The following is a 71195-nucleotide window of genomic DNA, read 5'->3' on the forward strand; positions in this document are numbered from 1 at the left end:
AAGTAAAATAAGGAAAAGGAAAATAAGTAGAGAAAGAAGGAGAAGAAGAAGGAGAAGACGAGGAGACGAAGAAGAGGAAGAAGAAGAAAAAAAGAGGAAATGCTAGATGTTTTTTTCATATGATGTTTTTTTTTCATATATGTATTAATTTTTTTATTTAGGTTGTTAATTAGTAGATATCGATTTTAGGTTAGTGTAGAGGAAAAAGTAAAATAAGGAAAAGGAAGAAAAGAGGAAGAAGGAAGAAGAAGAAGAAGAAGAAGAAGAAGAAAAGGAAGGAGTGGAAAAAGGAAAATAAGAAGAGGAAGACTTCTTTTTTCTTCATGGATATATGCTAAAGAAAACGAGGGGGGTGATAGATGATGATGAGGGGTCGAGAGTGGGACGAGAGGTCGAGAGGTGTCGAGGGGAGAAAAAAAATGTTATCAGGGACGAGGGTCGTCGAGGGGTCGAGAGAGGGACGAGGGGTCGAGAGAACTAAATAAGAAGAAGAAGAGGAGAGGAAGAAGAGGAGAAATAAATAAGAAGAAGAAAAAAGAAGAAAAAGAAGAGGAGAAGAAGAAAGGAATAGTGGAGAAGAAGAGAAAATAGAATATATTCTATTTTTTCTTCTTCTCCACTATTCCTTTCTTCTTCTCCTCTTTTTTTTCTTCTTTTTTTCTTCGATCTTCTCCTCTAGGATTTCAGGGTCGAGGGTTCGAGGGGTCAAGGGTCGAGGGTTTCAGGGTCGAGGGTTCTATAGGGTCGAGGGTCGAGGGTTCCAGGGTCGTCGAGGGTTCGAGGGGTCGAGGATCGCCGAGGGGTCGAGAGAGGTTTCCTAGTGTCAAAGTATTGAAGAAATCTATGCCTTCATCATTAGCCGGAAGTAACCAGGGCAGGTTGGTACGGAGTTCTGCAAAGTTGTTCTAGAATGGAGTCCCGGATAGGATAATCCGCCTTTTGGTACGAATTCAGCAATGGCCTTCCAAATAGCGATATTCGGAATGCTCTTGCTGAACTTTGTAACAAAAAGCGAATTATCCTATCTGGGACTCCGTTCCAGAACAACTTTGAAGAGCTTCGTACCATCATGCACATGTTACTTTCGCCTAATGATGAAGACATGGTTTTGTTGAATCCTTTGACACTACACAACCTCCCGACCCCTCAGCGATGCTCTCGAACATGAGAGGAAGAAGAGGATAAAAAAAGAAGAGGAAGAAGAAAAAAAAAGAGGAGAAGAAAGAATAGAGGAGTTCTTCTCCTCTATTCTTTCTTCTCCTCCTTTTCTTCTTCTTCTTCTTCCTCTTTTTTTATCGGGAACGAGGGTCGTCGAGGGACATAGATGTAGTGTCGTCGTTGTCGATATATACCCCCTCCCGATAGCTTACTATGATTAGGTAGCTAGTTCTACGTTTGGCACTAATATATCCATCTGTCATGTTTGAATAATAATTGCCATGTTGTAAATATTTGTAGAAACTATGGACACCGCCCGAGACGAAGCAAAAGAAGTGTTGTTGAGGGACATAATCGCAGAAGGAAGTGATGCCGTCTCGTTGTTTCTCAACGACACCGATGGTCTGGAAGGAGAGGGTGAACAAGCTGGCTACGGTGACCTAATGCCGGTGCAAGAAGAAGAACATGAGGACGGCTCCGGTGACCCAATGCCGGTGCAAGAAGGAGACGTGATGACGGCTCCGGTGACCGAACCGAGTCCGGCCAGGTATATATATTAGTTAAGCCTGTGCTGACTAGCTGATTGATGCATTCATTGTTTTGGTATGTACACATATTAATTAAGTCTTTGTTCTCTTTTCTAGCCCTCCGGATCGAGCACAACTTCGGTAAAGAGACGAGGCCCGAAGAAAAAGTTGAGCTCGGATGAAAAGTTTGAGATCATAGCAATCGCGCCCGACGGCCAACCGATTGAACCCCTCTGGACAAAGAGCGCATTTGTTGCTCAGTGCGGGGTTCTGGTTAGGGACAAGATCCCGATAAGCATCCAGCAATGGTTTAAGCCGGCTACAGAAGACCCTGAGGTGTCTTATGTCAATGATATGCAGAAAAATGATCTTTGGACTGAGCTGAAGTCAAATTTCACCCTACCGCCGAGGATAATCCAGAGAACCCAGTTAAAGAGCAATTAATCAAGTCTTTTGCTCTTAAAAGGATGGCAGAACTATTCAGGAGGTGGAAGAAAGAGCTGAATAAGTTTGTCGAAAATAATGAGACACCAGAATTCAAGGGCAGATATGAGAAGATCAGAGATCACTGGCCCGCATTTGTGGCCCACAAGACATCGGAAAAGAGTAAGAAGATGTCGGCGACAAACAAGCAAAATGCTGCGAAGAAGATGCTTCACCATGGCACGGGGTCAGGTGGCTACCTCGTAGCCCGGCCTAAGTGGGGCAATACTGAGAATGATCTGGTTGCTAAAGGGATCGAACCAGAGACAATTAGCTAGCCAGACCGTTGCCGGACTTGGTTCTTCGGGGCTGGCGGAACCTTGGACCCTGTAACAGGGAAGTGCATTTGGACGAACGATCAAATGGACATACCAGTCAGGAAGCTTAAGCAGTATATCGAAGCAGCGCAGCAAGGGAAGTTCTTTCTAGACAGAGAGAACGACGAGATCACAATGTCCCTCGGGAATCCTGAGCACCCTGGACGGACACGAGGCACGCCAGGCTCCATTCCGTGGAAGGTTGGGTTTCTGGACGCAGGTGGTTACAAATACCATGAGAGGAGGAAAAAAGTGTAGCAGACCCAAATGCAGGCGCTGCAAGCAAGGGTAGACGCGATAGAGGAACGAGAAGCAAATCGTAGCAAACGTACTGCCGAAGCTTCCCCCGAAGCTACCCCGCCATCTCAGCGCAGAAGCAGCGTGGCTTCCACCAAGCTGCCGGAGCATGCCTTGATGGCTCCTGCCAGCTATCCCGTGGATGCTATAACGGAGTCTCAAAATTGCCACCTTATGACGCAATGGATGAATTTGAAGGTCAAGGCGGCTGTTGGCTCTGTTTATCCTACTGAACCCGGCGCAACATTTCACTGCCGGCTGATTCCAGAAGGATATGCTAGGGTGATGGTGGATGAAATAACGGAGGGATTTGAGGACCTCCAGCTTGACCACCCTACCGGTGAAGGGGAGACTCGGCTGGGGTCTGCTCTGAAGACTCCATGCCTATGGAGGAATGAGCTCATCAACCTTCCGAACTGGACGCCTCCGCCTCCTCCTCCTTCTCCGGCAAGTCAGGGCACTCCGCCTCCTCCACCGCCTCCTCCTCCGGCGAGTGACGATCAGGGCCCTCGGCCGGCTCCTTCTCCGGCGCGTGGCGGCACTCCGCCTCCTTCTTCGCCTGCGCCGACGCGCCCGAGCAGCCAGCCTCCTCCTTCTCCGCCTCGTCAGCAAGGGCGGAAGAGACCTGCCGCCGCTCCAGCTGCTCCGGCGCGTCGTAGTCCTTCTCCTCCGCCTCGTAAGCAAGTAAAGAAGACAACCGCTCCGTCTGCTCGGTCGGCGTCTAGCAGTACAACCAGAGGCGGGAGGACATACAGATTCGGTCCTTCTCTGAAGACTCCAGAGAAGTTACCATATGAGAGGACCCCGGAGGAGAACGCCGAGATCGCGCGAACCGAAGTGGATGACTGGTTTCAAGGGTTGAGAGCAAAGAGACATCCACCTCCGGGGGAGGAGTACTTTGTATGTGGAAGTTAAAAAGGAGTATGACCTCGTTGGAATTGAACTGTTGCCTGTTCCATTTGAGGAGTTCTATCAGTTTTTCAATCAATTGGCCCTCGATAAAACAACGGTCGCCTGCTACTGTCTGTAAGTAGTACTACTTCTGTCATTAAGTTTCTCTATATAGCTTAGCTCTTTCATTGCATGTATTTATAATCATCCTCACTATATTATGCAGATTGAAGATCACCGAATTGAAGAAAAGACAAGTCGGTGATATTGGGTTCATTAACACATATCTCATATATGCAACTCAGGTTAAATTTCATGCCGCAGCTACCGAGGACAACTTGCTACGATCGTTGGTAATAAATGAAAACAAAGATATAATACTCTTTCCTTACAACTTCAAGTGAGTGTTACTGTCTTGTGCGTATTCGGGTTCCCTTATATATTAGTCAAGGTTATAGTAATGTAATTGATGAGTTATGCATGCGTGTGCAGTTTCCACTATATTCTCCTAGAGGTTAAGCTTGAGCAGGGACTAGTAACCGTCTTAGACTCAAGACGAAAAGATCCCCAGGACTATGCAGACATGACTCAAATACTCGAGAAGTAAGTTAAATCGATCATTATCCACCATATCAGCAACTTTGTTCATTTCCTGATATATCAAGTAATGTTTTCTTTGTCCGGCAGGGTTTGGAGAAAATTCACCAGAAAAGCTCCGGGACTGCCGAAGGAGCTGCAATTTAGACACCCGAAAGTAAGTACTATAGTACCATTTTAAGCGCATCTACTAGTCATTCAAGCGCTAGTTTCATCAATACCATTTGGCATTCTTGCTTATCAGTTTGATTAACCTCTATTTCTTGTAAAGTGGTTGTGGCAGGAACAAGGGAATGATTTCTGTGGATACTACGTTTGCGAGTCCATCCGCCACACGACCTGTGAGCGGGGCTACACTGACGAACAATATGAAGTACGTAAATAACAACATTCACAATTTTATTTTATTACCATCATTTGTGTTGAGTTTCATTCATTCATATATATATGTATTGACCCCCTTCTTTAAATTAGATGTTTCGGAAGCGGGATGAACTCCTAGCACCAGCTCGCATGCGAGCAATTCAAGAGGAATTGGCGGCATTCTTTCTTGACCACGTGATCCCTGAAGACGGAGAATTCTATGTGGACCCTGAGTCCGTATGATTATATTTGTAAGAGATAATTATTGTATATATGTAGCCGGTAGTGTCAGATAGATATACGAGAACTTGTTGTTCAACCAATCTCTCGGAGAAGGAGAGGTGGTCGATATCACTTCTCTCTGTATGCATATATGTTCATGACGATCTTCTGTTTCCTTCGTTTGCTTACTAGCTAGCTAGCGTGTCTAGTCCTCTCTATACGTATGTATAGTACGTAGCGTCGATCAAGCACGGACATAAGAGAGGACACTTCTCTCTATTAATTATAGCTAGCTAACACAATATATGAAACACCTAAATTAACCCCCCAAAACCCCCAAACCCCTCCCCCCCTTCAAAAAAAAAACAAAAATCCCAGCCACAGAAATGCTGACGCGTGGATGCCTATTGGTTCCGGTTGGTGCCACCAACCGGGACCAAAAGGTCTCCTGCCTGGGCTCTACGCACTGCCCACGTGGAGGCCCATCAGTCCCGGTTCTGGATTGAACCGGGACTAAAGGGTCGGGGCATTAGTACCGACACTCTAGTCCCGGTTCAGGAACCGGGACTAAAGGCCCTTACGAACCGAGACTATAGGCCCTTTTTCTACCGGTGCAATGATCAAGTCGTTACTACAAAAATTGCCGAAAAAGCTGGTTTACAAAGATATAAAAGGTTTGATCTCTTGCTTATATTATTGGCATCTCCATTTCTTCCTAGGTCACTTCAGTGCCGTTTATAATTAACTAAGGCCCTGTTTGATAGCAAAGTATTTTCTAAGTATTTTGATAATACCATAGTTTTTGAGATTACCATAGTATTTTTTACAATGACCTGTTTGGTAGTCCGTAACAACTGTGGTTTTAATACTGTAGTATTTGCCAAACTGTGGTTTTTTCTCTGCATAAAAAAAAGAACCTTAGACCTCTTTTTAAAAAACAGAGGAGCCGAAAAGAAGGGTCTCCTTCGTTATCCTTCCCCTCTCTGTTCAACAACTCGCTCCTACCACGCCGCCGACGCGCCGCCCTGTCGTGTTCCTCGTCGGCCATGGGGAAACAACAAGACGGCAACGGAGAGACCAAAGGTGAGTGTCCTTCATCCTCCCTCATTGGCTCCTCCCACATCTTCACGCCGGCTGCTGGCCCCTTCCTCCACCCGTGATGGAATAGGCCAGGGCACTAGATCTATTTGGTTCTTGCTATCTCCAAAGGATGAATCCCCCTCGTGATTGCGAATAAAGTTATGAAGTGCGCAACATGCTATGACAATATCAGGTTGAGATTCAATTGGGTAATGTGAAGCACACTTCAATACAGGGAAACGCTTCTTCACAACGCCAATGATGCGCTCGATGTGATTACGGAGTTGTGCATGCCTGAGATTGAATAGCTCTTTAGCATTTTATGGTCTTTGGTTGCATTTGGCTTGCTCGTTCAAATGGTACCTCAAATTCAAAACATAATGAAGATAGGTCACGAAGAACGGTCAACAGCTCCGTCTATGTGTAGCTTCACTATCAGGTGATTCACAGAAAATGCCGTGCCATGGATGATCTTTTTTGTATATACAAGCCACCCGTTGGGTTGTTATGCATGCTGATGGTTAGGATATCCAGCTAGCTAGCTACAAAAACTCAACAGAATAGTATTCAAACGGCCGGCCAGCTGCATGTCCTTCCCCTGCTAACGGCTAGGTAGCTGACTGTTTGTACGCAACAGCTAGGCAACAATACTGTGTTTTGCGGCAACAACCAAACAGGTCATAATAATCTCAATACTTCAAGATACTTTGGTATTATCAAAACTGTGGTATCTTGTACCCATTGACAAAAATACTGTGGTTTTCAATACTTCGGTTTTTCTAATATTTTGCTACCAAACATAGCCTAAATGGGACAACAACAGTTGTTCCCGTCGTTGTAGAAGGCCCCAGGGATCGCGGCATGTCGCCGCCGCCGCAAAACTTCATGCACCGTTCGTCGATGCAGTTTGGGAAGTGTTTGGAGTAGCACGAAGCCGGCAGGGGAAAAGCACAGGGTTTATCCATCTGCATACGGGGTGTAAAGAAATGAATGCTTAAAAAAAGTACAGATTAGATATCCAATCTGAAAAAAAATGCTTCATCGTCTGGTCTCAACCGCGACAGTGCAAATTAAATAGAATATTAAGTGATTAACCTTTCTATGGGCGTCGCATGAGGAGAGAAGAAGGCTGGCGACGAAGCAGCACAGGGCGCTCGTGTTCTTCTTCAGCATCGCCATATGTATAGTACAGCAGGAGGCTAACTACACGTGGCGTACGTACAGTTCTTCTTTTCCCTGTGTTGTTATTTGTGATTTGTGTGTGTTTATATAGACCCGTAAATACATTGGTGTGTCTGTCTAGCTAATTATAAGCACGAATTAAATGTTTCATTAATGTTTTAATTCAAGTACAAATAAATGGATATATATCCTTTTTTTACGGGGAATGGATGTATATGTTGTGTATGGACAAGTGGATAGCTACTGCATGGATGCTCATGGAAGAACTTACTAATTGTGATGATTTTTATTCAAATTTAAGAATGACCAAAAATGTCTTATAAGTGTATTACTCCTTGCACTTTTGATTTGAGAATCATTACTTCTTGCACTTGTTGCCTCATGGGTTAACCCACAGAATACGGGCGCTGCTGTGTATGCTCAGAGCGAGCGGTACCACTCGCGTCGCTCGCTCCCTTTGCGCGAGATGGGCCTGTCCCAGCAAGTTGGTGCAGTATGTTTTTCTTATCAATTCTTTTCTTTGATCCCTCTGATTTATAATTTAAACAATACATGAATACAATACAATTTTTTTAAATTCAAAAAATGTTCCCATACATTTCAAAAAATTTCCTGAATTCAAACAATGTTCATTTTTTTCATGAATTCAGAAATTATTCAAGAATTCTAAAAAATATTCACAATTAAAAAATGTGCAAGTATTCAAAAAATGTTGCTGAAAATTCAAAAACTACTCACGCCAATTCAACAAATGTTCATGAACTACTTTTGAAAGACTGATTTTTTGGGGAAAATAACATTTGTAAAAAATATGAAAAATTTCTGAAATTTTGAATAATTTTGGAAATTATATTTGTTTAAAAACACAGACATTTTTTGTAACTGTGACCAAAATTTGAATTTTTAAGTATTTTTTGGAAAAACATGAGCAAATTTTGAAAGATGAATATGTTTTGTAAATTTCGTTTTTTTAAACATAAACAGATTTGAAAATTTTGCACATTATTAAAAAATGTTATTTTTGTAATAATTTTGAACAATCTGGATGTTTTGGACAATTTTGGAAATGTGAATTTTTTTGTAAATCTATGAACATTATTTAAAAATATGAATAAATTTATGAACATTATTTGAAATTATGAATAATTAAAAAAAATCCAAAGAGTTTTTGGAAAGTAAGTAAATTGATAGCTATTACTCTCAATATGGCCAGCCTAATTGTGAACATTCGAAGACATGGTGGAGGAGGAGCTTGTGCTGGCGCCTATGTTAGTGTTCCGGCATGCACGAGAGGAGTAGCGTTACAACATCTTCCTCCTCGAGTAGCACCGACTGGCGGAGGGCCAGATCTACAGCGAGCGCACGAGTGTGGAAGCCGTGGCAGCTATAGCCGTAGCGAACCCAAACTTCGTCGCCGAGCAGTAGGTACTCTACGAGGCCACCCACGCTCAAGCCGCCGCTCGCAACACACAAGCGGCACAGCCGGACGTGGAGGCCGCGTTTGCTGCTCAGGCGATCGCGGATGAGAACGCCACCAGCTGCAAACACTGTTTGGCCATGTCAGCGGGACGATGAGAGTGCTGGCCCCTCCACTTCCATCATGGGGCTCACATCCACCAACCACGGATAGGTCGCAGACTCCGACGAGGATGAGTAGGGCATTGGAGGCGGGAGTGCATTGTGTCCCAAGTGGGCCGGTCCGTCTCCCATGTTCTACTCTTTCTCACCGGCGACCGCACCTTCACTTCGCGGGTCTTATTGGCGTCACTCATGGAGATAGTAGATGGAGGACACAATTGCACGAAGGGAACAACAAGGACTTGGACGATGGACGCCACTATGAGCTAGGTTTAGGTCCGGTCCTCCTTTTTTCTTAATGAAAATTTTCCGAAATGTAATGAATTTCGGCCGGTTTGTATGAAAATCCTCCAGTTTATTGAAACTAGGCTTGAAATGTATGTGGTTAGCTTTGGATGGCTACTTCCCGCATCCGTGTCCGCAGACTCCCCCTACAAACACACACACACATGGGCGGATGCGGTGTCCAGTTTGCAGGTCAACCTTGAAGATGGCTAATATTATCTTTTTGAGGACATCCTGTAAGGCTCACCTTCGACTTCTCGATGCCCGCAAAAGGATGCAACCTCGATCGCCTACGGTGAGAGCATTTTTTTTATACATGTCAAGGTTGTCCTGCAGCTTGAGCTCGGCGCGCCCTACCTTGCTCACTTCTGGCAAGGACAACCAAAGTAAGGTATACATTACGAAGATGGTAATTTCAGCACCCCAAGAAACATGGGTGTTGATTGGCGAAGTTCCCTTATTTGCATTGGAAGTAGCTAAAATGATTGTGTGAATGCTGGTTGATTAAGATATGTAAGTGCTTTCAATTAAAAAAAGAGTGGCTGGCCTGATTATAGCATCAATATTAGCAGCCCCAGCTGTACTTTATGAATTGTTAGCATGTCTGTGCAAAATATTTCGTATTTAGTTGGGTTGATTTAGTTTTTTCAAGGGAGGGGGTACGTACCTAGGTATCTGGATCGAATTTTGGAGCATTATGCATTTATGGAAATATAGTGAATATTCGATGTAATTAACCACACCTTTTTTTTTTGCGGGAATCAACCATTATACCAACCACACACAACGCAAGCCAGCCATCATGTTATTGCCTTGTTTTCCTACATATTGCAAGTTTTTGCAACCTCACTACGTATTTCCTCCTTTTTGGTTTATAAGGCTTATCTTAAATTTTTTTTGTTTTTCTAATTTAAAGGGCTCATCTCCATCACATTTTTAGTTTCCAATGTGCATTAAATATTTGTATGCAAGAATTAAAAAGGAACACACCAATGCATGTAATGTTCCTACTCATTTAGTGGTCAAGCATGCATGCACTATAATTAATCCAAATTAATACATGAGTTTAATTAGGACAGTTTTGTAAGTACGAAATACAATCCTTCAATCAAAAAAATGCCTTGGCTAATGAGATTTAGATTTGAGCCCTATAAACTGAAAGGGAGGGAGTAGCTAGCTCTCTCCCCATCATCTCACTCTCTGGCATTGCGTTGCTCGTGTGTCCCAAGAAGTAAAGCTCGGGCCCTCACTTTGAGAATGGCAGCGGCAGAGGGCAGCAAGGAGGAGACGAGGAGGAGGAAGGCAGAGCGGGTGGCGCTGCCGGCGGGCATGGTACTGGTGCAGGTGTTGACGGTGGTGACGATGCTGTTGTCCAAGGCGGCGCTCAACGGCGGAATGCAACCCCTGGTCCTCCTCGTCTACCGCAACCTCGTCGCTGCTGCCACCATCGCCCCCCTTGCCGTTGTCTTTGAGAGGTATTGAGCCATGGTGCGCAATTTCAGTTAGTTTTAAACCATTGTATCCGTGTTCGGCGAAACACGTAGAGTACATCATTCATGAATGCATGCATGAAATGTCATTTGTTTTGCTTAGCTAGGTTGACTGACGGACAGCATGAACGCATAGGTATACACATGCCCGTACTTATAGCCGCCAGGTGTATGCTCATCGATCTGATCATTTGGGCACATGACAGTGCTAGACATGTCGCAACCGCCAGCTGTAGGCACGCTCGGTCGATGATCTGATCATTCACATGACAACAACTGCAGCCACGTCTGGATTCTGGAAGGAGTTTTTTTCCTTTTAAGTACTGTTTTTTTTTGAAAGGACAGCATATTTCCCTAACATGCATGCAATTTTCCATTTGATTCTCTGCATTTGCATCATCTGTTCTTCTTTCATTAATATAGCTACTGTCGTTGATGATTGCGCCACTGTTGTTGATGATTGCAGGGAAATATAGAAGAAAGTGAACATGGTTGTTCTGGGCTGGATCTTCATCAACGCTACTTTCGGGTTCGCATCCAACTATAGTATAGTGCAGCCTGTAATGCAATGCGCTTGCATGCTTCTACATTTCTTCATGTCCTCAGTTTATTGCGATGTGATTTCTGATCTGTACGAAATTATAACTCTGTTCATAATCTCGATCCTTGATGTTTTTTCTTTATCCTTGATGTTAAAAACAGGGAAAGCTTATCAGCATTAGGCTAGGCTAATCCACGCTACTAATATGGTAAATGTCTATGTTACGTTTTGAAGATTTTTGTTGTCCTTCCACTTGTCAAATTATAGTAATGTGGTTATCAGTATATATTGAAGTAATGTGCTTATCAGTATCTAAATTTTACCACGATAACAATGTATGATTACTGTGCTAAATATGTATGATTGCCAGGTAAATATTTATTAGGGATAGTAGCATTGCTGTGAAAGGCCAGGGTGAGTATTAAAATGTTACTCTAAATAGGTAAAAGATGAGGTGAGGCTGTAAAACTACTACTCCTCTATCCCATATTAATTGTCGCTCAAACGGATGTATCTAGCACTGAAATGAGACTAAGAGAGTATCATGGAAGTCCTACAATTGATCGAGAGTAGCGTTATGTAACCTAATATATAACCAAGTTATTTTCTTTTTGTTGTAACTAATTAAGTTACTATCACCTCCATCGCAGCCAAATGGTTGTACATGCGTGTAACCTGACAACTAAATGGCTATAATTTTGCAATTGGCAATGAAAAATTATGAAACATGTCAACATCGGACTAAGTTTGGAAATCTCGTCAGTGTAGCAGCCATCAGTGAAAACGTGTGGTTAATCGGTTTGACGGTTGGTGAAATAAGAGTTTTTGGAAGTTTTCAAAACCATTTTTTCGTAATATATGTTATGTTTACATGTCTACTCTCTTATTTGCATGCATGTGTGAGAAAGTGGCACAAAAATAACAGACATCGAAATTACGTCAGGCTATTGTGTTGGATTCTCAGTTATTTAATATGTATTCAGTACAGTTTTGGACCTTAAGACTATGTTACGTTTTTATTTAATAATATAGCTGCATGCATCGATTGATGCACAGGCCGGGGGTCATCCTCCTTTAAAAAAAGTCTTGCATCCAATAAATTTTGAATTATGCGTGTATGATGCAGAGTTTTGCTGGTGACGGGGTTGTACTACTGCGCCCTACGGGCCACCAGCGCCGCCTATACCGTCAACTTCTTCAACCTTATTCCCGTTGTCACCTTCCTCATCGCTGTCGTGCTCCAGGCCGAGCGCATCTCCCTCGGCACCTGGCCCGGCAGGATGAAGCTGGTCGGCACGGCTGTTGGTGTCGCCGGCACCATGGTGGTCAGCCTATGCAAGGGCCCTCATCTCCCGCTGCCGCACCTCCGACCGTCCAATGCCCACGCCCACGCCAGCGCACCGGCACCAGCGTCGGTGATCCAAGGTGGCCGCGACATGGTCATCGGCACGCTGTTCATGTGTGGGAGCTGCGTGAGCTATGCACTATGGTTCGTGGTGCAGGCTAGGGTTGCCAAGGTGTTCCCTTCCCGATACTGGTCCACCGCGCTCACGTGCGCGGCGGGCAGTCTGCAGTCAGCCGCGGCTGCCGCGGCGGCGGCCGTCCTAGCACCCCGCGAGGGCTGGGCGGCGGAGTGGAGGATGGGGTGGGACCTGCGCCTGGCCACGGTGGTGTACTCCGGGGTCTTCAACACCGGCGTCACGTTCGTGCTCGTGTCGTGGGCGGTGGCGCGCCGCGGCCCCGTGTACCCTCCGATGTTCAACTTTCTGTCGCTCATTGCCACGACTGCGGTTGACGCCGGCATGCTCGGCACCGACCTCTACCTCGGCGGTGTTCTCGGGGCGGGCCTTGTCGTCATGGGGCTCTACGCGTTCCTCTGGGGCAAAGGCAAGGAGCTCGCTGCCGCCAAGGCGGGCAACGGCGAGCAAAAGCTGCAGCGTGGACACGCCGATGATGGCATTGCCTAGCGGTTTGGCCTAGCAAGCCAGAGCAGTCCATACGGAATTAACTGAACTATTAGTCCTAACTTGAAATTGTCAGTGAATCAACCTGTGGTTGGATGGTTAGAGGGACTGTGGTATCCCCAGTCCATCAGGGTTCAAATCTTGATGCTCGCAGATGTTAAAAAAAACTTGAAATTGTCCTTGACAAACACTACTACATGAGGATTTTTCTTTTCTCTTTCTAAAATAGTATTGTGCTGACGTGGCTAGTGCACGGCAAATTGAATGTTTTTCATGGCAATTCATATTGCCACGAGGATGGCAAATCTTCACCAAGCACGACAAATCCTATGATAAGAAAAGAATGCTAAAGAAAGTTACAATCCTCAGACAATATAAATTGCCATAAAACCCGTTTGATTTGCCATGCCCTCCAGCAAACATTTGCTGCTATCAAAATCCTTCTTTTATACAAGACCCCTTCTTTGTTATTGATGGTCTAATAATGCTTGTTATAATTAGCCAGTCCATGTGTACTCTTGTACTAGTAGAATAAAGAAGGGATTAGTCAGTCACCGAACCTACTCAAAAAAAGAAAATAAGAATCACCGGACCTACTCAGATGCTAATTGCTGCTATATGTACGAAAGTGCTCTCGTGAGCTCGAGCTCACATGCACCCTTGCTACAGTATAATTTTAAAAATATATTTTTTTAAAAAAGAAAAAAACTGAAGTTTTTGGCCAACAAACATTGTTGTGTTTTTCGCATGCGTGCAAACTTTCGTGATAAAATGGCATTCATGCAGGTCATGGCAAAACAACAAAATCGATGCTCCAAAGTGCTTCCAAAACAGTTTCTTTATCATGATTTTGCATTTTTGTCGAGACCTCCACAAATGTCATTCCATCACCAAAATTGGCCCGCATGTGAAACACACATCAATGTTTGTTGCAAAAAAGTTTCAATTTTACTGTAGCAAATGGTGCATGTGAGCTCGAGCTCACATACTCCATGCCCCTGTACATACACATACACAACTGTATATACCTTCTAGAGTTGTAATCGCACTAGAAATAAATAAAGTAAACAATAGCCACACATGCCCATGTTTTCTTTCTTCAAATAAGTGTTGTGAGCTCTGTCATTTCTATTAGGAGGAGTGAGAAGTTGTACATAATCAGACTACAGATACACTAGGCCTTGCCTAGGGTTATGTGCTATCTAACAGAGGAACAACGCCCATCATCTTGAACAACTCTGTGAAAGGCCATTGCTCTCTCCCTCATAAGTTCCCTGATCATATAGAGCGTACATTGTTGCCACTGTCCTATATTCATTCCTAAAAATCCTATCATTCTGTTTGTTCCATATTTGTCAGGCACTGTAAAACCTGACCACATCGAGCCTCCTGTCTAATTTCGGTGCGTCCTTCATGTCGATCGACCACCAATCTGCATACTTGTCCGGAACTGGAGCGGTTCTGGGGGCTGGCTGAATCTCTTGGAAGCCCGAGGAGGATGCCATTCCTACAAATTTGCGTAGTAGCAAAGTTGCAGGCTATAAAGAGATGGACAACAGACTCGGCAGCCGAGCCACATATCAGACAAATTTGCGTAGTAGCAAAGTTTGTCGGTTGTGAGCAGTCCACCATGCGCTAGAAGGAAAATCCTGTTGTCACTAACTTGCTAGGAGGGGTCTCCTATACCACTACCATGGTTAGCATGGAACCGTCTTCTCAAAAGTTTATCAAATACCAATTGGCTTACTTGAGCATATGAGAACTAACCATTATGTAGGATATGAAACCGTTCATCCAATCATTTACTCAAACTTTAAAAAGAAAAAGTGATATCTCTAGACTTTCAGGTTCATGAGAAGATGGAGATATGAAGAAGTTGTTCCCTCTATCTTTGGAGGGCAAAGCATTGAAATTCTTTAGTCTCCTGGATGATCCTTATGAAATGGAATTGATTGAACGCCATTTCGAATTTAGCTCAAAACATTATTATTTTTAGCAAGTACGCGAGGATAGGAATTGTATTTATAATTTTTTGCCACATTCCGAAGAACGTATGACTTAGGCTTAGGGAAGACTTAAATCACCAATACTCAAATGCCGCAATAATGAGTTTTCCAAAGAGATGATCATTACAAATTTCTAAGCAAGACTTCCTCAACATGATAAAGAAGCGCTTGATAGTTCTTTTGGTTGTTTAAGTTATGTATAAAAGCATGTGGACAAAATTACTAGGACATACATTTTCAGTTTTTTCATCATTGATGATATGAATAAAACATTCATGGTCAGGCCTTAAGGTTCTCAATCTAGCGTTAATGCACGAAATTCTATTCTAATATGCATGGTAAAATAATGTACAAATTTATACCGCAATAACAATGACTCATCCACAAGATGCTTAGCAAACTCCAAATTTGAACACTAATAGAAAGGGATAGAGCTCTCAAATTTGAACAATAATAGAAAGGAATAGAGCTCACCATCGTGGCCCCACCGCGGCTGAAGAATGAGGAAGCACATGTCGGGTCTATGACCGCGCACACATGCATGGTAGACCCGGCGTCTGACGGCTGGGCGGAATGCAACTTTTGGATCAGACAGAGTCCACACGTTGCCACAGCCGATGGGACAAAACGACGGTGTTCATGAAGGAGTAAAGGTGCGGTGGCACTAGATTGTCGATCCACTTCTTTGCGACGCACGATGTCGGCCGTGGCATCAGATTCTCTCCGAGCGACGGCGCCGGAACAGAGGGGAGTTACAAGAGGAAGGAATGCGGGTGGATAGAAACTGTGAAGGAAGGGGGAGAGGTGCTGCTGGAACGGTGAAAAGAGAGTGGCATCAGGGACGGTTAGTGAGAGTTTTGATTGTGGGGCAGCAGTGTATGACTAATTTTAATAGGCCGCGAACAAACCAACACTGACCAGATGGAAAACTGAAGGGTCTAATTTGAATAGGCTACACATACAAGTCAAATATAGAAGACAGTTAGTGAAAACGTTTGATTCATTTTGGTCAGCGGAGCACGTTATCACAGATCGACCATTTTTGTACCCATCTGTGATATGCATTTAGCAGAGCCAAATAAACATTTTCACTGATGCCTCGGGAGTGGCCAGTTAGTGCTAATGCTCTTTACTGCCGTATCGTGTGGTCATGGGATGGTCAGTGATGAGAGGTTAGTGCTATTCGGATCTGTAGTAGTGTTGAAGCGCTTCGGGCATATGGAGGAGATCAAGTCAACCAAAGAGTGAGGTCTTTTATATAGATGGCCGGACTAAGAGGCGAAGAAGGTCTTTGGCATGGACAGCTGGATAGGCAACTTTGGGGATTGCCTGAATGTAAAAACTTATTGAACATCCGATGCTTTTTTATTGTGATTGCATATGCTTACAACTATTAAAAGTATGTTTAAATTGTTATTGATCTTGGTATGCATGTCAAATGGAGGAGGCCGAAGCAGGGGCGGACATTTGATGCCTGCGGTTGGACGACCTTCGCTGCCCTAAAACTGTTCATGAATACATCCAGATTTCCAGACATGCATGTTTGTAGACATCTCTCTGCATTCTGCAAGCGAACATCCCTTAGTCGACGGAGGAGGAGCTGCTGGAGTTCTACCTCAAGCAGCAGATCAGTAGCAACAATAAGAATCAGCAGCTTAAGGCGTGACGAGCGCTGGATTTCACTCTGCATGCAACACAAAGGAGTTAGCATGAGCACCGCTGAAGCTCTGCTTCTGATCGGTGGATCTTCAAGGCATGTACATGGTCGGCTTTCGTGCCGTTGGAGATGGCGTGCTTGGCGAACTCAATGGCTCTTGATGAACAGTAAAAGAAAAATCTGCAATGCTTTGTGGCAAACTTTGACAAACGCTTTGTGTGTTTGCCAAAATTTGTCAGAAAATGACATTTGGAAAAAACTCAGATGCTCCAGAAATGCTATTTTAGAAAGCATTTAGGAGTGCTCATATTGCTTTTTTTTGCCATGACCTCCACGAATATCATTTCTGCTAAAATCTGTCAAGCACACAACATTTATCAAAGTTTGCCAAGATAAATTCAGAAATTATGATTTCTTTTGGATTTACTGTTCATCCTGAGCAGAAAATTAAGGACTTCGATGCTGATGAAACCTTTTTGGACCCATGTTGAGCACAGCAGAATGGAGCTACCTTCTGCTGCTACTCAACTTGCCCTCCAAAGAATCTGATTGCCAAGAGATGCAGGTCACCAACCTAGTCGTTGGGGCCAGACTTGTACCGATGTTTCTTAGGACAACTGTTCATCACTGTGCCTTAAAATGACAACCGTAGCTGCAAACAAACTTACAGTGCCGAAAAATACGACAATCTCCCCAACCCGTCTCTTAACGGCCCTGCTTTAGCCTTAGTACAGGTCCATCACATCAAGATGGTACGTTCTTAAGCTAGTAGAATTTCAGGGTTCAGATTAGGGAAGTTACAAACACTTCATACTTGCTAGACATGATCAGCTTGTGCTTTAACTGGATCAGCAGCTTGAGGACAAGATAGGCGCACATGCATCGAGATGCACTTCATCAGGTTAGAATTGTTGTTGCTGCCGCTGATATATAATTTCTTCTTCCACATCTATTCCTTCCTCAAGCTCGTGCCATTTGGGATAGCACCAAAATGGCTTAGGCACGGGCCATCTGTCCAGAGTAACACATAAATAAGCTGCTAAAATAATATACATCTCTAGCAAGCAGTGTTAATGAACGCGTAGTAAATAAACAATACCTGTTTGGGCTATCATCATCGTCTCTAGCAACAGTCCTGCAAACAGGCCAAAAATAGTTTTACGTACAAGAACAAACACACGCGTGTGAGGACAAGATCAAAACCACGTAACATCAGTTCACTACTTCATATGTCTGAACAATAAGAGGCGAAATGGCTCAACCGCAAAAGCAAGTTGGGATTTAAGAACTAGCATGAGTTCCAAATTAAAAGTAACCTGAAAAATAACAACCAAAACCAACCCATATTTACCATTATAGTTCCAGGTTAGAGTGATGCAATGAGAGATACGATACAATACTTCCATAATCACAAATGTACGTACAATCAGGCATGCTCAGCTGTCGGCCACAACCACAGGACGGTCTTTATCGCACCAGTGTCATATGTTATTTCTCATATGCACAACAGTTCTATTCAAGCTTCTAATTAATGTGCTCAGTACAAGAAGATCAAAATGGTGACAAATGTCCTATCGAGGCTACTAAACTTCCTCAAGATTGCATATTATTATGCACACGCAAGACACCTGCATACTGTACAAAAAATTACATAAATATAGAGAGCATACCCTTGTGCATCAAAATTCTTCAAGACTTTTTGAATTATATTCACTGGTATGTATGGAGCCTCTTCCAAGCCATAGAAGTTCATGCCAATAAAATTTCCATCAAAATCAATAAGAGGCCCTCCAATCCCAGCCTAGCACACAAAAGTAATGAATAGGAAAAGACAGTATTTGTAAGCCATACAGATGTGATGATGGATTTAATTACTCATTCTGACGCAACTATTTATTTCCACCACACGAAAAGACACAGCGTACCTTGGTGATTTTACAGGTGGAAATCTTAAGCTCTTTGCAACCAAGCTTACTTGGTTTGTCAATCACGATCCCACTTATGGCCATTAATTTGTCTGATTGGTAGATGCGCCCTATAGCTACTACCTCCTTCTGAGGTTTAATTAGCATCTGGTTATCGATTTGTGCTGTCTGAGTACAACAGAAATTCTTGATGTGGACTACGGCAATGTTATAGTGTAGACTGTAATGTTGCAATGTCCCTCTGGTATGACGATTATCTGGAAGGCACACTACAATCTGCAATTAATGATATGGTAAGACTAAACCAGTGATATCATGAATAAGTAGAAGGGGCAATTAAACAATTATTAGCAGAGTAACAACCTTAAGGTTATCAGCAACCTTGTTTTCATCGTCAGAAGTTCTAACCAAACTTGCCGAGGTCAGAACTCTTGTGGTGGACCCATTGCAGTCTATGAATACGCCAGTGCAAGCAAAACACCTTGTTTTTCCTACAAGAGTAATGACTCTGATAATTTAGTGAAGAAATTGGAAAAAGAATATTGAAAGTAAACGAGCTTATAATGAATATAATTACCACTGAACGAAGCCAATGCAACAACACTTTGAGACATATTTGAAGCAACGTTTCTTTCGAGTTTACTCCAGATATCTTCACTAAATTTCTCTTCAAAATTGTTAAGCAAACGCATGCCCACTGGCAAAAGCAATAAAGATTCAGTAGTGGAGGGGAGCTGGAGAGACCAGTCAGATGACAGACATTCCAACAGAAAAGAGTAAATATCAAAAGGACACGAATGAACTCACCATTCTGCCAAACTGGGAGGGGATAACCATTGGACCTCAGCTCCTTTTTTGTAGCAACGCCTAAATTTTGCAACATAGTTAAGTGATTGATGACCCCATGTATAATGATGGTCAGGAAAACTGCAAGCAATGACTCACCAAAATAAGGATAACCCGGCCGCCCAGAACATAAAGACTTCCGCTCTAATAATAATCTATCCATGAGTCCTGGTGCCACAGGGGTGAAACAATTAATGACTGTGAACAATGATCAATAATCAACATTAGAAGTGATCCAACCTGGTTGACATTCTGGATCACAGAGAGTACATATGGAAGGTTTCTGATCCTTAAGTTTCTCTCCCTTCCTTGAGCTGTCTAAAATGGAGAAGATTGGAGAAGGGAAATAAGCAGAATTTAGAACACTGAAAAGCAGTATGAAGGAGTATATTCTCATATTCATATACTACACTGAAGTACTTAGAATGAACTAATTAATTAGCATATCAAATATGTTAGCATGATAATAGGTGCAACCATAAAACTAAGTATGTGGTTCTAAAAAAAACACACTAAGTATGTACCCAGATTCTACAAATGATTGTTGAAAATTAACATTGGTGGTGACTTTGGCGAGGAATTGCCTGGTACTGTGATGATTGTGCACAGTTTAGCAATCTTAAGGTGCTTTTCTCACCTTCTGAATCAGGCTTATAAGGTCTGGGAAATCTTTCAAGTTTACTACCAGGTCCTTTCTTATTTGTAGCACTGCAGCAGAATGCGATAAGCTGATCGGAGTAATAGAGAAATCCACAAAAGTAAAATATGGATGATATGTATGCATGGATACCAAACAATAATACAAATTTCAATGTTTAAAAGGGGCAAATCAGGAAAATTGTTGATTGGGGTCAGATTGCACTAAACAACAATACAATGGGGAAAACCCTAAAACCTAAATATTTATTGTGTTAGATTATTGTATAGACGAAAATATTTATTAAATATAAATAGCATAAGATGGTGGAAAGCTTTTCCCATGCGTGTTGTGTTGAGTGACAACAAAAAACAATAAAATGGAGATAATATTATACCAAACCTACCAGGGAACCTTCACTACCTTATCATTTAAACAAGTATTAATAGCTTAAACATGGACACCCGAGTCCCAATTGTGTACAGGGCAACTGCAAGACATCATAACAAGACAGGTGGTATGGATTGTCAAGGTCACACTGCAGCTTATCCAGCCCCAGATGTCACAAACAACTAATTTGTTATCAAGGGAGATGTTGTCAAATGCAGATCATCTACCAGATGCAAGTATTACAAAAAAAAAATCAAAACAACGCATTTCAGAAACTGTTTGACATTCAGCATGATTGGTGGTACCATCAAACCTCGGCTATTGATGAGCGGAATTATTCTTATGTACTTAGTTCATTCATTTTGTATGTCTACTGATGTGTGGTCAGCCTACTGGAAATTCCAGGTTGAATAACAAATTCGCATGAAGCAGAACAGATAGGCTATAGTCATCCAGGAAATGTTTCAGTTAGACTAGTTGTATGCCGTTATCGAGAATAGAATGTGCTCAATCAAGTTTATTTGCAAATCAGGCCAGGCGTTAAGTGCATGGCACTAGTTTCTGTGCTAAATAGTTCTCATTCGCTCAATATTACAGTAATCGAGCATGTTAGACTCCTCACTACATACCAACTTGTGATCATGCTTTAACTGTTCTTAGCCTTGTACAACACATGCAGTAATTCAAACAATCTGATTTCATATTCTATACAAAAATCCTGCACATTCTTTTAGAATGCATGAATTGTTAAGACAATTTTTGTTAACAAATTTTCCAACAACGCAAGAGATTTATGTAATGTGTTGTTAGCTGCAGTATGATGTCATAAGAAGCCACTATTGTATTAAGTGCACTCTTGATTAAGCTTTCCACCCTTATTTATCTTCCTAAGCATGTGTGACCCATGTGCAAAAAAGCTAATAAGACAGTATGGAGGACAAGAGTAGAAAAGCAATCAGAGTAAGTATGGAGGACATACAACCACTGAATTGTTTTCCTGAACTGCGACAGGAGTTCAAGAATTTTAATCCTTGGTAGGAATGGAGTTTCTTTCTCAGCATAAAAGTTCATCCCAATGAAGTCCCCATTAAAATCAACAAGGGGCCCTCCAACTCCAGTCTAGGAAAAGAATAAAGTGACAGTGAGCCAAGCACAAAGATGTAGGGATGCTGAGACAGTTTTTTTTTTGCTATGTATAGAAAGTGAGAAATTAACACCGCACCATAGTAATTTCACATGTGGAGATGGCAAGCTCCTCCCGGTAAGCTCCTTTTGGATTGTCAGTCAACATCCCAGCTGTGGCCATTAATTTTCCTGAGTTGAAGCAACGCCCTACGGCAACTACTTTACTGTGAGACTCAAATTGCCGCTGATGATCTAGACATGTTACTTGAAGAGAATGGCAGCAAGCGATATTGATAACCGCAACATTGTATTTCAAATCATAGAATTCCAACCATCCCAGTTCAAGTGTGTTATCTGGAAGGCGCACTTCAATCTGCATCAATAAAGCAAGGCAACAAGTATATAGCCTGGTTAGCAGAATTATTTTAACATGATATTAAATAAGCAAGCAATAGTGTACAAAAAGAAAGTTGGGAGTACCAACCGTCATATCGTGAAGGATCTTGGTGTCATCATCAACAGATCTAACCAAACTTAATGAAGTCAGACAACTTGTAAAAGTAGGCTTGTTTACGATAATTATGCCCGTGCATGCAAAAAACACGGTCTTTTCTGCACAATATGGTATTTCCAAATTCTCAATCATGAAGTACTAACAAATAGACATAGATAAAATTTTGCAAAGCTAGTGTCTATAATCACCATCAGCAAATGAAGCAAGCGATACAACAGTGCCCGCTAAGTTTGAGGCGATTTCTTCACTGAGTTCCATCCAGACACCTTGACCAGAATCACTTGAGCTGCCAAATTCCTCTTCGAAAGGCTTGTCCGGACGCGAATTTCCTAGTTAGGGAAGCATCATCATGTTCATATCATACAACACAATTCTGATCGTAAGTTGCAGAAGAAGGAACAAGCAGCGAGACTGAAACCAGACAACTAGTGGCTCACCTCGCCAAGCTGTCCAGACTTTTTGTATCTTGGTCTGGCTTCTCGTGCAAACGCCTTCTCGCTTCATATTGTCAGCCTGGAGTGGAAATAGGCTCTAGCAAACGCGGATCTAGAATATGATAAACTGCGAACGCCATTGGGGTTCAGCAAATCGTTCAGCCACAAGGGAGGAAATCAAACGATCGCGACAAAAGAGGGGAGGGTGGGGGTTCAGCTAATCACTGGATGAAAAAAGCTCGTACCGCAAAGATCAAAAGCCCCAGAAATCGCAGCCGGGTGGAGACAGCAGGGAGGAACGGCGATGGCGATGGCGGCGCGCGTGGGGGTGGGGAGTGGAGGATCAACCCTAGGGCAGGGCAGGCGGCGGTGGGTCGGGTCGGGTTGGTATGTCACGGCTCGGGAGAAGGGCAGGAAAAGATGGAACAGGACGGGACGGGACGGGGACGCTGATCAATTTTCACCGTGGATGCAAACTTGCACAAACTGTTTGGGCAAAGGCCGGCCTTCTGGAGTTAGCAGTTTCATGTGAGTCTACAGCAGATTTCTTGGGCTCTGACATACCACAAGAGGCACATGGCAATCTCTGGAATGTTTTCTTTGCAGCTGCTGCTGTTGCGCTCTGGCATGCTCGGAACGAGCAAGTTTTCCACAACAAGTGTTGGACATCTGCAAGGGTCCTTCTTGAAGTGGCCGACCTGATCAAGTTATGGACTCTGCGAGCACCGGCGGGAAATGTCAGGGAACGTTTATATTCTTGGGCTGATGTAATGGTGCGAGAATAGCTGCAAAGCTTTTTCTGTTTCCTTTTCTCCCCTTCCTTCCTACCCTCCCTTGTTTTTCTTCTCAGGCTTGGCGTTGGCCTGCTGCACGTTCTGTGCGGCGCTCATAACGCCTTCATGTAAAACGACTTTGGTCGCTCAGGCTACGGCCTGTTTTGAATGCATAAGGTAGAACATGATCTATCTTTTCTTTCAAAAAAAAAATTCACTGTGGAGGGGGAGAGCGGATTACCTTTGTTAGATTTACAGATTTTTGTACGCTACTATATGATTCGTGTGGCCACGGAGAGCAAAAGGAAAAGCTTCTTCTCTTTTCTTTCGAACACGGTACATATGCAAACAAATCTTCAACATTACCTTAAAATCAAACCCTATTTTTGTCCGCGGACTGGCGAGGACCGGTGCCCAGACATTGATGCAAGAGCCAGCCATCCAACCTTGCCCACATAAATTTCAAACAAACTTGAATAAATTTGACACATTTTATCAAACACGACAGATTTCCGCATATTTCAGATATAATAATTTACATAAAACAGACGATATTTAGACCGTTCAACTATTAAAAGAAACCTAGGAGGCTAACTTCAGGCGGAGACGATCTCCTACATGTGGCCGGCAGCACCCTTGTCACTGTCTACGTTGTCATTGTCGTCCTTCCAGCGCAGGGGCGCAACAGCCTTGCCGGCCCCCGCCTGGCACTCATGGAGGAGCCGTTTTGCTTCCTCTTGCGCTGTGCGGAGGGCCGCTATGGCCAATGCCGACCCAGACCTTGGTCCCCTGGCGGCGGCATTGGCCCTGCCGGCAATGGTGGAGGTGCCGCTTAGCGACCATTCCTCATCAATCTTGGCGAGCTCCCCGTGGAGAAGGTGGCGCCGCCGCTTGGGCGTCTTCGTGGTGGTGAGATACTGGTCAAGAGCTCAGGCCGCCAGCAGGTCGGGGTCGTTGCGGACTCAGCCTGGCGCCTCGTCCGACTTGGCAAACACAGAGTGGCGTGTCGCGTTGCGCTGCTCCTGCCTCGCCGCCCTGTCCTCGATGGACACAATGGACCGCAATTAAGAGTTGCCGCCCCCGTGGTAGTGGAGGATGCGCCCGCCTGCCTTCGCGATCGCGGGTGGCAGCTCCTCCTTGATGACATGGCCGCGCCAATTACGGTGCGGCGGCGGTGATGACTCCTGCTTGACGCGGCGGAGAGGCGATGTTGGCTCCTGCTTGACACAGTAGTGTAGCGGGCAGTGCGGCTCCTCCTTGATGACAAGCGGCAGCAAGGGCGTCACTGAACCACATTCAGGAGGGACCGCTCCGTTAGCAGCCCGATCTGATGCACTAACTCCTTGTCCGTCGCCGTGGCCTCTGAGAGGATGCATGGTTGATGATGGAGCGGCTGCTGCGATGACACCTCGTCGTCGCTGGAGGAGATGACGATCTCCTCCTTGCTAGAGCAGCCGGCGGCCGTGGATCCCAAGGGCCCCAGCGATGATGGTCTCGCCAAGATCTGGAGCCGCCAGCGCCGCCTGTTGCCGCAAAGAACCAAGACTTGGGTATGGTGTGGATGCAGAGAGGAGGAGGGGGTCAGAGAAGAGGTTGAGTGCGGAGGTGTGGATGTGGACGTCACTGGAGCATGGAATATATAGCCGCAGCCAGGTCATGAGAACAAACCATTGGAAATATGCCCTGGAGACAATAATATTATATTATTATATTTCCATGTTCAGGATTAAGAGTTTGTATTTCATGCTATAACTGATATGATCTTGGAATATGCGATACATCGCAAAATTCATATGCACGTGTGAAATGATAAACGACAAAGTAAGATTCCTAGTCTCACCTCTGAGACTTACTCAAGTGTTGTTGGTCATCATGTTCTCTAGATCTTAGGATATCGTTAAGTGTCACAGTAGTCCTAAAACAATTATGAGAGTATGATGTTAGAAGAACGATCATATTGAATCGACCTCAACTTGTTTGTTATACTTTGAGATAATATCTTCTGAAATCAATTTGTTATAACACGGAGTGTTAACGTGTGTTTCAGTTCCTTAGACCACGAGAATATCGTAGTCACTTCTTACTGTACGGTGGACTTTGGGTTGCTTAAATGTCATCTGTAACGCAGTGATCATAACGACAACTTACAGGTTCATCAAAAAGTTTGACAAGGGACTAGATAGCTCGAGAGTGGGATTTGCTCCTCCGACGATGGAGAGATATTTTTAGGACCCTCTCGGTGTGTCGACATCCATCATCGTTTGGCCAGACATAGATGACTGCGTCACGGGGATGCTGGAAAACGTCAACAAGAAAGAAAACGAAATCAGTAGCAAGGAGATCGGTATAGTGAGCTATGATGACTCAAGGATATTGATGCATCTCAAGTTTTGTAAAGTATCGTGAAACAAAGGAAATATCAAATGATAACCAAATGTTCACTCGAATGTCATTCGTGTAATCATAGAGATCGATATGGATGTCCACGGTTCCGCTATCGGTCTTTAAAGGAAGGGGTTTTATTCATGTCTATGTTTTACTGAACCTACGAGGTCACAAGATTAAGGTAATCACAATCTGTTGGGTGTTAGTAGGACAAGAGTATCAATGATTTATTTGTGGAATTGTTTCATTAGTATTCGAAATAGTGCCGTGTGTGAGACGACATACACAGGCGCGACACAATGCCCCATAAAGTCTTAGCCCACATCTTAAATCGATCAAAGTTAATCAGTCCGTGTGCGGAAAATCCAGCCTTCGTGGATGAGCAACGGGCACTGTACGAGTCCATGCGCTGCACCCGCGCCATCCGCGGTGGTTGCACATCATGAGGCATAGGCGATGGAAGTGATCACGGACGGGAATGTTACGGATGTTGGCAGCTGCGCATCGTTTGCACCGCCCACGCTGTCCACGTCGGGCCGTGACGACCACCAAGTCAGCCCATCCACGTTTATCATGGACTTCACCTTGGCCGGCAACATCCACGACTAGGTGGTAGACTCCGACGAGGAATAGTAGGATATGGAAGACTGACGTGTCCACGTCCGATGAAGAGCAGTACGTGGAACACAACATGAACATGTCCATAGCCGGCGAGGATTTAGATTTGGTCTGGTTTAAATGAAAACTGTCCCGTTTGTATGAAATTTGTCTTTTTCGTTCAGCACTGTATGAAATACGGACGAATATTTACCGAAAAAGGGTCCCCTGCTTTGTATCCAAAGCAAAGAACACCAAATACATAGACAATGCTGGGGCGAGCAGCACAACAAGCCCAAAGGGAAAAGGAAGAGGAAACAAATGCCAACAACGGCAATGACCCCGAGTGGTTATACGTGGCAATGGCGACGTTTTTTTACGTCGTTACCTTGTTGAAGGCATTGCTTGGATAGACTCACTGATTCTTCAGGGTGAAAACCTAGATGCTGGCCTTTTGGTTGGGTCCGGTGACGACGGCGCCTGAGTGTCGCTCCCTTCCTGAAGGCGTTGCTGTTGAAGAACCTCGTTGTCCATATGGTGTTAGGAGATGGTTGGTGCGGATATGGTCATAGTTGTAGTTTGCCGATCACAAGTCTGATCGCTTCGGGGTTTTTTCGTCGCCTTCACATAGCTTTGGTCTTGTATGACTTTGCTTGTTGTTGGTGTTGTGTGTGTGTGTGTGTATGTGTGTGTGAGTTGGTGTAGGTTGTGTGCATCCTAGCTATGCAGAGGCCGGGTGCGTGCTCATTGTGTTATGTATCTTCTTGATACTCCATTTTGAGCGAATAAAATACACCCTTTATAAAAAAACAACGGCAGCTCGACAAAGCGAGGTTGACCCACCACTGCAGCGCCCTCGGGAAATGACTCAAGATAGCAATGGGGCCCCGAAACCCATGTCCCCGTGGGGTTTTACCCTATTAAGGGACGATGATGGGCGTCTTTTTAACCCCACGGGGCTGCTGTTGGGTAAAGTATAAAACCCGACACCTTTCACGGGTTCAACCCCGTCTCAAAAATACCCGAACCAGAAATCCGCCATCCCCGTCAAAATATACAATAAGCATATTCGAGGAGTACAATCTTGAGAGTGATGATGATCATGCACAGTCATCTTGCTCATTCTCTTCTTTGGAAGCTCCAGACCTTATGTCAGTCTTCAATGAACGTGTTACTCAGAAATGGCCAACATCTTTTAGGATGAAATCTGAGCTAGACCGTTACTTAGAAGATGAGCTAGTTCCATTGTCCAGAAATAAATTCAGTGTGTTAGATTGGTGGAAAGTTGGTGGAACACACTATCGAAACTTTGAGGATGCTAGCATGTGATATTTTTACAACTCCGGGTAGCATGATTGCCTTAGAATCAGCATTCAACACAAGTGGTAGAGTTCTAGTTCTAAGAGGTAGGGCTCTAGTCCTTATGTTTGCTTGAATATGCCAATTTCCTCGTGGGTTTAGAAAATCCGATGGGTTTACGGGCAAAAAGCGAGCCTCGCGGACGGTGAAGGGGGCGGGGACGGGCTTGCGATTTTCTCGTGGGGATGGGTTTCGTCCCCCTTGCCATCTTGAGAAACGACCCAGCACGATACAAGGCTCCGATCCGCCGCGAACCAAGCAGCACCTCCAAGAAGGAATGCGACACCGATGACGCTGCTACCAACGAGTCCTAGGGTTTCCCCCGACGCACGGAGGGGGATAGGGGATGGATACCACTGACACCCTTCAGGAAGGACTGGCGGCACCCTCAAGCGTCGCCGCATCGGAGCTAGAAGACCTGGCAAGTATTTCTCCCGTACTCCATACCACACCGCCCAACCGGACCGGAGCCAACCAGCCAACTCGCCGCCCACCAACATGTGCCATCATGCTCGCGACGCCACCCACGCCGCCTCACTGAGATCATCACCACGAGGCCAAGAGGACTAGGAGAGAAGCGCCGGACGACGGGAGTAGCAGCACCGTAGCCGCGCGGGAGGGAACCACTTCCACCGCCGTCGTGCGGGAGGCCCGAGCCTCCGGCAACGTCGCAGTCACCGTCCCAACGCGGCAGCAGGGCATACCAGGCCACCCCTGGCCAGACCAGGCCCGAATCGGGCCCGCAAAGCCCCGCCGGTCACGTTGCAGCAGGGCGGGAGCAGCGCCGCCAGCACCCCACCGACCAACGTCGCTCCCCCGCCTCCTGGAAGTAGCGCAGACCTACCCCGCCGTCAGCCCGCCCAGACTCAGATGGGGCCGAAAGGGCCCAGATCTACGCCTAGCAGGCGTCGCCAAGCCACACCACTGCGCCACCCCGCCACCAACGGCACCACCTTCGTCCAGCCGATCTCCAGCGTCGCGCCAAGAAGCCCCGCCGCCGAGGAACACCCCCCGGAGCCGCTCCGTCCCGCGCCGAAGAGCACCCGAGAGGAGAAAGGCCGGGGGCTGCCGCCGCCAGCGTCGCCCGGGCCAGGCCCACCGGCGGGCACCGACGACGGCGGCGGGAAGGAAGGGGTGAGGGGAAGTTGTCAATTCCATACGGACGAATATCTCACACATGTGGTTGGATTTCCGCGGACGCCTGCGGAGACGAATACTGCGTACGATTTGTGGCACCGCTCTTATCAACATCGTCCGGGCACCATCCATCGAGTCGAGGAAAGAAAATGGTCGTCGTCTCCAACCGTCCCGTCCCGTTCTTCTTTCCTCCTCTTCCTCTCCCGATCGGCCGAGCCCTCACTTCGTGACACACCAACCCGACCCACCACCGCGTGCCCTAGGGCTGACGCCTCCGCTCCCCACCCCCACGCGCCGCCATCGCCGTTCCTCATCGGCCGCGATTTCTGGGCATATTTTGCGGTACGATCTTCTTTCACCCAGTGATTAGCTGAACCCCCTCCCCTCCCATCTTTTTCGCGGATGATCGATTGCGTTGCGGTGAAATGATTTGCCTTCACAAATTCTCTCAAGTTTGGCTCGGCCACGCTCCACCTTTTTTATTTCCATTATTACTGCGTCGCTTGATTTTAACCAAAACTCTGCTTTGATGCGATAGAACTCTACTTTGACACCCCCGAAAAAGAATGGCGATTCGCTATCTTAATCTGTTCTTTCCGCTATAGGCCGGAGATATGAAGCGAGAAGGCGTTCGCACCAGAAGCCAGACCAAAAAACAAAAGGCTTCCACAAGTAGCCAAGGTGAGCCACTGGTTGTTTCAGTCTCCCTACTTGTTCATTCTTCTGCACATACGATTTCTACAGCTCTATTTAAGAACTGTGTTGTGATATGATGATGCTTGCCTAACTAGGTAATTCACTTCCATTATCACGCAAGTACGATTCGTACAGCTCAATTTCATAATTGTGTACTTGTGTTGTATGATATGATGCTTCTTAACTAGGAAAGTTGCTTCCGGACAATCCTTTCGAAGAGGAATTTGGCAGCTTAAGTGATTCTGGTCAAGGTGTGTGGACCGAACTCAGTAAAGAAGTCGTCTCAAACTTAGCGGGCACTGTTGTATCGATTGCTTCATTCGATGACGGTGATTATAAGCATTAGCTTTGCGTCTTTTTATCTATATACATTCCTTGATAGTTCATGACTAGGAATTTGGAAATACGATCTTGTGCAGGAAATAATACATTGTTTTTTGCATGCACGGGCATAATTACCGTGAACAATCCGAAAACTACAAGCTTTCTAACTTCATTAAGTTTGGTTAGATCAATCGATGATGACAGCAAGATCTTTCACGATATGAGGGTTGGTACTGCCAGTTTGTTTTTGTTTTACACTATTGCTTGCTTATTTAACACCATGGTAACCATTCTGCTAACCAGGGCGTGTACTTGTTGTCTTGCTTTATCATTTCAGATTGAAGTGCGCCTTCCAGATAACAAAATCGAACTTGGATGGTTGCAATTCTATGATTTGAAACACAATGTCGCTGTTATCAACATCATTCGCTATCATTCTCTTCAAGTTGCATGTCTAGATCATCAGCCGCAAATTGAATCTCAGAGTAAAGTAGTTGCTGTAGGGCGTTGCTTCAACTCAGGAAAATTAATGGCCACAGCTGGGATGTTGACTGACCATCCAAGAGGAGCTTACCGCGAGGAGCTTGCCATCTCCACATGTGAAATTACTATGGTGCACCGTTGATTCCTCACTTTCTGTACATAGCGGAAATAAATAAATGAAATTGTGTCATTATATGGGTGGTTTAATTTTGTCATTATATGCACTTGAACAATTTTTTGAGGGCACCAAAAATTAGTCCTGGTTTTCAATTATACAAACTTTGTTCAGCATCCCTAAATTTTTGTGCTTGGCTGAGTGTCACTTTATTCTTTTCATAGACTGGAGTTGGAGGGCCCCTTGTTGATTTTAATGGGGATTTCATTGGGATGAACTTTTATGCTGAGAAAGAGACTCCATTCCTACCGAGGAGCACAATTCGTGAACTCCTGTTGCAGTTCAGCAAAATAATTCCATGGTGGTATGTCCTCCATACTTACTTATGAACCAAAGATTCTCTGTCTGGTTTATATATCTCTTCCTCTTTTTTACCCTTGTTTACTCTCTCCTGCTTGATCTTATTAGTTTTTGTGCACATGGGTTACTCATTCTTAGGAAAAGTAATAATGGTGGAAAGCTTAACCAATATTGCACTTAATACAATAGCGGCTTCTTATGACGTCATACTGCAGCTAACAACAGGCATTATACAAATTTCTCATGTCGTTGAGCCGTTAATTTGTTTATTGACAAAGCATTATTTAAGGGTTATTTGCATTCTCAAAAAATGTGCAGGCATTTTGCATTGACTATGAAATCACATTGTTTAATTTACAACATGTGTTGTACAAGGCTAAGAGCAGTTAAAGCATGATCACAAATTGGTATGTAGTGAGGAGTCTAACATGCTCGATCACTGTAATACTGAGCGAATGAGAACTATCAGCAGAGAAATGCCTGGCCTGATTTGCCAATAAACTTCGCTGAGCACATTCTATTCTGGATAATGATTAACAACAAACAACTAGTCTCAAAGGACAGTCACAGTGCTAGAAGCTCCCACACCAGGTGGGGTCTGGGGAAGGATTATACGAGGCAAGCCTTACCCCTGCACAGTGCAGTGTAGAGAGGTCGTGTCGAACCAGGACCTCACAAGTGGGGGAGTACTCACTATTGCACCAGGCTGTCCTTTGGCAAACAACTAGTCTAACTGAAACAATTCCTGGATGACCGTAGGCCATCTGTTCCACTTGTTGTGAATCTATTGTTCAACCTGGAATTTCAAGGAAGCTGACCACACATCATCATCAGTAGAGATACAAAATGAATGAAAAGTACCTACAACAATTCCGTACATCAGTAGCCGAGGTTGGATGGTAACATATTTGAAACTGAAACATGAGTTTACTACCAATCATGTTGAATGTCAAACCATTTTTGAAATGCGTTAGCTTGTGCCAGTCATGAGCAGTTTTGATGTTTTTGTAGCTTCTAGAGTATACTTGCATCTGGTAGCTGGCCTGCATTTGAGAACATCCCCCTTGATAACAAATTGGTTGTTTGTGACATCTGTCGCTGGATAAATTGTAGCGTGACCTTGACACATATCCATACCACATGTCTTGTCAGCATGTCTCGCAGTTGCCCTGTACTCAATTGGGACTCTGGTGTCCATGTTAAAGCTATTGTACTTGTTTAAATGATAAGGTAGTCAAAGTTCCTGGTAGGTATGGTATAATATTTTCTCCATTTTATCGTTTCTTCGTCGAAATATTTAGGCTTTAGGATTTTCCCATTGTGTTGTTATTTAGTGCAATCTGACTCCAATCCCTAATTTGCCCCCTTTTGACATTTGAGTGCATGTAGTTGTTTGATATTCATGCATAGATATCATCCATGTTTTACTTGTGCGGATTTCTCTATTACTCCGATGAGTTTTTATCGCATTCTGCTGCAGGGCTACAAGTAAAAAAAGACCTGATAGTACAATAAGGAAATTTCCCAGACCTCACAAGTCTGATTCACAAGGTGAGAAAAGAACTTCACTCCTTCAGATTGCTAAATTGTGCACAGTCATCACTTCGTCAGGCAATTCATCACTGCCATGCTATATGAGAACAGTCTTGCTAAGCCTCAATCGACTGAGACATAATGAAGTCTCGGTCACTACTATATTCGTGAGATCTTACATTGAGATTTGTGCAATATTTTCTTTTTAGTTTTTTTCCTTTTCTCTTTTGCATGTTGTGTCACTTTTTTTGAACCGATGACTGTGACTTGGTTAAATCTTAGTCGAGTGAGACCTAGCCACACCCATGTGAGAATATGCTCCCCTTCATACCGCTTTTCGGTTTTCTAAACTCAGCTTATTTCCCTTCCCTAATCTTCTCCATTTTAGACAGCTCAAAGGGAGGAGAGAAAACTAAGGATCGGAAACCTTCCATATGTACTCTCTGTGATCCAGAATGTCATCCAGGTTGGGTCACTTTCAGTGTTAATTATTGATCATTGGTCAGTCATTAATTGTTTCACCCCTATGGTACCAGGACTCGTGGATAGATTATCAAAGTGGGCATTCTTATGTACTCGGTGGCCGAGATATCTTGATTCTGGTGAGTCATTGCTTTCAGTTTTCCTGATCATCATTATACACGGGGTCATCAGTCACTTTACTATGTTGCAAAATTCAGCTGATGCTACAAAAAAGGAGCTGAGGTCCAATGGTTATCCATTCCCGGTTTGGGATGTGTCAAGGACCTCGGTGCCCAAGACAACAGGACCTCGACTACGTAGTTCGTAGTCTCGGTTGATAGGAGCGCTAGGGTTTTTGCCTAACTGCTCAATGGTGCAGGAGAATAGATTAAGAGTAGAGGAGGAGGTAGGAGATAATGATTATTGCCTGCGTCCAAGGGTGCAGATTACAGGATATATAAAGGCCTTATGGGCTTCTAACAAACTAGGAAACTAACTAGTCCTGGACTCCTAACAAACTAGGAAACTAACTACTCCTGGACTCTAGGAACCAACGTAGGATCAGGACTCCTTGTCCCGATCATGCCTCGCCAGCTGTGGCCGTCGGCTGCTGCCCCTGGGCGCGCGACCCGCGCCTGTATGCAGCGCCCCACATGACATCTCTCCCCCCCTCGACGAGCAGCTCGTCCTCGAGCTGAAAAGCGGGGTAGCGCTCGACGAAACTGTCAAGATCCTCCCATGTAGCTGATGATGCTGCTTCACCCTTCCAGTGGACGAGCAGCTGACGAACGCCGCGTGCTAGTCGTGCACGAGTCATGCGCTCCGGTTCTGGAACAGCCGCCCCGTTGTGGATCAGAGGCAATCCCGGTGGTGCCGTTGGAGGCGTGCCGAAGAACTTCTTGAGGAGGCCCACGTGGAACACGTCATGGAGGCACGAGCGTGCCGGAAGCTCAAGGCGGTAGGCCACGTCGTTGATGACCTCTGAAATGTGGTACGGCCCATAGAAGCGTGGCTTGAGCTTGCCCCTGGTTGGCAGGTTGAGAGAGGACGCCGCGCGCTGGCGAAGACGAAGCCAGACCCAATCGCCCACGTCATGCCGAATGTCCCGATGGCGTCTGTCGTAGTAGGACTTGTAGACCGCTTGTGCCTGCTGTAGACGATAGCGGACGTCTGCGAGTAACTCGTCACGCTCCGCCATGCTCCTGGCCACTGCGGCCACCCGTGTATCGCCCGGCTCGTAAGAGCGAATAGTGGGAGGGTCACGGCCATACACAAGCTTGAACGGAGTTTCTTGGGTTGCTGTCTGGTAGGCGGTGTTGTATATGTACTCGGCCCAGGGAAGCCATCGGAGCCACTGCCTGGGACGATCCCCGGTGAGACAACGGAGGTACATCACAATGATCTTGTTAGCAGCCTCCGTTTGGCCATCCGACTGTGGATGAAACGCCGTCGTCATGTGCAGCTTGGTCCCGGTGAGGCGCATGAGCTCCCGCCAAAAAGCCGAGGTGAAGACGGGGTCGCGGTCAGAGACCATGGACTGCGGGACGCCATGGAGACGCACAATCTCAGCGAAGAACACCTGCGCCACTGATTCCGCCGTGTACGGGTGGGCCAGCGCCACAAAGTGGCAGTACTTGCTGAAGCGATCCACCACGGTGAGGATAACAGACTTCCCGCCCACACGAGGGAGCGCTTCTACGAAATCGATGCCGACGTCAGTCCACACGGCCGTGGGCACCGGCAGTCGCAGTAGCAGACCGGCGGGGTGCAAGTGCTCAGACTTGTACCGCTGGCAAGTACCACAGGCGCGGACATACTCCTGCACCGTCTTGCGAAGGTTAGGTGCGTGGAAGTCGCGGCGGAGACGATGCAGCGTGCGCAGGACGCCTTCGTGTCCGTCATCGTGCACTACGGTGAGAAGCTCCTGGAGTAGTGGAGACGTTGGCGGGATGTAGAGGCGGCCGTTAAAGTGATGAGGCCGTCGGAGAGCGCCCACGGCAGCTGCCGAGCGCCTGCCGTGATATCCTCGCGCAACGTGACGAGTGCTGGGTCGGTGGACGAAGCGTGCCGTAGGCGGTCGATGAAGTCGAAGTGAGGACCAGATATAGCCATGACCCCCGTCTCTTCCGTGTCGCGGCGGGAAAGGGCATCCGCCACCGTGTTTGTACTACCGGCCTTGTACTCCACAGTGAAATCGAACCCCAGTAGTTTGCCGACCCAGTGGTGCTGCGGAATGGTTGCCAAGCGCTGGTCAAGGAGGAATTTGAGACTGTAGTGGTCAGTTTTTACCACAAATTGGCGCCCCCAAAGGTACGGTCGCCAATGGCGAATAGCGAGCACCAGGCCAATGAGTTCCCGTTCATATGCCGCCAGAGAACGGTGACGAGGCACGGCCGGCCGGCTGAAGAAAGCCACCGGGTGCTGATCTTGGAGAAGGACGGCCCCGAAACCGTATGTAGACGCGTCACACTCGACGATGAACGGCCGTGTGAAATCGGGCAATGCGAGCACGGGAGCCGTGGTGACCGCCGTCTTGAGGGCGGTAAAAGATGCTGCTGCCTCCGGCGACCATGAGAAGCCGTCCTTGCGAAGCAGGGCCGTCAGGGGCGCGGCGACCACGCCAAACTCCTTGACAAACTTGCGGTAGTACCCTGCAAGACCGAGAAACCCCCGGACCGCGCGCGCCGAGCGAGGCTGCGGCCAGTCGGCCACGGCCTGCACTTTTTCCGGATCCATGGCCACTCCGGCCGCGGAGATGGTGTGACCCAGGTAGGAGATCGACTCGACGGCGAACGAGCATTTGGACCTCTTGACGAAGAGCCGGTGCTGGTGCAGTACGGTAAAGATGGTGCGCACATGGCGAAGATGATCGGCCCACGACTCGCTGAATATGAGGATGTCGTCGAAGAAGACGAGAACGAAACGACGCAGGTACGGCCGCAGCAGATCGTTCATGAGTGCCTGGAACGTCGCCGGCGCGTTGCAGAGGCCGAACGGCATCACCAGGAACTCGTAGAGGCCGTCGTGGGTACGGAGGCAGTCTTTGGGATGTCCCCCGCACGCATCCGCACCTGGTGGTAGCCGGAGCGTAAGTCGAGCTTGGTGAAGAAACGAGCGCGCCGGAGCTCGTCGAGGAGTTCGTCCACCACCGGAATTGGAAACGCATCCTTGATGGTGATGGCGTTCAGGGCGCGGTAGTCAATGCAGAAGCGCCAGGACCCATCGGGCTTGCGGACCAGCAGTACCGGCGATGAGAATGCGGAACGACTTGCTCGGATGATGCCCTGGGCGAGCATGGCGGCGCATTGACGCTCCAGCTCGTCCTTGTGCGCGGCCGGGTAGCGATACGGACGGACGGCCACCGGGGCGGAGCCGGGCAGCAGGGTGATGCCGTGGTCGCGGCTGCGGAGTGGTGGTACGCCGGAGGGTTCGGCGAAGATGCCGTCAAACTCGGTGAGGATGGCGTCGAGGAAATCACGGCCATTGCAGGATTGCAAGGCTGGCCCGTCCGGTCCGGCAAGGCCGCGCCAGCAGACCCGATGGCCCCTCCGCCAGAACGTCATGGAGAGGGCGCGGAAATCCCACAGGATCGGTCCAAGCGTCACCAGCCATTGCGTGCCCAAGACGACGTCGTAGCCTGCGAGCGGCAAGGCGAGGAAATCCTCCGAGAACGCCTCCTGGTCGATGCGGAAGGAGACAGCGCGGTATGCGCCCTGGCACGGAACACGCTCGCCGTTGGCCACCGTGACACGCCTCTTCTCGGTGGTGGGGGGTGGCAGTGTAGCACGAGCGGCCGCCTCCTCGGCGATGAAGTTGTGGGTGGAGCCTGAGTCGATCAGGGCGAGGAGGGAGACACCCCCGAGGGTGACATGCATCTGCATGGTCTCGCTCGTGCGCACGCCGGAGATCGCGTGGAGCGAGATCCGAGGGTCGGCCGGTGAGGCATCAGCGGTGGCGGAGGCCGTGTCGTCGTCGTCGTCCGGCGCCAGGTCGAGGAGGAAGATGCGCTGGCAGACGCGGTTGTGGCCCCTGGCAAACTTCTCATTACAATTGAAGCATAGGCCCAGGCGACGGTGTTCCTCCATCTCTGTCTGTGACAGGCGTTTGATTGGGCGCCCTTCCGGTAGACTAGGAGCAGGGGGTGCGGCTGGTAGAGCCGGTGCGGGGGGCGCGAGGCGTGGTACGGGCGCTGGCAGGATGCCCTTCTGCTGAAAACGCACCGGTGGCGCGGAGGTGAGCGCGCACTGGTCGCGCAGCTCCAACTTGCAGGCGAGGCTCATGGCAACGGCGAGGGACTACGGGTTGTGGATTTCCACGTCGAGGCTGAGGGGTGGCTGGAGTCCCGCGGTGAAGATCTGAACCTTATGTGTCTCTGATAAGATTCATGCCCGGGGGAGGAGCGCCTCAAACCGCTCCTGGAAGTCTACTACGGACGTTGTGCGCTTGCACGCCATTAGTTCGCCCAGCGGGTTAGCGCGTAGAGGTGGCCCGAAGCGGAGGTTGAGCAGCTCGGAGAAGCGGCGCCACGACGGAGTGCCCTCGTCATGCTGGACCTGCATGTACCACAGCTGGGCAGAACCCTCAAGGTTGTAGGACGCCATCCAGACTTTTTCCTCCTTGGCGATCCGTTGTTGATGGAAGAAGGACTCGCATCTGTTGAGGAAAGCGAGCGGATCTGACTTGCCGTCGAACTTGGGGAAGTCCATCTTCTGAAACCGGGGCGGGCGATCATTGTGGTGCTGCCCATCGTGGGCGCCGGCAGTGCTCGACGAGGAGGTGGACTTGTCCTTCTGGAGCGCGGCGACGGACGTCTGCAGGGACGCCACCGTTGCAGTCAAGGCCTCGATCATCGTGGCCAGATCAGCGGTGATTGGTTCTGCCATGCCGGAAGTGACCGAGGCGGCGGCGGATGGTGGCGATGGAGGTGTGCTTGGCGCGGACGCAGGGGTGGCGGCGGGCTGCAGATGGAGCGCGGACGAGGAAGAGGATCGCCTGGAACCTGATACCAAGTTGTCAAGGACCTCGGTGCCCAAGACAGCAGGACCTCGACTACGTAGTTCGTAGTCTCGGTTGATAGGAGCGCTAGGGTTTTTGCCTAACTGCTCAATGGTGCAGGAGAAGAGATTAGGAGTAGAGGAGGAGGTAGGAGATAATGATTATTGCCTGCGTCCAAGGGTGCAGATTACAGGATATATAAAGGCCTTATGGGCTTCTAACAAACTAGGAAACTAACTATTCCTGGACTCCTAACAAACTAGGAAACTAACTACTCCTGGACTCTAGGAACCAACGTAGGATCAGGACTCCTTGTCCCGATCATGCCTCGCCAGCTGTGGCCGTCGGCTGCTGCCCCTGGGCGCGCGACCCGCGCCTGTACGCAGCGCCCCACATGACAGGGATGATAGTGAGTTCATTTGTGTCTTTTTTATATTTATTACTCATTCTGTTGAACACCTGACATCAGGCTGGTGTCTCGAACACCCCTCACCTACTGAACCTTTATTGCTGTGGTCAGCGGGCATGCGGTTGCTTAATAATTTTGAAGAGGAATTTAGTGAAGATATCTGGAGCGAACTTGAAAGAAGCGTTAATTCAAATATGTCTCAAAGTGTTGTCACATTGGCTTCATTCATTGGTAATTTTATTTTATTCACTATAAGCTCGTTTACTTTTGGTATTCTCTTCCCAATTTCATCACTAAATTATGTGAATCATTACTCTTGTAGGAAGAAAAAGGTGTTTTGCTTGCACAGGCGTATTCATAGACTGCAATGGGTCCACCACAAGAGTTCTAACCTCTGCAAGTTTGGTCAGGACTTCTGACGATGAAAACACTGTTGCTGATAACTTGAAGGTTGTTACTCCACTAATAGTTGTTTAATTACCCCTTTTATTTATTCATTATAACACTGGTTTAGTCCTACCGTATCATTTATTGCAGATTGTAGTGTGCCTTCCAGATAATCGACGTACCACAGGGACATTGCAACATTACAGTCTACATTATAACATTGCTATCGTCCACATCATGGGTTTCTGCTGTTCTCGGACAGCACAAATCGAGGATCAGATGCAAATGAAACCTCAGATGAAGGTAGTAGCTGTAGGGCGTGGCTACAAATCGGGTAAATTCATGGCCACAAGTGGGATACTGATCGACAAACCAAGTAAGCTTAATTGCAAAGAGCTTAAGACCTCCACTTGTAAAATCACCAAGGTACACCGTGTTTTCCGTATGGTGGAAATAAGTAGTTGCATTAGAATGAGTAATTAAATCCATCACCACATCTGTATGGCTTACAAATACCGTCTTTTCCTCTTTGTTACTTATATGTGTTTGTGCTAGGCTGGGATTGGAGGGCCTCTTATTGATTTTGATGGAAATTTTATTGGCATGAACTTCTATGGCTTGGAAGAAACTCCATACGTACCAGTGAATATAATTTCAGAAGTCTTGAAGAATTTCGATGCACAAGGGTATGCTTCCTGTATTTATGTAATTTTGTGTACAATATGCAAATGTCTTTCATGTGCATAATATTCAAGCTTGAAAGTTTACTTTCCTCGATAGGACATCTGTTACCATTTTGATCTTCTATAACTGATCACATTAACTAGAACCTGGAATAGAACTCTTGTGCATAAGATAAATAATGTACGGTAAGACCATCCTGTGGTTGTGTCCGACTGTTGAGCATGTCAAATCGTAGATATGCAATATATGAAAGTATTGTATCGTATGTCTCGTAGCATCACCCTAACCTGGAATTATAATGGCAAAATCTGGGTCAATTTTGGTTGTTGTTTTGAGGTTACTTTTTATTTTGAACTCATGCCAGTTTTCAAGTCTAATCTTCTTTTGCGGTTGAACCATTTTGCCTCTTGATGTTCGGACATATGTAGCAGTAAACTGATGTTGCAATGGTTTTGATCTTCTCTCTCGCGCGTGTGTGTTTGTTTATAGCTATTTAAAATGTTGTTGTAAGTTAAAACTATTTTCGGTCTGTTTGTAGGTCTGTTGCTGTCAACGATGATCATAGCCCAAACAGGTATTGTTTATTTATTATTATGCATTCAATAAGACCTTTTGCTAGATATATACTCCAAACAAGGAGTATTATTTAGCAGCTTATTCATTTTACTCTTAACAGATGGCCTGTGCCTAAGCCATTTTGGTGCTATCCGACATGGCATGAGCTTGAGGAAGAAGTAGATCTGGAGAAAGAACTTAAATACCAGCGGGAACTCTACTAATGTGATGAACTGTATATCGACGAATGCGTGCCTATCTTGCCCTCAAGCTGTTGACCCTGTAGCAAGTATGAAGTGTTCTGTAACTTAATTTGAACCCTGAAATACTAGTGTACGCACGCCTCTCTTTATGTGATGGACTTGTAGAGTGGTCCCCGTAGAAAACTGAAGAGAGAGAAGGAGAGTGCATGTGCCCAATTTTCTTTTATGTACTCCCATTTGGAGCTTTCTTCACCTCACCAGCTACCAAATGACATCACTTGCTTTGGATGAAAATTTTGTGTGCTATAGCCTGAGCTGATGTGGCACTTAAGACCACCACTAGGTGCTGCCCCCATTGTACATCCCCTAAGAACTCCTTTATAGTTTTGACCCGAACAACGATTGTTCATATACGTAGATGATGTGATTGTCTTCCTAATAGCCAAACACAATGGTGTTGCTGCTGCTAGGCTTCTTTTGGAGATTTTTGTTGTTCTTCGGGTTTGAAGTGCAACCAACGTAAAAATGCTCTATTTCCCCAATCTTTTGTGAGGAGGACCTGATTGGTGAATTCGGAAGTTTGCTGAACTGTCAAACTGGCAAAGAGAATTTTTAGTGTGGCCGTGTGTATCTTTTGATGCATAGGCCCGGGGTTTCAACTGTCTTTTTCCAAAAAGAGAGAGAGAGAGAGAATTTTCAATGCTTATTGATAAATTAAGAGAGAGATTTGGGCCATGATGTACTGGTTTTTTTACGAAAGTGGTCGTTTAATCCTAGTCCAAGTCGCGTTGTCGGCCGTTTTGACTTTTCACTTAATGTCAGTTGACCCCTCCCTCCATGGGTGTTTAGATTGACAAGATGCCTAGTGAGTTGGAAACAAATTTGCTGGCCAAAAGAAAGTGGCGGACTATGCATTTTAGGGGACCTCTTATCTCCCGCGGAACACACGTGAAACACCCCCCCCCCCCCCCCCCGGCACCCTTTTCTGTTTTTTCCCTTCTTTAAAATAATTCAGGATTCCAAATAAGTTCAAGTTTGAGAAATCATAAAATGATAGTGAATTCCAAAAAAATGTTTCATGATTTTGAAGAATGTTCGGAATTCATAAATGTTCATGGATTAAAAAAAGTTCATGATTTTGGAAATGTTCACATTTTCAAAAATATTTATTTGATTTTTTAGCACGTGTGAAAATATATATTCAAAAACATGTATTTAAAAAATATTATTCATTTATTTTAAAAGTATTAAACATATAAAAAACTTTCATATGTATACCAAAAATGTACAACGCATTTGAAAAAAATAGATATCAAAGCGTATATTTGGAAAAAAATAATCATATTTTTAAAAAATGGTAAACGTGTACCAAAAGTTGTTCCTAATGTTTTCAATGTATGTAGAAAAATGTAGACAAGGATTGAAAAAAAATTAAACAAAGGAAATAAAAAAATAAATAGACGAGGAAAATCGGTGAAAATTAAAGAAAGAAACAAAAAACAGAGGTAAAAAATAAAAATTAATAAAAACCAAAGAAAACCGATGCAAACTGTCAAAAACCGATATGGAAACCACAGGAAAACTAGGGCGGCAGCTACAGTACCGGGCCGGCCCGTGGCGCCGCGCAAGAGGCGAGCCGGAGCTACATCTTGCAATTAGGTAGAGTATTTAACATTTCTCAAAAAAAAAAGTAGAGTATTTAACAAAAAACTACCACAATTCTTGAAACTGTGCCTATAAACTACCACTTTACAAATTTGTGCCGAAAACTACCCATTTTCTCACTGATCCTTGACTAAAAACTACCAAGTCTAAAAAAAGCCTAATTTGACTCTTTTAAACGCGTTTCTTACTAGTTGAGCCCACACATAAATGGACTAAAAAGCAATCGGGTCCCTAGAATTTTTTCAGAAGAGCAATCCAGTACTGGTTGTGCCTGTGGCCGGCTCCCGGCCGTGGCAGCGGCCAAGCCGCGTGGGTGCGCCGCACCCGTGAGCGGTGGCCGACTCCAAGCTATGGCTGTTTGCCGTGGGCCTTGCCGCACGCCGGCCGACCTCGCCCGCTCGCGCCCTGCCATGTTCGGCCGTGCCCGGCCTCCTCTTCCACGCCCTGGGGCCTGCTCTGCGCGCGCACGCGCCATGACCGCCGCCGCGCGCTCCCGGCAGCGCGCGCGCCCACGTCCTCCCACACCTGCGCCGCGCGCGCCCTCCCTCTCGCCCTGGCTGCGCCCAGCTCCCGCTCCGCCGCTCCCTGGCCAGCTCCTCGCCGCGGCCACGACCGGCTACAGCCACGGCTTCTGGCTTGTCAACCCCTACGTCTTTGACTTCAGCGCGTCGTCAAGGAGGCCAGCATTGGCGGCTACGAAACAGAGGCCAGCGTCAAGGAGCTGCAGCGCCCGACGCAGGAAGATTACAGGAGAAGCTCAATCAGAGCCAAGAGGAAGCGGGACGAGGCACATGGAAGCAAGGACAAACCCGGCAACCCACTAAGAAGAAGAAAAGCAAGACATACAAGAGCCCCAAGAAGCAGAAGAGGCGCCATGTGGAGTCTAGAGGCAGCGACCCTCGGCGCGGCAAGGACCGGTGGTCGGCCGAGCGGTACGCGGCGGCGGAGAGGAGCCCGCTCGAGATCATGCGCTCCAGCGGCACCACCCTCGGCGCCCCGGTGATGCGGCAGGCGCTGCAGGAGCAAGCCCGCAAGCGCATTGGCGACACCGGCCTCCGGGGGCCGGCCACAACCACGGCTTGGCCGCTGCCACGGCCGGGGGCCGGCCACAGCCACAGCCAGGACTGGATTGCTTTTTTGAAAAAATTCTAGGGACTCGATTGCTTTTTTAGCCCGCTTATGTGTGGGCCCAACTTGTCAGAAACGCGTTTAAAAGAGCCAAATTGTGCTCTTTTCAGACTTGGTAGTTTTTAGTTAAGGATTAATGAGAAAATGGTAGTTTTCGGCATAAATTTGTAAAATGGTAGTTTGTAGGCACGGTTTCATGAATTGTGATAGTTTTTTTAAATACTCCAATAAGGTATGAGCGAGTCTTTTCTTTTCCGTGCCAAACAATGGGTACGTAAACAGAATCAGTGAAGCACCCAATTCTGTAGTTCTGTCGAAAAACATAGATGTTTTAGAGAAATGGGAGCCACCAATACCGGGGACTTGGAAAATGAACTGTGATGCATGATGCATCCTTTATAGCCAGTACGGGAGAGACTAATATTGGAGCCGTCAGCAAATACAGCAGGGGATATGTTGTCCTGGGGACGGGCCAACGGATGTCTGCATGCAATTCAACTGAGGCCTCCTTTGGTTTGGAGGAATTTTATAGGAGTTCTAGAGGATAGGATTTTTATAGGATTTTTTCCTTAAGAGTTCTTTGGTTCATAGGAATGGATTCCTATTCCTACATAGGATTGGTTCCTATCCTTCACATTTCATAAGAAAATAAAAATGAGCCTAGACTCAATGAAAAAATTCCTTTGGTGTGAACCAAATGACATCTCGTTTTTTATTCCTACTCATAGGATTTGAGATACATGTCATCTCATTTCCTACAAATTTCTTATTCCTATAATAATCCTATTCTATGAATCAAAAGAGGCCTGAAGAGGCCGAGCTAGCGGTTATCCTTTGCAGTCTCTCTGAATTAAAAAGGCTGCACAACAGTCCAATCTGCATGGAGACTGACTGTGCATCCGTGGTTTCGCTGCTGAACAGTAAGGCAAAAAATCAATCAGCTCTCTTTCCCATGATTGTTGATGTGAAAACCTTGCTAAGCAGCTTCAGTAAGGTATCAATCAGCTCGGTCAAGCGGAACAGAACAAGCTAGCACATGAATTGGCGGCTTATACCAGAAGAAATGGTAATGTGTCCTGTGGGGCACTTAAGCTTATCCTTCATGAGGATTGTAACTTCCCTTCAGGGGCACTTTAATTAAAAGGGAAAATTTTGTTTTTGCCACTCTAGATTTTGCCAATTTTTCTTATATCACTTTAGATTTTGACATTTCACTTTTGCCACTCTTAGATTTTGACAATTATCACAATTGCCATTTTATGGCAAAAGCAAAATAATTTTATTTCATTTTTGCCACTTTTAGTTTTTGACAATTATCACAATTGCCTGGCAATTGTGATAATTGTCAAAAAATAAGAGTGGCAAAAGTGAAATGTCAAAATCTAGAGTGGCATAAGGAAAATTGGCAAAATCTAGAGTGGCAAAAACAAAATTTTCCCGGCAAAGCCTGGTTCTAAAAAACCAAATATAGTTCGAACATAAGTATTGTTCAAAGTGCATAATTGATAAAATTAAAGGCTTTGCCTGGTTCTAAAAAACCAAATATAGTTCGAACATAAGTATTGTTCAAAGTGCATAATTGATAAAATTAAAGACAAGTTTACTAATTTGCAATGTGTGTCCACATATACTCGACAAGATCATTCAGAAGTTGCATATGCATCTGTTGATCTCACAGTTGTCGATACATCTCCAGAAAGTTGGTAATACTCTCCCCCTTTTGTTCCGGGGGAGGACCTGAACACGGGGCTTCTCAAAATCATGCGTGCGCGCGCTGCACCTTCACCCTCATCGTCAACAATATGTTGAAGAGAATTACACAACATGTCATGAGCTGCCAAAGTGTTTCTAGTTCCCACACCATCGCAGCTCCACGAATAATACACCGACGAGCTTGGCGCACTCCAAATGCTCTCTCCACGTGACGAGTAACTATAAACAAAAAGGTGAGACATGACGAGCAACATTTTTTTTGACAGTGCAAGGCACGAGCTCTGCAAATATTAAGATGAAAAATGAAGAAATATAGAGTGATCCAGAAGGGATCTATGCCGTAGACCACAAAGCCTGGTAAAAAGGAAAACCAAGAAACAAAAAAGCCAACAGAACACACGCATGCGTGGGCGCGCGGGCATACACACAAGAGCTTGGGGATAAGGACCTAATGTGTACACGAACCCAAAAACAAGGGATGTCATCTGAGACAGACACAAGAGCGTCATAGCCCATGACGATCAGTTAAAGCTCAAGAGCAACCGAACTGACCACCACACCCTCGAATTGACTCAACCAAACCAAGCCCATCCATCGCCTATGCATCCAAACCTCAAGGACTAAGGGCATCACCAACGTCGACCCTCAAAACGCCCGCAATCGTTCAGACCGTGTGGTCCGTATGTCTATACACTTCATATTGTAGCTGGCAATAAAAATCACATAAAAGAATGAGAGCTTTCGGTGGGATCACAGTTGTGCGTGCGTGCGTGCGTGTGTGTGTGTGTGCACTATTTGATGGCCATCCCATTGTGGTGGCCATCATCATCGCTTTGCCAGCTCGCCGCCCTGCCCTCCAAAAGACACCTCCAACACACTCTACCCCGCTCCCCGGGTGGTAGAGACATCGCCTTATTGCCTTGCGCCAACTATCCTAACCGTGTTTCCTTATGCTATATTTCCTCATTTTCTTGTACAATCAATGCAATGATCACTCTGGTCTCAAGCCACTCATATATTGATTATATATATTCTCTGCGCATACGGGGCTAACTAATGTTGCTACGGGATATGGGAGTGAACACATTGTTGTGGTGATATAATAGAGTTAATGCAATACATACATCCTTTAAGTTATGATTGAAACATTTTTCTTATATGAAATATATTAATGGTTGACAGTCCATGTTAAACATGAGACATTCTATTTTTGATGGTAAATTAAAGTTATTTATGCAACTTATACCCCTGTTCCCCCAAATACAATATGTTTTGTCAATCCTTGATGAAATTAACGAGGGGCTAAGTAGGAACATTGTTAACAAATGTGTATTGGAACTGTAGATAAACTGCATTTGGGTGAAGTTAAAAATGCCAAGAGTACATACTCACATACTCATGTCCATCTAGTCGCTAAATGAAAAACTTGGACGTGCTTACGCTATCAACACGCAGGTACCAACTATTTTTGTTCAGGCTTCATTAGTCATTACTTTTGATTCGTCTACACGTACATGAACCAATGAGACACACAATGATAAAATCGTTACTACAAAAATTGCCGAAAAAGTTGGTTTACAAAGATATAAAAAAGGTTTGATCTCTTGCTTATATTATTGGAATCTCCATTTCTTCTTGGATCACTTCAATGGCGTTTATAATTAACTAAATGAGACAACAACAGTCGTTGTCGTCATTGCAAAAGGTCCCAGGGACCGGCGGCATGTCGCTGCCGCCACAGAACTTCTTGCACCGTTCATCGGTGCAGTTTGGGAAGTGTTTGGAGTAGCACGAAGCCGGCAGAGGAAAAGCACGGGGTTTATCCATCTGCATATGGGGCGTAAAGAAACGAACGATTAAAAAAAATGTACAGATTAGATATCCAATCTGAAAAAAATTGTTTCATCGTCTGGTCTCAACCACGACAGTGCAAATGGACCAGCCGGCTACGAGAAAGCGGCGCTTTGGTCTTTGATTCTTGAGGGGCGCAGCCGGCCCCGATGTCTTGAAACGCCATGGGGGGGATGATGAGGCTACCCGTGGCTAATTACTCTGACAGTAGTCCCCGAAACTGGTGGGGCGCCGCGACTGAAAGAGGCGAGGGGGTTCAGTAGCTTCCTATTCTGAGTGCTTCATTGATCTTATTTCGTCCGTCTTCCGGAACGCCGACTGCCAGGAGCCGGACATGACCAGGCAGACCGCCTGGAGGTTTCTGAAACGTCACGGCGGGAGCCAAGTGGCGCGTCAGCCAGGCGCCAGGCTCGTCGCCAGCTATCTGCGCGCCATGTGGCACCAGCCGGCCAGGCCGCCTGCCAGCGCGTGATGGGACATCGCCGCAGGCCAGGGCCCACCACTACCGGGCCTCGGCACGCGCGTGGATCCGCTGTGGTCGAGGCAGACGGTTGGGATTCCGTGGCGTGATTACTCCACGCCGTTACTGCGCGGTTAATGCGGGGTCGTGGGCACAGTTAATCCCATGATCCCCATGCCCCGTCCCCTCGGCTTCACAACACAGGGCTATAAGTAGGGGGAGGAGGGGAGCGGCTCTGGCTCGCGCGCCCTCCTCTCCCTTTGCTCTGCTCTTCCTCTTCTCTCTTTCTGCTGCCGCCGCACTCCCGCAACACGCCGAAGTGCCGCCGCGGCCCATCATCACCAAGCCCGGCCCTTCCGCCACGCCGTTGCTCTGTCAACCTCGAGCTTCCATGGCGCGAGCGCGAGCCGGCGACTGGGACGGATCAAATGTCATTGAAGACCACATCACATACCTCCGCAACATGCAGCGGCTGCCCAGCGAGGGCTATGTCAAGGCGCGCGTCCCGCCGGAGAAGGAGATCTCGCCGGTGCTGGAAGAAGGCGAGCGCGTCATCTTCCGCTCCCATTTCCTTCAGGGCTTCGGCCTGCCGGCGAGCGGCTTCCTCCGCTCCTTTCTCCAATTTTACCATCTCCAGCCGCACCACCTCACACCGAATACAGTGGTGCTGCTGTCGGCCTTCATCACGCTGTGTGAAGGCTACCTCGGCGTTCTCCCCACACTCGAGCTGTGGGGGGAGTTCTTCTACACCAAACTTGGCGTCTCCGCCAAGGAAGAGGCAGCTCAGTCGTGGTACGGCGTCCGGGAGCCGGCAACCGCTTCCCGTCCATCACCTTGACCCAGTCCGTCAAGTTGTGGCAGAAGTCGTACTTCTATGTGAAGAACGTCAACCCAGCGTTGGACTTCATCAACCCGCCGGCCTACGAAGCCGGCCCGCCGGCTGAGCCGCGCACCAACTTAAGGAGATGACGGACTTGGAGGGCCTCCAGGCGTCCGACTTGCTGACCGCCTTCGTGGTGCGCCGGGTTCTCCCTCTCCAGGGCCGGCCTCACATAATCAATCAGTTGAGTGGGCACCGAGACCCGTGACGACTGTCCACCCGGGAGATGCCGGCCACGGAGGTGGCCTGTGAAGGAAATATGCCCTAGAGGCAATAATAATGTTATTTCCTTATATCATGATAAATGTTTAATATTCATGCTAGAATTGTATTATCCGGAAACATAATACTTGTGTGAATACATAGACAAACCAAACGTCACTAGTATGCCTCTACTTGACTAGCTCATTAATCAAAGATGGTTATGTTTCCTAACCATAGACATGTGTTGTCATTTGATTAATGGGGTCACATCATTAGGAGAATGATGTGATTGACATGACCCATTCCATTAGCTTAGCACCCGATCGTTTAGTATGTTGCTATTGCTTTCTTCATGACTTATACATGTTCCTATGACTATGAGATTATGCAACTCCTGTTTGCCGGAGGAACACTTTGTGTGCTACCAAACGTCACAACGTAACTAGGTGATTATAAAGGAGCTCTACAGGTGTCTCCAAAGGTACATGTTGGGTTGGCGTATTTCGAGATTAGGATTTGTCACTCCAATTGTCGGAGAGGTATCTCTGGGCCCTCTCGGTAATGCACATCACATAAGCCTTGCAAGCATTACAATTAATGAGTTAGTTGCAAGATGATGTATTACGAAACGAGTAAAGAGACTTGCCGGTAACGAGATTGAACCAGGTATTGAGATATCGACGATCGAATCTCGGGCAAGTAACATACCGATGACAAAGGGAACAACGTATGTTGTTATGCGGTCTGACCGATAAAGATCTTCGTAGAATATGTGGGAGCCAATATGAGCATCCAGGTTCTGCTATTGGTTATTGACCGGAGACGTGTCTCGGTCATGTCTACATTGTTCTCGAACCCGTAGGGTCCGCACGCTTAAGGTTTTGATGACAGTTATATTATGAGTTTATGCATTTCGATGTACCGAAGTTTGTTCGGAGTCCCGGATGTGATCACGGACATGACGAGGAGTCTCGAAATGGTCGAGACATAAAGATTGATATATTGGAAGCCTATATTTGGATATCGGAAGTGTTCTGGGTGAAATGGGGATTTTACCGGAGTACCGGGAGGTTACCGGAACCCCCCGGGAGGTATATGGGCCTTAGTGGGCTTTAGTGGAAGAGAGGAGAGGTGGCCAGGGCTGGGCCGCACGCCCCTCCCCCCCTAGTCCGAATAGGACAAGGAGAGGGGGGCGGCGCCCCCCTTCCTTCTCTCTCTCCTCTTTCCCCCTTCCCGAATCCTATTCCAACTAGGAAAGGGGGGGGGGAATCCTACTCCCGGTGGGAGTAGGACTCCTCCTGGCGCGCCCTCCTCCTGGCCGGCCGCACCTCCCCCTTGTTCCTTTATATACGGAGGCAGGGGCACCCCTAGACACACAAGTTGATCCACGTGATCATATTCTTAGCCGTGTGCGGTGCCCCCTTCCACCATAATCCTCGATTATATTGTAGCGGTGCTTAGGCGAAGCCCTGCGACGGTAGTACATCAAGATCGTCACCACGCCGTCGTGCTGACGGAACTCTTCCCCGACACTTTGCTGGATCGGAGTCCGGGGATCGTCATCGAGCTGAACGTGTGCTAAAACTCGGAGGTGCCGTAGTTTCGGTGCTTGATCGGTCGGGCCGTGAAGACGTACGACTACATCAACCGCGTTGTGCTAACGCTTCCGCTGTCGGTCTACAAGGGTACGTAGATCACACTCTCCCCTCTCGTTGCTATGCATCACCATGATCTTGCGTGTGCGTAGGAATTTTTTTGAAATTACTACGTTCCCGACAGTGGCATCCGAGCCTAGGTTTTATGTGTTGATGTTATATGCACGAGTAGAACACAAGTGAGTTGTGGGCGATATAAGTCATACTGCTTACCAGCATGTCATACTTTGGTTCGGCGGTATTGTTGGACGAAGCGGCCCGGACCGACATTACGCGTACGCTTACGCGAGACCGGTTCTCCCGACGTTCTTTGCAGATAGGTGGCTTGCGGGTGACAGTTTCTCCAACTTTAGTTGAACCGAGTGTGGCTACGCCCGGTCCTTGCGAAGGTTAAAACAGCACCAACTTGACAAACTATCGTTGTGGTTTTTATGCGTAGGTAAGATTGGTTCTTGCTTAAGCCCGTAGCAGCCACGTAAAACTTGCAACAACAAAGTAGAGGACGTCTAACTTGTTTTTGCAGGGCATGTTGTGATGTGATATGGTCAAGACATGATGCTAAATTTTATTGTATGAGATGGTCATGTTTTGTAACCGAGTTATCGGCAACTGGCAGGAGCCATATGGTTGTCGCTTTATTATATGCAATGCAATCGCGCTGTAATGCTTTACTTTATCACTAAGCGATAGCGATAGTCGTGGAAGCATAAGATTGGCGAGACGACAACGATGCTACGATGGAGATCAAGGTGTCGCGCCGGTGACGATGGTGATCACGACGGTGCTTCGAAGATGGAGATCACAAGCACAAGATGATGATGGCCATATCATATCACTTATATTTGATTGCATGTGATGTTTTTCTTTTATGCATCTTATCTTGCTTTGATTGACGGTAGCATTATAAGATGATCTCTCACTAATTATCAAGAAGTGTTCTCCCTGAGTATGCACTGTTGCGAAAGTTCTTCGTGCTGAGACACCACGTGATGATCGGGTGTGATAGGCTCTACGTTCAAATACAATGGGTGCAAAACAGTTGCACATGCGGAATACTCAGGTTATACTTGACGAGCCAAGCATATACAGATATGGCCTCGGAACACGGAGACCGAAAGGTCGAGCGTGAATCATATAGTAGATATGATCAACATAGTGATGTTCACCAATGAAACTACTCCATCTCACGTGATGATCGGACATGGTTTAGTTGATTTGGATCACGTAATCACTTAGAGGATTAGAGGGATGTCTATCTAAGTGGGAGTTCTTATGTAATATGATTAATTGAACCTAAATTTATCATGAACTTAGTACCTGACAGTATCTTGCTTGTTTATGTTTGATTGTAGATAGATGGCCCGTGCTGTTGTTCTGTTGAATTTTAATGCATTCCTTGAGAAAGAAAAGTTGAAAGATGATGGTAGCAATTACACGGACTGGGTCCGTAACTTGAGGATTATCCTCATTGCTGCACAAAAGAATTATGTCCTGGAAGCACCGCTGGGTGCCAGGCCTGCTGCTGGAGCAACACCAGATGTTATGAACGTCTGGTAGAGCAAAGCTGATGACTACTCAATAGTTCAGTGTGCCATGCTTTACGGCTTAGAATCGGGACTTCAACGACGTTTTGAACGTCATGGAGCATATGAGATGTTCCAGGAGTTGAAGTTAATATTTCAAGCAAATGCCTGGATTGAGAGATATGAAGTCTCCAATAAGTTCTATAGCTGCAAGATGGAGGAGAACAGTTCTGTCAGTGAGCATATACTCAAAATGTCTGGGTATAATAATCACTTGATTCAATTGGGAGTTAATCTTCCAGATGATTGTGTCATTGACAGAATTTTCCAATCACTGCCACCAAGCTACAAGAGCTTCGTGATGAACTATAATATGCAAGGGATGAATAAGACTATTCCCGAGCTCTTCGCAATGCTGAAAGCTGCTGAGGTAGAAATCAAGAAGGAGCATCAATTGTTGATGGTCAACAAGACCACTAGTTTCAAGAAAAAGGGCAAAGGGAAGAAGAAGGGAAACTTCAAAAAGAACAGCAAGCAAGTTGCTGCTCAAGAGAAGAAACCCAAACCTGGACCTAAGCCTGAAACCGAGTGCTTCTACTGCAAGCAGACTGGTCACTGGAAGCGGAACTGCCCCAAGTATTTGGCGGAAAAGAAGGATGGCAAAGTGAACAAAGGTATATGTGATATACATGTTATTGATGTGTACCTTACTAATGCTCGCAGTAGCAGCTGGGTATTTGATACTGGTTCTGTTGCTAATATTTGCAACTCGAAACAGGGACTACGGATTAAGCGAAGATTGGCTAAGGACGAGGTGACGATGCGCGTGGGAAATGGTTCCAAAGTCGATGTGATCGCAGTCGGCACGCTACCTCTACATCTACCTTTGGGATTAGTATTAGACCTAAATAATTGTTATTTGGTGCCAACGTTAAGCATGAACATTATATCTGGATCTTGTTTGATGCGAGACGGTTATTCATTTAAATCAGAGAATAATGGTTGTTCTATTTATATGAGTAATATCTTTTATGGTCATGCACCCTTAAAGAGTGGTCTATTCTTATTAAATCTCGATAGTAGTGATACACATATTCATAATGTTGAAGCCAAAAGATGCAGAGTTGATAATGATAGTGCAACTTATTTGTGGCACTGCCGTTTAGGTCATATCGGTATAAAGCGCATGAAGAAACTTCATACTGATGGGCTTTTGGAACCACTTGATTATGAATCACTTGGTACTTGCGAACCGTGCCTTATGGGTAAGATGACAAAAACACCGTTCTTCGGTACAATGGAGAGAGCAACAGATTTATTGGAAATCATACATACAGATGTATGTGGTCCGATGAATGTTGAGGCTCGTGGTGGATATCGTTATTTTCTCACCTTCACAGATGACTTAAGCAGATATGGGTATATCTACTTAATGAAACATAAGTCTGAAACGTTTGAAAGGTTCAAAGAATTTCATAGTGAAGTTGAAAATCATTGTAACAAGAAAATAAAATTCCTATGATCTGATCGTGGAGGAGAATATTTGAGTTACGAGTTTGGTGTACATTTGAAACAATGTGGAATAGTTTCGCAACTCACGCCACCCAGAACACCACAGCGTAATGGTGTGTCCGAATGTCGTAATCGTACTTTACTAGATATGGTGCGATCTATGATGTCTCTTACTGATTTACCGCTATCGTTTTGGGGATATGCTCTAGAGACGGCCGCATTCACGTTAAATAGGGCACCATCAAAATCCGTTGAGACGACGCCTTATGAACTGTGGTTTGGCAAGAAACCAAAGTTGTCGTTTCTGAAAGTTTGGGGCTGCGATGCTTATGTGAAAAAGCTTCAACCTGATAAGCTCGAACCCAAATCGGAGAAATGTGTCTTCATAGGATATCCAAAGGAAACTATTGGATACACCTTCTATCACAGATCCGAAGGCAAGACTTTTGTTGCTAAATTTGGAAACTTTCTGGAGAAGGAGTTTCTCTCGAAAGAAGTGAGTGGGAGGGAAGTAGAACTTGACGAGGTAACATTACCTGCTCCCTTATTGGAAAGTAGTACATCACAGAAACCTGTTTCTGTGACACCTACACCAATTAGTGAGGAAGCTAATGATAATGATCATGAAACTTCAGAACAAGATACTACTGAACCTCGTAGATCAACCAGAGTAAGATCCGCGCCAGAGTGGTACGGTAATCCTGTTCTGGAAGTCATGCTACTAGATCATGATGAACCTACGAACTATGAAGAAGCGATGGTGAGCCCAGATTCCGCAAAATGGCTTGAAGCCATGAAATCTGAGATGGGATCCATGTATGAGAACAAAGTATGGACTTTGGTTGACTTGCCCAATGATCGGCAAGCAATTGAGAATAAATGGATCTTCAAGAAGAAGACTGACGCTGACGGTAATGTTACTGTCTACAAAGCTCGACTTGTCGCAAAAGGTTTTCGGCAAGTTCAAGGGATTGACTACGATGAGACCTTCTCACCCGTAGCGATGCTTAAGTCTGTCCGAATCATGTTAGCAATTGCCGCATTTTATGATTATGAAATTTGGCAAATGGATGTCAAAACTGCATTCCTGAATGGATTTCTGCAAGAAGAGTTGTATATGATGCAGCCGGAAGGTTTTGTTGATCCAAAGGGAGCTAACAAAGTGTGTAAGCTCCAGTGATCCATTTATGGACTGGTGCAAGCCTCTCGGAGTTGGAATAAACGCTTTGATAGTGTGATCAAAGCATTTGGTTTTATGCAGACTTTTGGAGAAGCCTGTATTTACAAGAAAGTGAGTGGGAGCTCTGTAGCATTTCTGATATTATATGTAGATGACATATTGATAATCGGAAATGATATAGAATTTCTGGATAGCATAAAAGGATACTTGAATAAGAGTTTTTCAATGAAAGACCTCGGTGAAGCTGCTTACATATTGGGCATTAAGATCTATAGAGATAGATCAAGACGCTTAATTGGACTTTCACAAAGCACATACCTTGACAAAGTTTTGAAGAAGTTCAAAATGGATCAAGCAAAGAAAGGATTCTTGCCTGTGTTGCAAGGTGTGAAATTGAGTAAGACTCAATCCCCGACCAATGCAGAAGATAGAGAGAAAATGAAAGATGTTCCCTATGCTTCAGCCATAGGCTCTATCATGTATGCAATGCTGTGTACCAGACCTAATGTGTGTCTTGCTATAAGTCTAGCAGGGAGGTACCAAAGTGATCCAGGAGTGGATCACTGGACAGCAGTCAAGAACATCCTGAAATACCTGAAAAGGACTAAGGATATGTTTCTCATATATGGAGGTGACAAAGAGCTCATCGTAAATGGTTACATTGATGCAAGCTTTGACACTGATCCGGACGATTCTAAATCGCAAACCGGATACGTGTTTACATTAAACGGTGGAGCTGTCAGTTGGTGCAGTTCTAAACAAAGCGTTGTGGCGGGATCTACATGTGAAGCGGAGTACATAGCTGCTTCGGAAGCAGCAAACGAAGGAGTCTGGATGAAGGAGTTCATATCCGATCTAGGTGTCATACCTAGTGCATTGGGTCCAATGAAAATCTTTCGTGACAATACTGGTGCAATTGCCTTGGCAAAGGAATCCAGATTTCACAAGAGAACCAAGCACATCAAGAGACGCTTCAATTCCATCCGGGATCTAGTCCAGGTGGGAGACATAGAGATTTGCAAGATACATACGAATCTGAATATGGCAGACCCGTTGACTAAGCCTCTTCCACGAGCAAAACATGATCAGCACCAAAGCTCCATGGGTGTTAGAATCATTACTGTGTAATCTAGATTATTGACTCTAGTGCAAGTGGGAGACTGAAGGAAATATGCCCTAGAGGCAATAATAATGTTATTTCCTTATATCATGATAAATGTTTATTATTTATGCTAGAATTGTATTATCCGGAAACATAATACTTGTGTGAATACATAGACAAACCAAACGTCACTAGTATGCCTCTACTTGACTAGCTCATTAATCAAAGATGGTTATGTTTCCTAACCATAGACATGTGTTGTCATTTGATTAATGGGACCACATCATTAGGAGAATGATGTGATTGACATGACCCATTCCATTAGCTTAGCACCCGATCGTTTAGTATGTTGCTATTGCTTTCTTCATGACTTATACATGTTCCTATGAATATGAGATTATGCAACTCCCATTTGCCGGAGGAACACTTTGTGTGCTACCAAACATCACAACATAACTGGGTGATTATAAAGGAGCTCTACAGGTGTCTCCAAAGGTACATGTTGGGTTGGCGTATTTTGAGATTAGGATTTGTCACTCCGATTGTCGGAGAGGTATCTCTGGGCCCTCTCGGTAATGCACATCACATAAGCCTTGCAAGCATTACAACTAATGAGTTAGTTGCAAGATGATGTATTACGAAACGAGTAAAGAGACTTGCCGGTAACGAGATTGAACTAGGTATTGAGATACCGACGATCGAATCTCGGGCAAGTAACATACCGATGACAAAGGGAACAACGTATGTTGTTATGCGGTCTGACCGATAAAGATCTTCGTAGAATATGTGGGAGCCAATATGAGCATCCAGGTTCCGCTATTGGTTATTGACCGGAGACGTGTCTCGGTCATGTCTACATTGTTCTCGAACCCGTAGGGTCCGCACGCTTAAGGTTTTGATGACAGTTATATTATGAGTTTATGCATTTTGATGTACCGAAGTTTGTTCGGAGTCCCGGATGTGATCACGGACATGACGAGGAGTCTCGAAATTGTCGAGACATAAAGATTGATATATTGGAAGCCTATATTTGGATATCGGAAGTGTTCCGGGTGAAATCGGGATTTTACCGGAGTACCGGGAGGTTACCGGAACCCCCCGGGAGGTATATGGGCCTTAGTGGGCTTTAGTGGAAGAGAGGAGAGGTGGCCAGGGCTGGGCCATGCGCCCCTCCCCCCTAGTCCGAATAGGACAAGGAGAGGGGGGCAGCGCCCCCCCTTCCTTCTCTCTCTCCTCTTTCCCCCTTCCCGAATCCTATTCCAACTAGGAAAGGGGGGGAATCCTACTCCCGGTGGGAGTAGGACTCCTCCTGGCGCGCCCTCCTCCTGGCCGGCCGCACCTCCCCCTTGTTCCTTTATATACGGAGGCAGGGGGCACCCCTAGACACACAAGTTGATCCACATGATCATATTCTTAGCCGTGTGCGGTGCCCCCTTCCACCATAATCCTCGATAATATTGTAGCGGTGCTTAGGCGAAGCCCTGCGACGGTAGTACATCAAGATCGTCACCACGCCGTTATGCTGACGGAACTCTTCCCCGACACTTTGCTGGATCGGAGTCCGGGGATCGTCATCGAGCTGAACGTGTGCTAAAACTCGGAGGTGCCATAGTTTCGGTGCTTGATCGGTCGGGCCGTGAAGACGTACGACTACATCAACCGCGTTGTGCTAACACTTCCGCTGTCGGTCTACAAGGGTACGTAGATCACACTCTCCCCTCTCGTTGCTATGCATCACCATGATCTTGCGTGTGCATAGGAAAGTTTTTGAAATTACTACGTTCCCGACAGCCTGCATGGTGAACGAGAACGCGAACCTCAAGCTCTCGGAGTCGGACTGGCAGTTCGGCAAGCGACCGTACTCCCGTGCGCATCCGCCTCCTGCTGTAAGCTCCCGACTCTCCTTTCTTTCTTGTTTTTTTCTTCTTCTGCCGAGTTCTGCTTTGCTGACTGATCAGTCGGACGTGTCGCAGTTCCTCACGACCCAGCAGGCAGCCGACGCCCTAGCGCAAGGCCAGGAGTACCTGCCAAACCGAGCGGTGAGCGAGCGGACGACCCCGACTTGGGGGCGGCCGCCTTGGAAGACGACGCCACAGGCGGTGGCGATAGGGTAGGCAGCTCCGGTGGAGGAGGCGACGTCAAGACGTGGCCAGATGACGACGAGGAGGAGGCCGGGCCGTGCCGCCAGCCGGCTGCCAGCAGGGTGGGGCCACTTGCACCAGGCGGCACATCGAAGCGCCAAGCCGGCGCACAGCTGCAAGGCGGCCGACCGAAGAAGCCCAAGGGTCGGCCGCAGCGACCAGGCGGGAGGAGGCCACCGCGAAGGTGACCCGGTTCCAAAGGGCCCCGAAGCAGCCGCCGACGGTGTCCGCGTAAGTGCTTATTCTTCGTTGTGTTCTCTTTTGTCTTTTTTGCAAACCTCCTCTGAGTTTGTCTCGTCTTGCTCGAATCAGGGCCCCGCTCTCGCTTGAGCGGTCGATCTCCGCCTCCATCATTGGGGGGATGGAGGGATCCGCCAACACCCGCCGCATAGACTTGCCCGCCAACCTCCAGGAGGCGGCGGAGAAGAACACGCGGGAGGCGCGCGAGGAGAAAGAGCCGGCGGAGAAGGCGAAGGCGGACATGGCCAAGGCGGCGTAGGAGGAGGCGGACGCGGCGGCCAAGGCCCAGGCCGATGCCGCGGCCAAGGTCCGGGAGGAGGAGGCGATCAGGGCCTAGGCGGACGCGGCCGCCAAGGCGCTAGCAGGAGCAGCCGCGGGTGGCCAGGCTCCATAGCTGGTCATTCCGCTACGCTCCATGCGGCCGGAGACAGAGATCCCGGCGCCGACTGGAGGAGCCGGCAATGACTAGTCGATCATGCGGAGGGAGGGAGGCGACGCCGCCATCCCGAGGACGGAGGTGTCCCAGCAGACGCCGGCTGCCGAGGCTCGGGGCAGTCGGCCTGACACACCGTCGTCGCCTCGAGTTGGTAGCAAGCTGGTGGGGGGCGACTCCCGTTGTCCACACTCCAACGCGCCAGCGTGTGACAAGGGCGACTTCAGCGCCGCGGCCTCAGGAAGTCGGAGCCTCAAGCTCATCGGCCCCAGAAACAAAGGCCATGATACGTCTCCAACGTATCTATAATTTTTGATTGCTCCATGCTATATTATCTTCTGTTTTGGACATTATTGGGCTTTATTATACACTTTGTATTATTTTTGGGACTAACCTATTAACCGGAGGCCCAGCCCAGAATTGTTGTTTTTTTGCCTATTTCAGAGTTTTGGCAGAAAAAGAATATCAAACGGAGTCCAAACGGAATGAAACCTTCGGGAACGTGATTTTCGGAACGAACGTGATCTAGAGGACTTGGACCCCACGTCAAGAAAGCTACCAGGAAGCCAAAAGGTAGGGGGCGCGCCTACCCCTCCTGGGCGCGCCCTCCACCCTCTTGGGCCCCATGTTGCTCCACCGACGTACTCCTTCCTCCTATATATACCTACGTACCCCCAAACTACCAGATATGGTGCCAAAAATCTAATTCCACCGCCGCAACCTTCTGTACCCGTGAGATCCCATCTTGGGGCTTGTTCCGGAGCTCCGCCGGAGGGGGCATCGATCACGGATGGCTTCTACATCAACACCATAGCCTCTCCGATGAAGTGTGAGTAGTTTACCTCAGACCTTCGGGTCCATAGTTATTAGCTAGATGGCCTCTTCTCTCTTTTTGGATCTCAATACAATGTTCTCCCCCTCTCTTGTGGAGATCTATTCGATGTAATCTTCTTTTGCGGTGTGTTTGTTGAGACCGATGAATTGTGGGTTTATGGTCAAGTTTATCTATGAACAATATTTGAATCTTTTAAATTATTTTATGTATGATTGGTTATCTTTGCAAGTCTCTTCGAATTATCAGTTTGGTTTGGCCTACTAGATTGATCTTTCTTGCAATGGGAGAAGTGCTTAGCTTTGGGTTCAATCTTGTGGTGTCCTTTCCCAGTGACAGTAGGGGCAGCAAGGCACGTATAGTATTGTTGCCATCGAGGATAACAAGATGGGGTTTATATCATATTGCATGAGTTTATCCCTCTACATCATGTCATCTTGCTTAAGGCATTACTCTGTTCTTATGAACTTAATACTCTAGATGCATGCTGGATAGCGGTCGATGTGTTGAGTAATAGTAGTAGATGCAGGCAGGAGTCGGTCTACTTGTCTCGGACGTGATGCCTATATACATGATCATACCTAGATATTCTCATAACTATGCTCAATTCTGTCAATTGCTCAACAGTAATTTGTTCACCCACCATAAAATACTTATGCTCTTGAGAGAAGCCACTAGTGAAACCTATGGCCCCCGGGTCAATTTTCCATCATATTAATCTCCCGACAACAAGCTATTTCTGGCGTCGTTTTTATTTTGCTTTCTTTACTTTGCATCTTTATCATAAAAATACCAAAAATATTATCTTATCATATCTATCAGATCTCACTCTCATAAGTGACCGTGTAGGGATTGGCAACCCCTTATCGCGTTGGTTGCGAGGATTTATTTGTTTGTGTAGGTGCGAGGAACTCGCGCGTAGCCTCCTACTGGATTGATACCTTGGTTCTCAAAAACTGAGGAAAATACTTACGCTACTTTGCTGCATCACCCTTTCCTCTTCAAGGGAAAACCAACGCAGTGCTCAAGAGGTAGCAGGCCACTAGTGTCGTCCCGCGGCAGTGGACGTCTGGGGGCGGGACGGGCATCTTGAACAAGGCTGCGCAGGAAGTCCACTCCCTGCTTCAGGCCCAGGGCGACGCCCTCCAGGACTACACGAAGAAGTTCTTGGCGCCGCGAGCTACCGTCCGGGTATGCTCCTTGTGCTTTGCTTTCAATCTTTGCAATCTTCCGTCGGGGCGCGCCAGCGCACCCACTAGGTGTAGCCCCCGAGTTCCGGGCCGGCTGCTGAGCAGGCGGCTCGGAACTTAAAGGTAAGTTCCAAGTGCCGACCCTTTCTTTTCTTCTGTTGATTCTGTTGCAGGATTACCACAACATTTGAGCGGCCGCCTATAACTCCCAAGCTCGGGAGCTGACCAAGCGGAGCGCCGAGCTGACCGACAGCCGGAGTAAGCACTCCACTCTTCATTCTCGCGGGGGCGCGCCAGCGCACCCGTGGGGTGTAGCCGCCGAGGTTCGGGCCAACTGCTGAGCAGTCGGGTCGGATCTTCTGGCAACTACTTCTTTCCTTGCTTCTTTCATTGAATTGCTCAATCCTTAGTCTCGCGGGGCGCTCTAGCGCACCCACAGGGTGTAGCCCCTGAGATTCGGGCCGACTGCTGAGCAGTCGGGTCGGATCTTCCAGCAACTACTTCTTTCCTTGTTGATTTGCTGACCTCTTCTCTCTCTTGTCTTCTGCAGGAGCCAATGCCGCCTTGCGGCGGCAAATGGGCGAAGCTCAAACCACGCTGCACGCCAAGGAGGAGGAGCGCCTCAAGATGGAGCAGGACGAGACCGTCTGGCCAAGCAGCTGGCTGACCAGGCGGACAAGCACCAAGCGGAGTTGCAGAAGCTCAAGGATGCGGAGGAGGCCCTTCAAGCCGAGTTCGAGACTCAGCGCTCGAACTGGGTCGAGAAGGAGAGGGCCCTATCGGCCGACTTCGGCAAGGTCGAGGACATGCTCGATGGTAAGTTGCTCTTTTCCTTCTTCTTCCTCCTGGTTTGTCCTGCAAGTCGGCCTCCGACTTCTCACTTTTTTCTTCTTCCCTTGAGCAGAATATTTCCCTGGCTACTTTGTTGCCGTCAGTCAAGCCGCCGAGGCTCATCGCGACGAGCGGAGGCTGGCTGGCGTGACAATCGTGCCCAACGCCCCTCGGACTCTTGCCGAGCAGATGCTTGCCATCCAGGATCATCTCCAGCCGGCGCATCGGGCTCTCCGCACTTGCAATGGCTATGATTTGTACGGTTGATGTATTAAGCATGTTCGTGCCTTGTTTATTTCAATACTACACACTGTGTGATGTTCAAATATTATCGTGTTCAGCTCAATTCACCAATACCAGCAACAAACTTACAATTCATGACTCAAGATATCACTAGAGATGCTGCCCATTTGCTATTTTTAGTGGATGCTAACCCTTTCGCACTTAACATGCCTGTCCATGTACTTACGCAGGGTCATAACGGCCGATGCTTTTGTTTGCCGTCGAGGTGAGCTGCATCCCGTGTCTTACAGTATTTCACATAATTTGTGCAATTGCAATTTAACTTCTACCCATTTACTGGTTGCCTGTATGTACACATGTTAGTGGCACTGGTCCACGCTTCGACCCGAAGGAACAGCTCGCCTCCGCCGTCGCTAACTTTGGGCGAGATCTGGCCAAGATGAAGTGCCCCAGCAACTACCTCTTAGGACTTACCAAATATGTACTCACCAGTTCAATCTTACCAATACCAGTTGCAATTAATGGCTATGTTCTATACGGTCGATGTATTAAGCATGTTCTAGTAAACATGCCTAACACTTTTTTGCTACTTTTCCTACCTCTTTATAGACATCTGGGCCATTCTCTGCTCTGGCAGCACCTGCCTTGTGATGTTTAACTAAGCCAATTGCATTTTTATCAGTACCGGTTTCAATGTCTATTAAGCCTATTGCAATTAACAGTTGAATCCATTTTTAAACAGTTGCATTTCAATGGCTACAAACTTACAAACATGACTTAGGATGTTGTTAAGCCTGTTGCAATTAACGGTTTTATCCATTTTTTTAATTTGTCCATTTGCTACCATGCTACTCTCCGCAATGAAGATATACTAGAGATGCTGCCCCATTTGCTTTTTTTGGTGGATGCTAATCATGTTGTACTTAACATGCTTGTCCATGTACTTACGCAGGGTCATAACAACCGATGCTATTGTTTGCCGTCAAAGTTAGCTGCATCCCATGTCTTACAGTATTTCACATCATTTGTGCAATTGCAGTTTAATTTCTACCATTTACTGGTTGCCTGTAGGTACACATGTCAGTGGCACTGATCCATGCTTCGACCCGGAGGAACAGCTCGCCTCCGCCGTCGCTGACTTTGGGCGGGCTCTGGCCAAGATGAAGTGCCCCAGCAACTACCTCTCAAGACTTACCAAGTATGTACCCACCAGTTCAATCTTACCAATACTATTTGCAATTAATGGCTATGTTTTGTACTGTCGATGTATTAAGCATGTTGTAGTAAACATGCCTAACACGTTTGAGCTATTTCCCTACCTTTTTATAGACAACTGGGCCATTATCTGCTCTGGCAGCACCTGCCCTGTGATGTTTAACTCTACCAATTGCATTTTTATCAGTACTGGTTTAATGGCCATTAAGCCTGCTACAATTAACGGTTGTATCCATTTTTAAAGAGTTGTATTTCAATGGCTACAAACTTACAGAACATGAATTAGGATGTTGTTAAGCCTGTTGCAATTAACAGTTGTATCCATTTTTTAATTCGTCCCTTTGCTACCATGCTACTCTTTCAAAATGAAGATATCACTACAGATGCTGCTGTTTTATTACCATTTGCTATTTTTGGTGGATGTTAACCCTGTTGTAGTTAACATTGGCTTTCCATGTACTTACACAGGGCTACAATGGGCGATGATGTTGTTTGCCGTCGAGGTTAGCTGCATCCCATGTCTTATACACCATCTATTCCTAAATATAAGTATTTTTAGAGATTCCAATATAGACTACATAAGGAGCAAAATGAGTGAATCTAGATTCTAATGTAAACTATATCTATAATTCTATATACATCCGTATGTAGTTCATATTGAAATCTCAAAAAGGATTGTACTTAGGAACATAGGTAGTTGTATTTTACATCATTTGTGCAATCTCAGTTTAGCCTATAACATTTACTGGTTGCTTGTAGGTACATATATGAGGGGTATTGATCCACGCTTTGATCCCTTTTGCGTATGGGGCAATGAGATATTCATGAACAAGCGTCAAGTGAGGAAACTAAGAAAGATTGTTAGGCGAAAGAAACGAGTGATTGGAATTAAGCTCTTTATTTACACTTTGTCGAAGACAACAGTGAACTTTAGGATGGTAAGTAATGTGTTGCCTTTTCCCCCTGCCCACAACAAGTTACTCTATTAGACCTCAGTATCTGATATTTTTCTCTTTTCAGTGGTTTCCGAAGCTATTTACCGATGATTGCCTTGCAAACTACATGACCAGAGTGGAGGCAACTAAGGTTAAAGTATATAATTCATGCTACCATGATAATGCTTTAGAAGTCTTCCTGAAGGTGGTGAAGGATGGGCGGGCGATCGTCACAAGGGTTGGACAAAAGTGGTTCGTTCCTATGGCATGCAGGAAGGCACATGATGACCCACAAGTATAGGGGATCTATCGTAGTCACTACAAGAAATATGTCAACTTGTGACCTTGACTATTGGTCACCGAAAGGTCATTGTTTTTCATTTGCGACCTTTTTGTGACCAAAAACAGAAGGTCAAAAGCTGGCAGTCGTAAACTGAAATTAACGACCTTCTCTGTGAGAAGGTCGTAGACGTTTACGACCAAAATATGCCTATTGTTTTGTTTTGGTCACTAGCAACCTCCCCAGGCCACGTAGGCATCCAGCGTGGCAAGCTGATGTGGCACAAGATTCCGCCCGGTCCAATTCGGTATCCTACATGGGCCTAGCCCATTAATTCAGCCTATTAGTGTTTTTTCTCATATTAATTTTGGCTAGGTAGATGGGCCAGGCCCAACAATTAAGCCTTCTCATTTTGGGGCCATGGCCTTTTGCGCTAGAAAGTTTAAGTTTTTTTGTAATGTAAAAAAGGTCCACTAGTCAAATGGGTCCCAGATGTCAGGTTCAGGTACGTGGGTCCCAGCTAGCAAGTTCTTATTCTTCATATTTCAATTTAACAGTAAATAAATAACCAGTATTTAAATTGGCACAAACAAAAAACACACATAATACTCCAAATATTATCAGCCAGATTCAGTACAGAGCTCCTATTGTACAAATAACATATACTTTACAAGCTCTACACATAATAAGCTCTAACATATACAAGCTCTACATGTGTGTAACACCCCGGATATGATTTACCCAATTTGTACTCCAACTCTTGCTGTTTCCGGCCTTAAGTTATTTTATTTTCTCGGGTTCGGGTTTTTGTCTCCATGTGTTGTTGTCGTTGTCATGCATCTCATATCATGTCATCATGTGCATTGCATTTGCATACGTGTTCATCTCATGCATTCAAGCATTTTCCCCGTTGTCTGTTTTGCATTCCGGCGCTTCGTTCTCCTCCGGTGGTCATTTCTACCTTTCTTTCGTGTGTGGGGATTAAACATTTCCGGATTGGACCGAGACTTGCCAAGCGGCCTTGGTTTACTACCAGTAGACCGCCTGTCAAGTTTTGTACCATTTGGACTTCGTTTGATGCTCCAACGGTTAACTGAGGGACCGAAAAGTCCTCGTGTGTGTTGCAGCCCAACACCCCTCCAATTTGGCCCAAAACCCACCAAAACCCTCTCCATCATCTAGAGCGTTCGATCACGATCGCGTGGCCGAAAACCGCACCTCATTTGGACTCTCCTAGCTCCCTCTATGCCTATATATACCTTCCCCATTCCAAATCCGGATCTCTCCCCCGTCCAAACCCTAAAAATTGCCCTTCGCCGCGCCGGACACGTCCGTCCCCGGCCGGACAGAATCGCGCCGCCGCCCGGGCGAATCCGCGCCCGCCACCTGTCCCGCACCGTCTCCCACCGCACCGGCCCGCGCGGCCCGGGGCAGGCCCCCGCGGCCCGCCTCTGCCGCCACTCGCCCGAGGCCGCGCCTCCCTCGCCGCGCCGCCCGCGCCGGCTGCCGCCTCCGCCGAGACGCGCCTCGTCGCCGGTGCCGACCCCGCCGACCGCCGCACATCGCCGCCCGTCACCTTTCTCGCCGGCGCTCTGCCGCGCCTCCTCCTACTCCGGCAAGGCCGCGCCGCCACCACCCGGAGCCGGCGAGCCCCTCCTCTTCTTGGCAAGTCCGGCGACGCCCCCTGCTTCTCCGGCAAGCTCCGGCGACGTGGCGACGAACCTCGATCCGCGTGCAAACCGGATCCAGATCTGGAATCGGTTGACTTTTATCCCCGAAACCCTAGTTCATATGCCCTTGTTCATCGTGCCGTAAGTTTGCATCCGTAGCTCCGTTTCGCGCATATAGCATATCCAAATGTTCTCCTCAGAGAGCACATCATTTCATCTCATTGCATCATTTTCATTTCAGTTCATCTTGATGCCCGAAATGCTGTTAGAAGAGTGCTACTTGAGATAATTGTCAGATCTGCTGCTCCATTTAGATATTTGTCATTTTTTGCCATGATTATTGTGTGCATGATATGCCCATGAGCTCTTCATGTGTTTTGTTAAGGGTTTTGCCATCTTTCCAGAGGTGCAACCCATGTATTTTTGTGATGTGTGTGGTGACTAGCACAAGCTTGCAAAGTGAGGCATTTGCTAATGCTGATTTCAGGGACTTAGCATTTCCACTAAGTCCTTGACCTGTTTATCTCATATGGCCATATGTTCATGTTGTTTCCTAGTGATCCGTGCCTCTTTTGAGGATGATCAGTAAGGATGTTTTGTTAATCTTGTAGTGCTCTATCCATCCATGTCTTTGTTTGTAATTATGGAGCACCCTAGCTTGAGTCAATCGAGCTCTACTTTTGTCATTTCGTGAATCTGGGCAGATTGTCTACTTGTTAGCGATTTTACCGATGATGTTGTAGTTGATCCGTGCATGCTATGCTATTGTTCTTGCCATGTCTAGCTTGTATTGTGTGTATTCTTGATGGGTGCATGCTTAGATTGTCATGACTTGCTCTGTAGTGAGTGCATCGAGCTCGTAAACATGCCTACTTGATATCTGTTTCAGCATGCTCCAGTTTTCACTAAGTCCGAGAACTGATTATGTTTTTTCCATGTTCACATGCTTGCAATTGTATTTTCTGATCCCTTTTGGCTCAAGGTCACTAAGGGACTTTTGTTAAGCTCTTTGAGTAGCTCCATGCCATGCTTTACTTTGCCATGTTCAGGTCCTGTAGCATGTAGTTTTGTTGCTCCGAAGAGTGCTATCTGATCTGAAATTCCAGACAAGTGTTAATTTCACTAAGTCTGAAATCTACTTGTCAAATGCATTTTTGCCATGCTTGTTTGAACCTGTTAATGGATGAATTGACCGTAGCTCAGTGCTAGACTTTTGTTAAGCGTCATGAATGGATTCCTGCCATGTATTTTGATGCCATGTTTGGGTGCTGTAGCATGTTCATCTTGTTGCATTTAGATGGCTACTTGCTGTAAATCGCAGAACGTGGTCATATTTGAATTGCTTGCCATTTCCAAACCGTAACTCCAATTCCGGCGTTCTTTATATCGTTTTCAAGCGATTTCATCTCATCTTTCCAGTGGCGCACTTGGTTTTCCAAGTTGATGCCAGGTTCATGCATTCCTTGTCAGATCTTGCATATGCATCCCGCATCGCATCCCGCATAGCATACCATCCTTGCATCATGTCGTTTGAGTTTTGCACGTGGTTGATTGTGTTCCGTTTGCTTGTTTGTCTTGGTTGGGTAGAGCCGGGAGATGAGTTCGCTAACGAGGAGCCCGTTGAGTTTGCTTTCGAGGATCCAGTCAACTCTGACAACTTTGCAAGCAAGATGATCATACCCTCGAAATCACTACTATCTTTGCTTTGCTAGATGCTCGCTCTTTTGCTATGACTATGCTACGATGCCTACCACTTGCTTATCATGCCTCCCAAATTGCCATGTTCAGCCTCTAACCCACCATGTCCTAGCAAACCGTTGATTGGCTATGTTACCGCTTTGCTCAGCCCCTCTTATAGCGTTGCTAGTTGCAGGTGAAGATTGGAGACCGTTCCTTGTTGGAACATTATGTACTTGTTGGGATATCACTATATTTATCTTGTTATCTTAATGCATCTATATACTTGGTAAAGGGTGGAAGGCTCGGCCCCTCACCTAGTGTTTTGTTCCACTCTTGCCGCCCTAGTTTCCGTCATATCGGTGTTATGTTCCCGGATTTTTGCGTTCCTTACGCGGTTGGGTTATAATGGGAACCCCTTGATAGTTCGCCTTGATTAAAGCTTTTCCAGCAATGCCCAATCTTGGTTTTACCATTTGCCACCTAGCCTCTTTTTCCCTTGGGTTTCCGGAGCCCGAGGGTCATCTTATTTAAGCCCCCCCGGGCCAGTGCTCCTCTGAGTGTTGGTCCAAACTAGAGTCCTGTGCAGCGCCCCCTCGGGGAAACTCGAGGTTTGGTTTTAGTTGTATGGGGCGCTCATCTGAGTGTGCCCTGAGAACGAGATATGTGCAGCTCCTATCGGGATTTGTCGGCACATTCGGGCGGTGTTGCTGGATTTGTTTTAACCTATCGAAGTGTCTTGTAGAACCGAGATACCGAGTCTGATCGGAACATCTCGGGAGGAGGTCTATTCCTTCGTTGACCATGAGAGCTTGTCATGGGCTAAGTTGGGACTCCCCTGCAGGGATTTGAACTTTCGAAAGCCGTGCCCGCGGTTATGGGCAGATGGGAATTTGTTAATGTCCGATTGTAGATAACTTGAACCTTAACTTAATTAAAATGAATCAACAGTATGAGTTACCGTGATGGTCTCTTCTCGGCGGAGTCCGGGAGGTGAACACGGTGCTGGAGTATGCTTGCCGTAGGATGCCCTCTAGTTACTCGTTCGTGCTTTGCCTCCTCTTCTCGCTCTCTTTTGCGAACAGGTTAGCCACCATATATGCTAGTCGCTTGCTGCAGCTCCACATATTTTACCTTGCCTTACCTATAAGCTTAAATAGTCTTGATCGCGAGGGTGCGAGATTGCTGAGTCCCTGTGGCTCACAGATTACTTCCAAACCAGATGCAGGGCTTGATGATTCCGCTCCAGGTGACGCGCTTGAGCTCAAGTGGGAGTTCGACGAGGACTCTCAGCGATACTACGTGTCTTTCCCTGATGATAAGTAGTGGTGCCCAGTTGGGGGTGATCGGGACCGTGTCGCATGTTGGGTTATCTTTTATTTTGGTGCAGTAGTCGGGCCATGAGTGTTTGAATGTTGTAATACTATTTATGTACTTTGTGTGACATGGCGAGTGTAAGCCAACTATGTATCTCCCCTTTATTATTTATATTACATGGGATGTTGTGATGATTGCCTAACTTGCGACATTGCTTTCAATGCGATTATGTCTCTAAGTCGTGCCTCGACACGTGGGAGCTATAGCCGCACCGAGGGCATTACAAGTTGGTAATCAGAGCCTTCCCCGACCTTAGGAGCCCCATTGCTTGATCGTTATTAGCGGCCGAGTTGTGTCTAGAAAAATGTTTTGAGTCATTTAGGAATTATATATCGGAGAGTTTAGGAATTCTTTTTACTTCCTAGTCTCCTCATCGCTCTGGTAAGGCATCCTGACGTAGAGTTTTGACTCTTCTCTTCTCAAATTTCACTAAATTTTTTTTAGGATCACGCGGGTATCTTGGCATCGTTCCGATGGTTTTATGACGAGAACATTGTCTTGGTGCCTCCTGTCAGGGGTTTTGTGGAAGTGTCCCGGGCAGTTGAGCTCTGAGGTGTTGTCGTCATAATTTTATCGTTGCAGTTCTCGAATACCTGAGTTTAGTACGCCGACATCGAAAATATCTTTTATATAGTTCGTTGGTGAGATAACCTCGACGCCACCCAGTACTGGGGCGGGAGTTCGGGAGTATCGCCATAACTTGTATAACGGATGCTTTTCGAAGGTTGAGGTAGATGGTTTTCGAAGTTTTTCTCGGTTATGTGTTGAAGGATGGATACAGCTGGATGTAGGATTTGCTAGATTTGGGTGAGATATTATGCTTCCCCTGTATCCCCAACACTTGATTGCATAACCGGAAAGGTTCGGGAGTTTCATAGGTGGGAATTCTCGTAGCTCTAGTTCTTCTTCCACGGATATTTGGTTTGAGATTGGGATTTCTTACCGAGTATTCGTTCTTGATCCGTACCTTATTGATTTATTTCTCCACCTAAATTCTAAGTGGCTTCTCAATTTATGGATATGTGACCATTTCAAGAGGAATGCATTCGTTCATTTTGTTCGGATGTGAAGACTTTATGTTGCAATTTTCATTCTGTTGGATTCAGCTTCATTTTATCTGTCAATGTGCTAACGGTGGTCAACCTCTTCAGGATGGCTCCCGCTAAGAGCACCAATCAGAATCAGAATCAAGATCGGCCACCACCTCCACCTCCTCCGGAGGCATGGCAAGCTGTGATGGGCGCAACCAATGCAAACACACAGTTGATCATGCAAATTCTTCAAGAGCGAAATCAAGGCAACCAAGGGAACCAAGGAAACAATCAGAATCACTTTGCTACACTCAACCAGTTCCTTGCTAACGGGCCAAAGACTTTCAGCAATTGTGTTGAGGCAACTGATGCTGACGATTGACTCGTGGATCTGTGCAAGCATTTCGAGTGCAGTAACGTCAGGCCTGAGGACTTCATCAAGTTCGCTTCCTTCCAACTCAAAGATCAAGCTGCAGAATGGTTCCAGCAGTACAAGGATTCCAGAGGTGGACGTGCGATTACCTGGGATGAATTCTGTCAAGACTTCAAAGCTCATCATATCCCTCAGAGCGTGGTTGAAAGCAAGCGTGAGGAATTCCGCAACCTGAAGCAAGGCTCTTTATCTGTCTATGACTACAACAAGTTGTTTCAGAAGCTCGCCCGCTTTGCCAAGCAGGACGTCCCTGATGAGAAGAGCATGATATACCAGTTCAGGGGTGGTCTCAGAGAAGAAATTCAGCTAGCTCTTGTTCTCTTCGAGCCCTTGAGATACGATGAGTTCTACAACATGGCACTGAAACAAGAGGCCGCTCAACTGAGGTGTGATGCTTCCAAGAAGCGAGTCAGAGATGCTACTCCTTCTTCCTCTACTCAAGTGGCCAAGCAGCAGAAGTATTGGCTTCCTCCTCCTCCGTTCCGTCAGCCGTATCAGCAGAAGAGCAAAGGTGGCAGTGGATCTTCCCACCCACCCAACCCTGGCTTTCAGAACAAGACTTCGTCTCAAGCTCCAAGATCGAGTGCTCCGTATCACCGTCCGCTTTCAGAGGTCACGTGCAACAAGTGCCAACAGAAGGGTCACTGTGCCAACAAATGCTTCAATCAGAGGCGTCTTCCTCCTCCTCCTCCTCCTTAGAGATCAGCAAGTACAGCTGTGGTCAAGCATAACCCCAAGCACGCCAAGGTCAATATGGTGAATGCAGCCCAAGCAGAGGACTCGCCAGATGTGATTATGGGTAACCTTCCTGTTAACGATATTCCCGCAAGAGTTCTTTTTGACACTAGTGCATCGCATTGTTTCATGTCGAGACCTTTTGCATCTAAGCATGATTTTGTTACTCAAGTGTTGTTGAAACCATTGGGTATTGTCTCTCCGGCCCGTCAAATGACATCTTGAGTATGCGTTCCGGATGTTACGATCACTTTGGGTGACTATAAGTTCTTGTCCTCTCCAAATGTTCTTGGTGACTCGGATATTGATCTTATTCTCGGAATGGATTGGCTTTCTAAGCACAAGGCTCAGCTTGATTGTGCAGCCAGGCAGATTCAATTGACTCATTCGTCTGAGGATGTAATTGTCTTTGCCGCTCATGATGATACCATCCGTCTATTTTCTCTCAATGAGAAGGGTGAACTGGATGCTATCTCGCAAATTCCAGTCGTTTGCGAATATCAAGACGTCTTTCCAGAAGAGCTTCCAGGAATGCCTCCGCACCGGCCAGTTGAATTCGTCATCGATCTTGAGCCTGGCACGGAACCAGTGTGCAAGCGTCCTTACAAGCTCGGACCTGAAGAGTTGAAGGAGCTGAAGAAGCAACTCGATATTCAAGAAAGAATGGGTCTCATCCGGCCTAGTTCTTCTCCGTGGGGTTGTGGTGTTCTTTTTGTGAAGAAGAAGGATGGAACGGACCGACTTTGTGTTGATTATCGTCCATTGAACAAGAAGACCATCAAGAACAAATACCCACTTCCCAACATCAACGAGCTGTTCGAACAACTCAAAGGTGCCCAAGTATTCTCCAAGCTTGATCTCCGTATGGGTTATCATCAGATTCGAATCCGTGAGCAAGATATTCCCAAGACGGCTTTCAGGACAAGCTATGGGTCATATGAATACACTGTCATGTCTTTTGGCCTCGTCAACGCTCCTCCGACTTTCTCTCGAATGATGAACTTCATCTTCAACGCCTACACCAATGACTTCGTTTTGGTCTATCTCGACGACACTCTGGTTTTCACGAAGAACAAGGAAGATCATGCCAAGC

General features: G+C 46.5%; 4 protein-coding genes and 1 pseudogene across 7 annotated transcripts; 2 read left to right on the plus strand and 3 right to left on the minus strand.

Moving 5' to 3' along the window:
* Positions 1–10237: 10237 nt before the first annotated feature.
* LOC125546591 (WAT1-related protein At5g64700-like) lies at positions 10238–12978 on the plus strand (annotated as a pseudogene).
* A 4100-nt stretch (positions 12979–17078) lies between these two features.
* On the minus strand, positions 17079–22921 carry LOC125547837 (uncharacterized). The gene is made up of 16 exons (XM_087516571.1): positions 22755–22921; positions 22513–22636; positions 22264–22404; positions 22046–22173; positions 21659–21934; positions 21416–21555; positions 20047–20117; positions 19650–19727; positions 19509–19577; positions 19371–19430; positions 19141–19260; positions 18927–19054; positions 18564–18839; positions 18309–18439; positions 17738–17773; positions 17079–17649 (listed from the first exon to the last, which is right to left on the minus strand). Exons 2-16 carry the CDS (start codon positions 22577–22579, stop codon positions 17541–17543), a joined length of 1830 nt encoding a protein of 609 aa, XP_087372697.1. The 5' UTR covers positions 22580–22636; positions 22755–22921; the 3' UTR covers positions 17079–17540.
* A 5948-nt stretch (positions 22922–28869) lies between these two features.
* On the plus strand, positions 28870–40383 carry LOC125546593 (uncharacterized). Of its 4 annotated transcripts, none has more exons than XM_087546226.1 (15): positions 28870–29102; positions 29366–29441; positions 29645–29785; positions 29876–30006; positions 30118–30393; positions 30603–30742; positions 32219–32289; positions 32660–32737; positions 32808–32873; positions 38198–38368; positions 38460–38587; positions 38675–38950; positions 39080–39210; positions 39747–39782; positions 39885–40383. In XM_087546226.1, exons 2-15 carry the CDS (start codon positions 29375–29377, stop codon positions 39985–39987), a joined length of 1815 nt encoding a protein of 604 aa, XP_087402352.1. In that variant the 5' UTR covers positions 28870–29102; positions 29366–29374; the 3' UTR covers positions 39988–40383. The 4 variants fall into 4 exon arrangements, with proteins under 4 accessions (XP_087402352.1, XP_087402354.1, XP_087402355.1 ...); XM_087546228.1 differs by having other exon boundaries at positions 29645–29707; XM_087546229.1 differs by having other exon boundaries at positions 28871–29102; positions 29650–29785.
* On the minus strand, positions 34900–37025 carry LOC147978338 (uncharacterized). Its single transcript, XM_087546230.1, has one exon. It carries the CDS (start codon positions 37011–37013, stop codon positions 35733–35735), a length of 1281 nt encoding a protein of 426 aa, XP_087402356.1. The 5' UTR covers positions 37014–37025; the 3' UTR covers positions 34900–35732.
* LOC147978339 (uncharacterized) lies at positions 37116–37616 on the minus strand. Its single transcript, XM_087546231.1, has one exon. It carries the CDS (start codon positions 37614–37616, stop codon positions 37116–37118), a length of 501 nt encoding a protein of 166 aa, XP_087402357.1.
* Positions 40384–71195: the final 30812 nt, after the last annotated feature.

The sequence above is a fragment of the Triticum urartu genome, chromosome 3A, assembly GCF_056163025.1.
Source record: "Triticum urartu cultivar PI428250 chromosome 3A, HENAU_Tu73, whole genome shotgun sequence".
NCBI lineage: Eukaryota > Viridiplantae > Streptophyta > Magnoliopsida > Poales > Poaceae > Triticum > Triticum urartu.

Coding starts and splice junctions, on each gene's coding strand:
- LOC147978339 (XM_087546231.1), bottom strand. CDS start 37,616: ATGGCAGAACCAATCACCGCTGATCTGGCCACGATGATCGAGGCCTTG.
- LOC147978338 (XM_087546230.1), bottom strand. CDS start 37,013: ATGAGCCTCGCCTGCAAGTTGGAGCTGCGCGACCAGTGCGCGCTCACC.
- LOC125547837 (XM_087516571.1), bottom strand. CDS start 22,579: ATGAAGCGAGAAGGCGTTTGCACGAGAAGCCAGACCAAGATACAAAAA. Junction 19,055..19,140: donor TGCATTGGCTTCGTTCAGTG/GTAATTATATTC, acceptor TTACTCTTGTAG/GAAAAACAAGGTGTTTTGCT. Junction 18,840..18,926: donor AGGTTGCTGATAACCTTAAG/GTTGTTACTCTG, acceptor CATTAATTGCAG/ATTGTAGTGTGCCTTCCAGA.
- LOC125546593 (XM_087546226.1), top strand. CDS start 29,375: ATGAAGCGAGAAGGCGTTCGCACCAGAAGCCAGACCAAAAAACAAAAG. Junction 38,588..38,674: donor CTGTTGCTGATAACTTGAAG/GTTGTTACTCCA, acceptor CATTTATTGCAG/ATTGTAGTGTGCCTTCCAGA. Junction 38,951..39,079: donor CCACTTGTAAAATCACCAAG/GTACACCGTGTT, acceptor TGTTTGTGCTAG/GCTGGGATTGGAGGGCCTCT.